Source organism: Ixodes scapularis, unplaced genomic scaffold (assembly GCF_016920785.2).
Source record: "Ixodes scapularis isolate PalLabHiFi unplaced genomic scaffold, ASM1692078v2 PGA_scaffold10__122_contigs__length_95168666, whole genome shotgun sequence".
Lineage (NCBI taxonomy): Eukaryota > Metazoa > Arthropoda > Arachnida > Ixodida > Ixodidae > Ixodes > Ixodes scapularis.
In genome coordinates this window covers 9,532,221-9,603,995 of record NW_024609836.1, presented here as the reverse complement: position 1 = coordinate 9,603,995, position 71,775 = coordinate 9,532,221, and the positions used below count along the sequence as shown (strand labels likewise).

The 71,775-nt window shown below is 47.3% G+C and overlaps 2 protein-coding genes across 2 annotated transcripts; one reads left to right on the top strand and one right to left on the bottom strand.

Annotated features, from left to right (window-relative positions):
- Positions 1-21,805: 21,805 nt before the first annotated feature.
- LOC115325908 (tigger transposable element-derived protein 6-like) lies at positions 21,806-22,823 on the bottom strand. Its single transcript, XM_029986637.3, has one exon. It carries the CDS (start codon positions 22,817-22,819, stop codon positions 21,827-21,829), a length of 993 nt encoding a protein of 330 aa, XP_029842497.3. The 5' UTR covers positions 22,820-22,823; the 3' UTR covers positions 21,806-21,826.
- A 20,487-nt stretch (positions 22,824-43,310) lies between these two features.
- On the top strand, positions 43,311-44,924 carry LOC120838787 (tigger transposable element-derived protein 6-like). Its single transcript, XM_040208852.3, has 2 exons — positions 43,311-44,192; positions 44,307-44,924. Exons 1-2 carry the CDS (start codon positions 43,326-43,328, stop codon positions 44,922-44,924), a joined length of 1,485 nt encoding a protein of 494 aa, XP_040064786.3. The 5' UTR covers positions 43,311-43,325.
- Positions 44,925-71,775: the final 26,851 nt, after the last annotated feature.

Here is a 71,775-nt window from a genome sequence, read left to right as displayed (position 1 = left end):
TATTGTGCTATTGAGTTCCACTGAAGCCAATGTTTCCCTATACTGTGCCATGGTATGGGTAAGTTTTTTGGAATCGGAACAATTCTCCTACGTTGCCATGAGGAGAGAGTGCCTCTTCTAGTTACGACCCGGAAACTATTCGCGGGCAGGACAACTGAAACAAGAGAAACAAACTATTCTAATTTATCTGCTGCAAGTGCAACAAACATGTGTAACCGAGGAACAGAGTGGTGTGCATGTTATTAAATGCTCTGCGTCAGCTGCTCCATGTTCCACGCCAGCTGGTCCAACCACCCCAGGAGCTGCCCCATGCTGAGCGAGATCTGAAACATGATTTGCAGATTTATTGACTTCCAACATCTCATACAGGTTACGAAGTCTTTGCTGACACCAACTATTGGAAGCTTGTGTGAAGTGTGTATTTAATCATGTTACTGTGCTTCAGGGATTTGTCAACATTACCTGTTCCTGGAACCTCTCATCTCTTGTATCTTGGCCTCGTTAGCCTCCAGCAGGCGCCGTTGGTTGGCCATGGCCGAAAGAGCCACCCTGTTCCGCTCCTGTTGAGAGACTCAAGGGACTCAACGAGGCAGCCCTGGTCGAACCGTGCCTTGTGCTCGGGGCTGTGGCATTTCTGCAGGAAAACATAGTTTAGATCAGTAATAAGTGTGGTCATGTTCATGTTGCTGACGGTTTTAGTTCCCATTAGTCAAGTAAAGTATCTTACGCATTGAGGTAGAGGCCCCCCCAATCTGCCTCCTCCTCCGCCTCCTCGTCCAACGCCTCCCCAGGGTCCTGCGATTCTGGGTGCTCCTCTGCAGGGGCCCACAGACTGCACCTACGTGGCACATTTATAATTATGTGTTTACACTGCATGCACTGTAACATGTGCAATCTCTTATGTTTTTTAGAGTGAAATGGAGCTATGCTTCAGCTTTAGATTCTACGCAGGTTTGCCCTTGTAGTAACTTTTGTAACTTGCTGTAAAAACAATACTGCAAATGAATGACTTGTGGTAAACCTCTCGTGATTGCCAGGCGAGTAGTTTCTTTCTGTCGTGTGCGTATTACCCTGTATGAGTTGTACATGTTTCATACAATCGGGAAAAACACATAAGTAGATGAATCATCGCAGCAGCTGAATGCAGCTGGTAGTGCTGTGGCTGACGCTAGGATGTACCACCTCCATTTACATGTCATTTCAATTGCCTTTTATGTAAACTCACCACCTTACTAGAGCTCTCGTCAATGTTTCTAGGTCTAAGCAAAGTCGCGGCCGAACCCAGGGAAAATAGTTGGCGGTCCATGATAAATTTTGAAGCTCAAACTCTCCTCATCTCTTGGATATGTCTCTGAGCCCATGTGCACTTCTTTCAGGGTTGTACTGGGACAAGTCCATTTGCTCTCTGTACACCCTGCAGTTGGCGAAATTGTGAAAGGGACCGATAAATAAAATAAAATTTTTATTATATTTATCTTTTTAGACAATGACTATTGTAACTCACCAATAAAACTGAATGAATATCCAGAATGCTGAACCTACTTTTGGAACCACGTAGGTAACGAATACCAATCCTGTTTTTTAGAGCGCAGCTCTTAGGGGCCCGTTTCCAGCCTGAGCGGCGTCGGCGTAACCGGGGGGGGGGGGGGGGGGGGTCACGTGACACCCCCCCCCTAAGGTCATGTGACCCCCCCAAGGTCACGTGACCCCCCCTCCCCCGAGGTCACGTGACCCCGTGACCCCCCCCCCCCCCCCGCCCCGCCCGAGGTCACGTGACCCCCCTCAGTACCCTTCCCTACTCCTCCTCAAGAGCTGCGCTCCAATTCGACGTTACAGGGATTTGTAAACGGCTTTCACTTTTTTTACTTCTTTCTCAGGTAAGTTCATTGAAATTTTGATGCAATGCTTCCATTAATTTTAATATACAGGTTTAAGCATTCACTTCATACACTTGCCCTGCCTCCTGGAAATCTGCAGAAATAAGCAATACATGTAGATTATTGTGCTTTTCCCTGTCAAGTACGTACCTCCTCTTCTGGAATATGAGGTGCACGAAACTTGGGGGCGGCACCCAGGGCAGAGTTCATCTAGACAATGGACAGGATGCGGGAGTATCTTGATAATAGCCGCATCCGGGAAGAGCCTCTTCCCGTTTTGTGGCTGTGAATACAAAATATGTATCAATAACTCTGTCCTGACTATCTATCTACTGATAGGTAATATCAGCCTCATTGATTGCGCAACGCTTCCGGGCTTTACTGACTCGGTTAAACCAAGTTCTTTTCCAGCGCTCTGTGGTGCGCGGCGGTTCGAGGTGATTGAGGCAGCAGGTTAATTCCACCCATAACCTGGCCTTGTCGTCTCTCGTCAGGCTTGGCTTGAGGTAGGAGGCCCCACGACCAAGGTCTCGATGTTGAAACAAAATTGTCGATTTCTTCCATTTGGAAGGAATTGACTGGCTCGCCGAGCTCTCTCTCGCTTGCCTGGTCAGACATGATTGCGCTACTTTTATTTATTTATTTATTCATGGTACCTGAAAGGCCCAATTAAGGGCATTACATGAGGGGGGGTACATTCAGGGTAAGTGTCAATCAGAACAAAAGAATAGAAACAAAGTCAATAAAAAAAAATGAATAAAAAAAATAAACCACACACACAGACACGCGCGCTCCGAGGAAAAAAAAAATCTTAGATTACAGGGAAAGAAAGCAAATGCAAAGCGAAAGTATGTAGATAAAAAAAAACGGATGTGAAAATGAAGGTACTGCTAGCATGCGCGACAAGAACCCAAAAAGCAATGATTCAAACTAAATGATTACAAATAATAACAATGACAATACAAAAAATTCACTTTGACGCAAAAATTGCGGAGCAAGAAGGGCAATAGAACAACAAAACAGCAATTTTCAGGATGCAGTGGGGGATCATGGGGGAAAGAAATGATTTGAGAGGGCATTGCAAAACATTTCTTTATCAGATATGTTGACGATGGCTTCGGGAAGACCGTTCCAGTTCTTGATTGCGTTAGGAAGTGCTGAGTTATTAAATGCGCTGTGGAGCCAAATATGCGTTTGAAGCTTTTGCTGTTATTTTGACGATGAGATACTCTATTCGGTGGTTCTAGAAGTGATGAGCCTGGTTGACCGGGATTAAAATGTAGACGATGTAGCAGACAAAGTATTGAGATTAGACGGCGAGTTTCGAGGGGGTGAATAGAGTTGTGCTGTTTAATGAGTGAGACGCTAACAAATCGAGAATAAGATGATGATATAAACCGAGCGGCACGGTTTTGGACAGATTCTAGTTGATTAATTAGGTACTTCTGATGGGGGTTCCAAATAGGCGAGGCGTATTCGAGTTTAGGGCGAACGTAAGTATTATAAGCTAGATCACGTAAATGGGCGGGTGCGGCCTTTAAGTTTCGTTTTAAGTAGCCAAAAGTGCGTGATGAGTCAGCGGAAATTGTGTTAATATGAGTGATCCAGGAGAGATTAGAGGTAAGATGTACACCGAGGTACTTGTAAGAAAGGACAGAGGGGAGGGGAACATCATTTAATAAATATGTAAAAGACGAGACTGAACGCTTTCTAGTGAAAGAAAGCAGATTACATTTAGAGATGGTAAGTTGCATTTGCCATGTGGTACACCAGTCAAAAATTATATTAATATCATTCTGAAGGACATCATGGTCATGTGAATTGTTAATGTTTCTGTACAACACACAGTCGTCAGCAAAAAGTCGTATGGTAGATGACACAGTGGTTGGAAGATCGTTAATATAGATAAGAAAAAGAAGGGGCCCGAGAACTGTGCCCTGTGGGACTCCAGAGGCCACATCAGTAGTACAAGATCGAAAATCGCCTGTTACGGTAAATTGTTGTCTATTGGTTAAAAAGTTACGGATCCAGGAAAGTGTTAGCGAATCTAAATTAAGAGCGGAGAGTTTAGATATTAGGCGACAGTGGGAAACGCGATCAAATGCTTTTGAAAAATCTAAGAAGATAGCGTCGGTTTGAGAGCCAGAGTCCATATTGGTGTGAATGTCATGGGTGAATTCAAGTAACTGCGTCTCACACGAGTATCCTTTGCGAAATCCATACTGATATTTATAAAAAAAGTTGTTATTTTCAAGATGGGACACGGAACGGGAGAATACTATGTGCTCTAACAATTTTGACACTAGTACACTGGTTAGGGATATGGGGCGATAGTTAGTTACGGACGATTTTGAGCCAGATTTAAAAATAGGAACGATCTTCCCAAGTTTCCAGTCAGTGGGAATGCAACAAGATGACAATGATTGTTGAAACAGTAGGCACAGTATGTCGGATGAAATGGCACTGGTGTTTTTTAAGATCTTTGAACATATGTTGTCGGCACCCGATGACGTAGAGATATCAAGGTTATTTATGAGTTCATTGATGCCGAGACTTGTGATTACAATGGGGGACATGTGTGAATAATCAAGGTCAGTTACAGATGGAATGTTGGATTGGTCTTCCCTAGTAAATATAGATGTGAAGAATTCGTTAAAGACTGTAGGACAGAGGGCATCACGCACTGGCTTCCCCGCTTCATCTGATAAGGTTATTGATGATTGTGATTCCTGTGGTGATATTACTTTCCAAAATTTTTTGGGATTATTTGTTAGAAGAGAGGGCAAGTCGCAACCAAAGTACTTTTTCTTAGCTAGGACAATGGAAGAATTGTATTCGCTTTCACATTGAGCATATTTTACCCAGGCCATGGGAGCATTGCAATTTTTGGCAAGGCGATAGTCTTTTCTTTTTATTGCCTAATGCCTTTATTGTTTTGTTAAACCATGGTTGATTACTGTTAGAGCGAATGTGAACCAGTGGAACAAAATTATCAGTGAGTTGAGATAGTTTAGTTTTAAAAAGGTTCCAATTTTCCTCGACTGTTCTAGTATTAAAGCCATCAACGTAAAATTCATAAAAAAGGGAAAGAGCATCGTTTATTGAAGCAAAGTTGGCTTTACTATAGTCACGGATTATCTTGGTCGTGACCTGTTTTTTCTCGGTATGAATGGTGATGTCAATGTTTATTAGTTTGTGGTCCCTGAACCCGCTATGAAAAGATACAGATGTAACGAATTCGGGAGTAGATGTAAGGACTAAATCCAATAAAATATTATCCTCACGTGTGGGATTAATAATTATTTGTTCTAAGTCGAAGTTTTGGCAGACGTCTAAAAAGTTTCTTTCCTTTCCATCTGGTGGAGTTAGTGTGGATTGATCTATTAGTGGGAAGTTAAAGTCGCCAAATAAAAATATGTTTGCATTTGGGAAATCTTTGCGTATGGAATAAAGTTGGTCATGAAAAATATTTATGAACTCGGAAGTACTGTCAGGAGGGCGATAACAAACGCCCAGGATATTCTTTTGGAACGAGGAATAAAAACCAATCCAAGCTGTTTCGATATCGCCATCAATTGGAATGACGTATGATGGAATTTCTTTTTTGACTGCGATCATCACACCACCTCCTCTTTTGTTTATCCTATCGCGACGGTAAAAGTTTAAGTTAGAACTGTTAGTCAGTACTTCTTTATTTTGAATCTCTGGTTTTAGCCATGTCTCCGTAAGGATGACGACATCAGAGTCATTATCGTAAAGGAACGATGATAATATATCGCATTTTGGAATTACGCTTCATATATTTGTGAATGATATTGAAAGTGAAAGGGTGTTAGTGACATTGCAAGAAGCGGCCGATTTATTGCAAGGCAGTTTTGTAGGATTGTTTACCCTCTGCTTAATTGATAATGGTTTCACTGAGTTCGAATCAGAGTTGTAGACATAAGTAATGTTATCAATCTTTAGTTTGTCGAAGGTTAATTTAAAACGAACATTTTTCGTCTTGGCGTACTCGATTGGTTTCCTTCTTGCATTGCGGACAGGGATAGAAAAGTCCTCTCCTACAGAGAAGGGCGTGCCTTTCAATTTAGGACCGGAGGAAAGGATGCTATCTTTGTCCTTAAACCTAGAAAACTTTACAATGATGGGGCGTTTTTTCTCGGTGGTATGCCTTCCAATGCGATGGGCTCTTTCAATATTATCGGGGTTAATGCTGATGCCAAAATGGTGATTACAGAATTCTAGAACCTTCCTTTCTGATGCAGCCCACGTTTCGCTTGGTTCGTCTACGATTCCATAAAACAGCAGGTTAGAACGGCGAGATCGGTTTTCGGCGTCGTCGCATTTAGAGGCCATATCATTCAATTTTTCTGATAACGTGTCCAAATTTTCGCTGGAGGGGGGGGGGGGTCTTTGTGCAAGGTTCTGTATTTTGTAAGTTCGGCCTCCAGCGTGGTCACTTTTGCAGATAGCTGTTTTATCTGTTCGTCCGCGTTCTTCTGCTGTTCTTTCATGGCTTTTATATCTGAAAGAATTTCCTTTTGCCCTTCCTCTATTCTATTGACGGTATCGAGTATTTGCGTTTGTACATTGTCAGGAGCACCGGGCCAGGGGCCAGGGTTGGATTCAACGTCGCCTGCTACCAGCACTCGTGAACGAGACAAAAGGCGAAGAATGATTCAAACAACAAGCGGATACGCTTACAAAAACCTAGAGTGTCGAAGGGGCATGACACCGTAACTACGGAGGAACGGTTACAAAAGCGTGTGTTCATATAACTAACCTGGAACAGTAGAAGGGGTGAGCGTTCCATCTTGCCGGTGTCATGCCCCGAGAAGAAATCGTTGATGGCTTCCTTATATAGGGTCCCGCCGGTTGTAGATGATCCAGGTTGCCAGGGCAGGGTCATCCATTGGTCCAGAACCGGCTGTTGTGTTGTCGTGACGGTGGTGAAGAAAGCGAAGGAAGAAGAGGCCGTTCCGTTGGCGCCAAGCGTGATGTTGTCGTCCGGCATGCCGAAAAAGAGCAGCACCTGGAATAGTAGAAGGGGTGAGCGTTCCATCTTGCCGGTGTCATGCCCCCAAGGCGGTAAATTGCCGTCTGCTGCCAGTTTTCGAAAAAGGCGCACATCCGCATTCTGCAATTGTTGCCGACAGCTTTTACCTCACATAACTTCGGTTTCACTCTTCTTTTCATTTTAACTAAAGAAAAAAGTGCTAATTTCATCAGCATTCAAAGTTTTTATTTACGACGCTGTGTAAAATAAATATGCGACGGTGAGGGTTGCACTGCATTGGCTATTGTTGGCTCGATGCAAGTGCAAGAGTCGTTGGCTTGGTTCGCTTGTCTGGCTTTGCATTTTTAGGGCCATGCATCGGAAGTGTGTTGTAGTTAATTACTGCGAGGTCGTCACGGCTCAGAAGGTGAGTTTCCGTGATGTGTGGTGTTGCTAAGATACGTTCATTCACACCTACGTCACTTCCTTCTCCCTAGTCGCCGTGGAGTCCGAAATGCGCAACATAGCCCCCAGGTCAGTGTCTTTTGTGCTCTTGTCCTGTATAACTCCCTAGCCATCAATTATTCCTTTCTCCACCAGCACAAGTGGGCTAGCTGCAAGGGCACAATCTACCCCAACCATGTACGATAGCAGCTGGAGTGCCTTTGTTGCTTTTAGGAAAAACTCTATATTAAATGCTCAGTACATGGCAATCATCATACTGATGGCACCGAGCAGTGTTGCTTCCTCATGCGCAGCTCGTCTACCGAAGCGATGAACGACGCCACTTCGTAAATATCTCCCTCGTAACCGACCGTTGGGTATGGTGGAAGTTCTGCTGAGTCCTAAGGAAATGTGGGAATACGAAGAAAATGATATATTTCAAGAAATGATTGAACTAAATTCTTCAATGCTAAATGTTTCTCTGTAGTAAAGAACCACGAGAGTTAGCCACACCCATAAGTTCCAGCCAAATTTCTGAAAAATAAATGTACAAGCTCTATTACTCTTGGTGTTAATCTTGCCGCTATGCAGAAGCACTCAGCATTCCACCAATGCCGTCAAGGTGTGGATCACACAGATCTGCTGGAACCCTAACTCATTTTATGAATGCCATGGAAGGTCAGTTGCCAGATGTCAACGATATATGTTTGGCATACCAGACTATGTCACTACAAGTCATTTAAGTATAGGGGTCTGCGTTTTCTTAGTTACTTTTCTGGGAAATCGCTTTTCTGCGAAATCGGAGGATGTTTTTCTGAGTTTATTGGTTGCCATAAATTTGAGAGTTTTGATGTTTTTTGTGAACACAAATGAAAAATATAAGACAGTAGTCAGGAATTTAGCGAAGTAGCCTATTCACAAGAGAGGCTTCTATGGTTATTGTCGTATGGATTCTACAGTCATGTCTCATTAATGTGGACCCCGTTAAAATGGACACTTTGCTATATGGACGAAATTTTTGGCGACCAGTCTCTCACCATACAATTCTGCTTCGGGCAATAGCGAATTCTACATACACGTGCGACCTTTATGGTAGTTTTTTTTTGTGCATGTGGTGCATGTTTTTGTGCATGTTTTTGTGCATGTTCATTGTAGTTCATAATAATAAGGCAAAAATACCAACTTCTCCACAATGGGTGCCCATAGCATATTGCAGATTTCTATTTATAGGGCAACTCCAAACAAATTCGGGGCATGCGACGGCCCTCTTGGGCTGCACGTCTGCCTTTCTTGTGACTTCCCGCCACTGGAACGTGCGGGAAATTTCGAATGTTTCATTTTTTATTCGCTGTCTTCTCAGTAACTATTTTGAACTTAAAAAAAAAAAAAAAATCTAAATAGCACGTTGAGACGGGCAAAGACAGAATATTCAGAAAATAGTTAAATTCAATGGCTCAAAAAACTGGCACAATACCCCTTTAACGGAACAGAATAGCATGCCCACAGAGCGGTCTTTGAAAAATTTGTCCATATTGTAAGTGTATCCATATTAATGAGACACGACTGCACATTATCGATTTATTTAAGCGGTCCAGAATTTTTAACAAAAGAGAACTTGTGTTGGGACAACTACTCGGCAGACAATAGAAACAAGGTTGTCCGCACGGTTAGGCAGATAATTAACAGGGATATTTTAACTTTTGTGTGGCTCACATGGGCAGAAAAACCCAGGCTCTAAGCTCCTTACCCACACCCCAAAATGCATGTGTGGCATCTTTCGGCTTTGCTACGTGCACACCAGTTTGTTTCTAAACATGAGTTAGTGTATGTTAATGAGATACATAATAATGAGGCACAATTGCATAGATAACCATTAAAACAGTTGCAATTACGTTACCAGCTGTCAAGAAACAGCTTGGTCTCTATCTAGAACTTACATCTGGTTGGAGGAAGGCCAAACTATTTCTTTTACCGGGGATGGCATCACATACAGTGCAGCCATGGTCAAGACTTCTGTAATAAGAAAAGTCATCATGAACATTGCAGCAAACTGCCTATTGTAGGCATGAAATGGATTGAGGACAAAGGCAATGAATGAAATGCTCTAAAAATACCCCCAATTTTGCCCAAGAATGAACCCAAGCTTATTTGTGCACTATGCCCTACCATTTTCGGGACCAGCGTCCTCTCCTGTAGCATGTAGCATGGCTGTCAAAGCCCTCGAAGAAGGTGGCAAGGTGCCGTTTCTTCTTGGCAGCCTCGAAGATGCGCAGGCGGCTGTTTGATAGAACCTCCACCAGCTTGTCCTCTATTGCGCAGCCTGTTGTTGCAGTGTACTCCTGTTGGAGCTGAAGAAACAAAAAGACATAAAAAATAATGTAACCATTCATTTTGCAACGCTCCAGATTCGCACCCCAAGAATACTTACGAAGGTGTTGCACTTAAAAGAAAGATATCCCTCCACAATCTCTGCCACACTCTGGTTCTGACTTGTCATCCACAACCTCCGTGTGGGAAATGTCCTTGCCAAGGAGTCTGTGATGTAGGCAACATTAGGGCTTGTCTTTCGCTCTTGTCCATGCCAAGGACCTGTCCCTGGAGACTCTCCTCGTTTTCTCCATCTGCTGGCAGCACAATATTCTGCAATACATTACAAGAAAGTAAAGAGTTAATATCAAAACCCATAAATGTTAAAAATTGTTTTTGGAACAATATTGTCATACGGTCTCAGGCCTTGTCACCCGCTTTGGCTTTGGGTCCCTTGGCACACTTGCCTGCCTCTGCTGCTTCCGTGGTGGAGCCCCATTTTCGCTGTAGCCTTCTTCCGTCATCTGCTTCGCTTTGAAGCGGAGTGCGACGCGCCAGGAGTCCTAGGCGCACACACAAGAGAGATTGGAAGAAGCAATGATTAGAGTATATGAGCAAAGCTCAATACAACTACTAGCTCCGAGTAAGCTGGGTGTTTTCAGATAATAATGGCAGACGATGCCCGGTGGTCATTTTTAATTTTGAGTAGAAAAATATATATTGTTGCCCCTATGTTCCAAAGAAAAAACCTCGTAAAAAAAAATGTTGTCCCCCAGAAAAACAAATTGGAGACGCCTGTTCAGTCCGGAGCGCTTTCTGTGGATTACAAAGTAAGCATCTCAGCCAGCTCTCCCCAAAATTATGTCGAGCCTGCGGGCCTAGGATTATTTACTGACAGAGTAATTTTAAATGTGATCGTATCAAATTATCACGGATTATGGCCATCGGCATTTTGAAATAAAAAATCGCTAAGACAGTACATTGTGCAGTAGCTGCCTAAAGTTTATTATTTTTTTCCTTCGCATCTATAAAAGCCAGAAATTTTAAACCTTGCCAGCATGTTGCCCTGTATTTGGTGCATCTTTGCGAGAAATATTGCTGTCCTGGTCAGCGGGAAAACTAAAACTTTAGCAGCTCCCATTCCTGCTGGCCGTTTCTAAGGAGCCGATAACAACGTGGCTAGCTCAGTGCAATGCCCATTTCAACTTGCGAGAGAGACGCGAAAGCTGAGAAACTCGACCGGCTTTGTACGTAATTGAGTTCACAGTTGTCAGGAATTGCGTCGGAAACGATTTCTATGAAAAATAAAGATACCATTTTATTTCTCTATTAGCCTCGCACTATTCATGGTTTTATTTTTTCTGCCTGAGCAATATAAAAGTCGCCCTTGCGTTAAAATTGTGGTTGCGCTATAATTGAGAAAACACAGTATTTTGTCTGTGTTGCTCAAACCCGCTTCCCCGCAGGGGGCACCTGTGAAAGCAGGTGTTTGGAGTGTGGCGTCTCCACGGACCCCGAGCCATGCGGGTTCACCCGCCCACGTATGGCTGTGCGTAGCTTTCCCGTGTCCGAGGAAAAGGGCATCCTGGTGGTTGAGCCGAGCCTGGGGTAGGTTTGGACCCTTCGGGGCCCCCCAAGTGAGGCAATACACCACTTCGGCCCCCGCTTCTCGTAGACGGGAGTCCTGGTAAGGCCCGGCCAGGATGATTCAGTCTAGTCGCCACTTCTACTATCCCCTCTCTTCTTTCACCCTTATCTTCTCCTTTTCACTCTTCTCATTTCTCTTCTTTCCTTTTCAACTCCTTTGGCGGCAAGGGCTAACCTTGGGTGGCGACAGACACATTGTCCAGAACCACTCCTGGTTATAGAGACTGGGCAGCACTAATAGAGTAACGTCTTCAGCCAAGCCATTCTTGTTATGGAGCGTTGCCTATTCCCTTGTTGGGCTCGGTGGTGGGCGGTGCACCACAGTTTCCGAAAACCCTCCCCCTTTATATGGGTTCCAAACTTAAACCTTTTGATCGGCCCCCCAAAAGGGGCCGCACCGAAGCACTGAACACGAAACAATCTTTTGTACTGCAGAAATTCCCGAAGTTCCTTGTTATGCACTCGGAAGGTGACAAGCCACTTGGCAAACTTTCTCCCTTTCTTGTCTCCAAAGTTCTTGAGGGTGTTATTGGCGCCAATTACAATGCAAAGAAGATGGGATCTGATGATCTCCTTGTCGAGGTCAACACAAAGCAGCAAAGTGATGCCCTTCTTAAACTCAACCTTGTCTCCGACTACAAAGTAAGCGTCAGTCCTCACCGCAAACTGAACAGTGTTTAAGGGGTCATTTCTGAGGATGACTTGCTTGACTCACCTGAGCTAGAGATAATTGAGGGCCTCTTTAGTCGAGGAGTTATAGATGCACGACGGATCACTATGCGCCGTGATAGTGTGGAACGGAAGACAAAACATATCATTTTGACTTTCGATTCAACCACTCTGCCGCAGACTGTAAAGGCAGGTTACTTTCAATGCCAGGTCCGACCTTATGTGCCGAACCCTCAACGGTGCTTTAAGTGCCAGAGGTTTGGCCATGGGTCACGGAACTGTCGGGGAAGGGACACCTGTGCAAAGTGCTCCAGCAAGGAGCACGTCGCAGATGTGTGCGATAATGAGCCTCATTGTGCGAACTGTAGTGGCAACCACCCGGCATACTCTCGATCTTGCCCTGTGTGGAAAGACGAGAAAGGAGTTCTTACATTAAAAGTTACTGAAAACATTACTTACACTGAGCCAAAGAAGCGTTTTGCTTTTGTATCGAAAGGGTCTCATGCCGAGGCCGTGCACAGGGGACCAGTGCAACCAGTGGTTTCGATGGGAACGCAGACGTCTCCGGACTACCTGCATCTCCCGTCACGGTCCCCCTCTAAACCCCCGAGAGCGGCGCCAGTGGCACCGCCTCCGAACCGGAAGGTGAATGCTGCTTTGCCAGCATCCACCCCAGAACAAGAGATGACGTCTCCTGCTCAACCGGCTGCTTCGACCTCTCGGGGTCGGGGCCTACCTCCCCACACCTCTGCTCCCCAGAAGAAGCCTGGGGAAGTGCCAAGGCAGTCGACCTCCAGGGTCCAGCTGCCGGTAGCTGCAGACGAGCCCATGGACGAGGGTGGGCCGAGATCTGATGAGGAGGCTCTCCTCTCAAGATCAAAGTCCACCCCCTCTGCCTCCGGTGACTCTAATCGGAAGCAGAATAACCCTCCTAAAAAACAAAGTGCACCGCGTGTGAAAACAGGTTTTAAACCTTAAGGAATATAGCTTTTTAATATAAATTGTATGTTATACTTATTTTGTTTTAAATGGTTAAAAATATAGGTATAATGCAGTGGAACTGCCGCTGTCTTTTTCGTAATATTGATGATGTCAACTTTTTATTCGATGAGCTCCAGCCCGTTGCCATCTGTTTACAGGAGACTCATCTTAATGAAACACATATACAGGTACTACGGCGACATGAGGTTTCTAGAAAAGACCGTGTTTCTTGCAACACCTCTTCTGGTGGAGTAGCTGTGGTTGTGCAGAGTGATATTGCCTGTGCGCCTGGCCCTCTCGCATCCCCCTTAGAGGCAGTAGCAGTTCGTGTTCTGCTTGACTGCCTAATTACTATTGTTTCGCTTTACCTTTCACCAAACTTCCAGTGCATTTACATGACCTGCAAGGACTTGTGGGCCAACTCCCACAGCCTTTTTTAATCTTAGGAGATTTTAATGCACACCACCCCATGTGGGGCAGTGCTCGTCAAGACTTCTGTGGCGGAGTACTCATAGAACGTTTTTTACTGTCATCTGGCCTTTGCCTTTTAAACAAGAGACAACCAACTTTTTTTAGTGCACCTCATAATACTTTTACTTCCATTGATCCTTCCATATCATCACCTACTTTACTTCCGTGTTTTTCTTGGAAGGTTTTAGAAAATCCTTTTGGTAGTGACCTTTTTCCTGTAATTTTAGAAAGCTCAGTATCCCTTCCTTCTCTTCGAGCTTGTGCTCCCAAGTGGAAGTTAGATAAAGCCTACTGGGCTTTATTTTCTCTGCAGGCAGTCGTCGATCCCGCTGTTTTTTTAGCTATGTCTCCTGAGGAAGTGACTCTTTACCTTACTGAAAAAATTATAAATGCTGCTTCTTTGTCAATTCCCCGAACTTCTGGAAATATTCCCAAGAAATGCAAGCCTTGGTGGAACAAGGACTGTACGACCACCATAAAAGCTCAGAATAAGGCTTGGGGAAGGTTTCAGCGGTACCCGACTGTTCAGAACAAGATCAAATTCAAACAGTGTAAAGCAAAAGCTTGTTGGACACATATGTATCCTCTCTAAACAGCAGTAAAGTGGAGATTTGGGCCAATTGGTCCTGTTTCCCTTCGTCTGTGTCCCTGTATTTTTTCGGCGCTTTTTTGCTCTCTAAACAGTTTTGTTCCTGCAAAAGAGGTATGGGATTGTGTTCGGCAAATTCGAGGTACCACTCCTTCAGCATTCCCCTTTTTCCTTCATCATCCCCATCACTGAAAGATCAGGCTGACATTCTTGCTGATCATTTTTGAGAAGTCTCCAGTTCTTCAAATTACACTACTAAATTTAAAAAGTTCAGGTCCTTGGCAGAAAGACAGCATATTGATTTCTCTGGAAGTGATACTGGTTACAACCGGCCGTTCACAATGTGTGAGCTTGAATTAGCCCTTGCAGTAAGGAAGCAATCAGCACCTGGTCCAGATATGATTCATTATGAACTGCTGAGTCACTTGTCGGCTGACTCCTTGGTGAATTTGTTGTCTTTCTTTAATCATTTATGGGAAGCTTCTTGTTTTCCACAGTGCTGGAAGCGAGCACACATCATTCCCATCTTGAAGCCTGGCAAAGACCCTTCCCTACCAGCAAGTTATCGGCCTATAGCACTGACTAGTTGTCTAGGAAAAACTTATGAACGGCTTATAAACAGAAGGCTAGTATACATTCTAGAACAAAAGAAAATTTTGGATAAAAACCACTGTGGTTTTAGAAAAGGTCGCTCAACCTTAAATCACCTTGTCCGGTTGGAGACTTCCGTGCGTGAGGCTTTTGTGAACCGGCAGCATTGCGTTTCTGTCTTTTTTGATTTACAGAAAGCTTACGATACGGCATGGCGGTACGGAATACTTCAGGACCTGTATAGGTGCGGTGTTCGTGGTCGCATGCTGTGTTGCTTAAAGGACTTTTTGACAGACCGTTTCTTTCAGGTCCGCCTGGGATCCACGCTCTCGGATGTTTTTACACAGGAAAACGGCGTTCCACAAGGAGGTGTCTTGAGTGTTACCTTGTTCGCAATTAAGGTCAACAGCCTCGCTGCAGTTATACCACCATCAGTTTTTATTCATTGTACGTAGACGATGTCAAGATCGCTTTCTCCTCATGCAACTTGTCAATTTGTGAGCGCCAATTGCAGATAGCAATAAATAGAATAAGTGGGCCGATGAAAATGGCTTCCGGTTTGCACCAGAAAAAACAGTGTGCAGGCCTTTTCCATTACGTCGAGGGTCGTCGCTAGATCCCAGCTTGCAGATGAATGGCACTGACGTAACCGTTAGGCATGAACACAAATTCTTGGGTGTTATTTTTGATAAGAAGCTCACTTTTCAGACCCATCTAAAAGAACTGAAGCGAAAGTGTCTTAAATCTGCCAATGTTCTCAAGGTGCTTGCACACGTGTCCTGGGGTTCTGACAGGAGGTGCCTTCTGCGACTCTACAACTCGCTGGTTCGTTCCCGTCTCGACTATGGTGCGGTTGTATATGGCTCGGCACAACCGTCATCTTTAAAAATGCTAGATCCTGTGCATCACCTTGGTCTTCGACTTACCACGGGGGCCTTCCAAACGTCGCCTGTTCCGAGTTTGTATGCAGAGACACACCAAATGCCACTAGAAAAGCGAAGACAGTTCCTCACCCTATGCTATAGTTATAAAGTCAAATCTGACCCTGAACACCGATCCTTCCGTTGTTTGCCGGTATCTCCTTTTTACGTCTGTTTGAGAACAAGCCAAGTATAGTACGGCCTTTAAGCCTCCGCATTCAATGCATGTCTGCATCCCTGCAGCTTCCCCGCAGGGGGACCTGTGAAAGCAGGTGTTTGGAGAGTGGCGTCTCCACGGACCCCGAGCACCGCAGGGGGCGCCTGCGCCTTAGGTGCTAGGTGCTTGGTGAGTAGCGACACGACGGACCCCAGCCACTTTGGTTACATTACGGACCCTGAGTAAAAAGTGGGTAAGACCCACCCACGTCTGGCTGTGCGTGGCGAGCCCGTGTCCAGGGAAAAGGGCATCCTGGTGGTTGAGCCGAGCCCGGGGTAGGTTTGGACCCTTCGGGGCCCCCCGGGCGATGCAACACACCACTTTGGCCCCTGCTTCCCGTAGACGGGTGTCCTGGTAAGGCCCGGCCAGGATGATCCAGTCAATCACCTTTTCTCCGACTATCTCCTCTCTTCTTTTACTTATAAATCTCTCCCTTTTCTTCACCCCACCTTCCTTGCGCCCTTTTCATCTCCTTTGGCGGCGAGGGCCAACCTTGTGTGGTAATGAATTATCTAAATTCTAACCACGCTTGGGTATAGCACCCGGGCAAGTGCTAATGGCTCAACGGTACCAGCAAAGCCCTATTTGTTATGGGCTGTTGACCATTCCCTTTGTTGGACTCGGTGATGGGTGGCACACCATGGGTGCTGAATTTTTTTCCCATTCGTATGGGTTCCAAAGCAAAATCTTTTCTAGATCGGCCCTTGAAAAAGGGTCGGACCGAAGAAACATAAAAAAAAGCAAGCCCTACAATGCTGCAGTTATTACCTTTCCAAAGTTTCTGGTAATGCACTCAGAGAACGACAACCAACCACTCTCAAAGCTTTCACCTTTTTTAGTTGCAAAGACCCTAGAGAACATGATAGGAAAGGACTTCAAAGCGAAAAACTTCCCTCTGGCGACCTGCTTGTAGAAGTCACTACTGCGAAGTAGAGTACGGCACTTCTGGCTCTCAACGAAGTAAGAGAATTCAAAGTATCTGTGACCCCACACCGTTCACTCAACAGCACGCAGGGCATCATCTCCGAAGATGACCTTCTCGAAATTCCCACCGACGAGATCGTTGAGGGACTTTCAGGTCAGGGTGTCGTTTCTGTGCGACGTATTACCCTCCGGCGTGATGGTGAAGAGCGACCCACAAAACATTTAGTATTAACCTTCGACTCGACTACACTTCCTCAAACAGTCAAGGCCGGGTATTTAAACTGTAGGGTTCGGCCCTACATCCCAAATCGAAGGCGTTGCTTCCGTTGCCAACGCTTTGGACACGGAACACCCTCTTGCAGGGGAAAGGCTACCTGTGCCAAGTGTGCAAGTACTGACCACCCCACCGATCACTGTGGTAACAACACTACTATTTGTGTCAACTGTCAAAGACCTCACCTGGCATGCTCTCGCAGCTGTCCTGTGTGGAAAAGAGAGAAGGAAATTATTTCCCTGAAAGTCAAAGACAATATTTCCTACACAGAAGCAAGAAAACGGCACTCATTTTTATCTCGAGGTTCGTTCGCCGAGGCCGCGCGCAGGAGACCTGCGCGGTCAACGGTGTCAGCAGGAACACAGACGTCGACGGACGACCTGTGTGTCCTCCCCAAGTCCCCCTCAACCTCACCTGGAGTGGTACAAGCCACTCCCCTCACTGACCGAAGGGAGGATACTGGTCCGCCAGGGTCCACCCAAGCGCAGAGGTGTGGACCCCCTGCGCCCGCTAAAACCCAGCTGCCTCGAGGTCGGGGAATTCCCCCTCGCACCTCTAAAGGCGCCCGGAAACTCGGTGAGCCGTTTGGGTCGCAGGCCCGTAAGGATCAGCCTACGGCAACCCCCAGTGAACCAATGGACGAGAGTGGGTCGAAATCCGACGAGGACAGACTCCACTCAAGTTCAGAGTCCTTACTTTCGGCCTCCGGTGGTACCACCGGCAGGCCGAAAGATACGGCTAAAAAGAAAAATGCTCCCCACGTCAAAATAGATTTTAAGGTCTAGTGAAACATATACTCTTAAGATATATATATATATATTTTTTTTTTTTCCTGTTTGTGAGATGGCAGAAACAGTTCTCCAGTGGAACTGCAGAGGCTTACTCTGGAACTATGATGACGTTTACTCTCTACTATATCTTCATCACCCACTGGCGTTTTGCCTTCAGGAGACTCATTTGAACAATAATCATACTAACATCCTAACGCGCTTCCAGGTTTTTTGTAGGGACCATCTCCATTCATCCCACACCTCTGGCGGTGTAGCTATAATTGTTGCAAGGTCTACCCCTTGTGTCGAGGTACCACTTAATACCACATTAGACGTTGTGGCAGTTCGCATCTTATCTGATCGACTGATAACTGTTTGTTCTGTGTATATTCCTCCAAGCTACACCTTATCTCGCAGAGAGCTAGAATCTCTTTATGATGAACTCCCCCAGCCAGCTCTAATCCTAGGAGATTTCAATGCTCATAACCCTATGTGGGGCAGTGCACGACGTGACACACATGGCTCGATGATTGAGTGTTTTCTTTCTTCTACTGCTTTATGCCTGTTAAACAAACTAGAGCCTACATATTTCAGTGCTCCAACTCGTTCGTTCACATCCATTGATCTGTCACTAAGTGACCCAACATTATTCCCCCTTTTTTCATGGGCTGTTGATCCCAACCCATATGGAAGCGACCATTTTCCCATAATTTTAAACTGCATCAATCCTCCCGCTACACTATCCACACGAACACCCCGTTGGAAGTTCGAAGAGGCAAACTGGGGTACTTTTAGTGAGGCCACTCAGCTCGCTTGCACATCATTTGACAATCTGTCTGTCAATCAAATCACCAGTCTGCTTAGTAGTCACATTCTTCATGCTGCAATGATAGCTATCCCCATGACTTCGTCTCACCTACCCCGTCGTCCTAAACCATGGTGGAATGCCGACTGAAAAAATCGAAAAGAAAGCAAAACAGAGCCTAGGGGATTTTCAGACGTTACCCAACGCAAACTAACTTAATCAAATTTAAACAAATGAAGGCTCGTGCGAGATACATACGCCGCCAGTCTAGACGTCAAAGTTTCCAAGGATATGCATCCTCAATTAACAGCTGCCACTAGCAAAGAAGTGTGGGACAAAATTCATAAAGTCAATGGGAACTACCGTGCTTTTTCAGTACCGCATCTTTCTGCAAATGGACTTTGCCCCGAGGGCCTTGAACAGCAGGCAGATCTCCTTGGGGAACACTTTCAACATGTTTCTAGTTCCGAGCACTCTTCAGCTGCTTCTCTGAAACACGGGACTCAGGCAGAGCGGCAGTCTTCGAACATCCGGTGGTGCTCGAGAAGCTTACAACTCGCGCCTTACGCTGAGTGAGCTGGAACGGGTGCTGCATGAAGTCAAACCTACGGCTGCCGGACCAGATGGAATTCATTATTACATGCTTACACATCTCCACCCCTCTACACTTGACATAGTCCTGTATTTGTTTAATCGCATTTGGCACGAGAGCACATTTCCATCCTCATGAAGGGTGGCCACTGTTATCCCTTTGCTAAAGCCTTGAAAAGATGCATCGTGCGCGACCAGTTATCACCCAATAGCGCTAACAAGCTGTCTTAGTAAGACTCTGGAGAGAATGCTTAACAAATGACTCATGTATTTTTTGGAAAAAGAAAATATCCTTGACAAATACCAGTGGGTTTCGTTCGTCACAATCTACAATGGATCATTTAGTTCGTCTGGAGACTACTATTCGTGAGGCTTTTGTAAATAGGCAGTACTGCCTGTCTGTTTTCTTTGACTTGGAAAAGGCGTACGACACGGCATGGCGTCATGGCATCCTGCAAGACCCGGATTGTTATGTTGGGTTCGCGGAAACAAACACTCTGTGGCGTCAACATTTATTGCGGGCCAGACTAGCTCCAACAACGGTCTGTGTTCGACTTGATGTTTCACACGCGCTGCAGCGCAGAACGTGATGGCGCATGCATCCCCGGTTGCCAGACTGCTCGCCGCTGGCACCGCCATGCGGATGTACTAAACACACGAACATAACATGGATAGTTTTGGCATTCGTGGTAGAATGCTAGCATTCATCAAGAGCTATCTGGGGATGCGTACGTTCCGTGTTAATTTGGGCACTACTTACTCTAGAGAGTTCTGCCAGGAAAATGGCGTTCCTCAGGGAGGCGTTTTGAGCGTGACCCTTTTTATAGTTAAAATGAACTCAATAGCTCGGGCCATTCCACCAAATGTACAGTATTCACTCTATGTTGACGACCTTCAGATATCCGTCTCATCCTGCAACCTTGCTATGTGCGAACGTAGGGTCCAACTAGCAATTAAGAATTTGCTCAAGTGGGCAGACCAGAACAGCTTCAGCTTTCACCTGAAAAAACAGTGTCTGTCTGTTTTTCTTGCCTACGGGGAACTTCAGTGAAGAACTCGTTGACCATGCGATCCGCTTCAATTCCAACAAAACCTGAACATAAATTCCTAGGGCTTATTTTTGACAGTAAATTGACTTTTCTTTCGCATATCAGATATCTCAAAGTAAAATGCCAAAAAGCACTAAGGATCCTTAAGGTGCTTTCCCACACCTCCTGGGGCTCTGATCGCCTCTGCCTCCTCCGAATTTACAGATCGGTGATTCGCTCGCGCCTTGATTATGGTAGTAGTGTGTATGGATCGGCAAGGCCTTCAGCCCTACGAATGCTTGACCCTATTCATCACCAGGGACTGCGGCTTTCTACAGGCGCATTTCGCACGTCGCCTATCCCCAGCCTTTACGCAGAGTCAAATGAATGGTCTCTGGAGAAGCGAAGGTTTGCTTTAGGGTTTATGTATTCGCTTAGAATTTGTTCGGTTCCCTTGCACCCTTCTCGAGAAGCTGTTGAAGAAATGAGATATAAACATACTTTTGATAACAAGCCCACTGTAATACCACCTTTTAGTATGAGAAATGCATCCAAAGCAGATTCAATTGGACTGAGTAGTACAATGCCCGTCACTCCTGTTCCACAAACTATAGCTTCGTGGGACCACTGCCTCATTTCCTGTGACCTTTCACTAACGAAAATTAAAAAGAAAGAAACTCCACCAGAATACATAAAACAGGAATTTTTTGAATTTCAGAGTAGATATTCTGGACATAACTCATACTACATGGATGGTACTAAGGCAGAATTGTTTGTTGGATGTGCTATGGTCGGCCCCTCTGTTCGCTGTGTAAAACGGATTGCGTGTACGGCCACTATTTTAACAGCAGAGTTATGCGGTCTCCTCTTGCAGTTGATCACATTGTAAAAACAAAGAGCAAGCAGTCAGTCGTGTACACTGATTCACTGAGTTCTCTGCGCTCACTCTCATCGTTAAAGACTTTGAAAAACCCAATAATCATGGAGTTACAGAATAAAATTATTGATGCTTCAAAAAGAACTATTAAAATAATTTTATGTCTGAAATGCTCCCGTGGCAAGCCTGAGCCCCAGATGATGGACGGGGTCCAACATTTTTAGGGCAGACGGACGTGCCGACCCATAAACAATTGCGCCATAGTCCAGGCGGGACCGCACCAAGGAGTTATAAAGTCGTAAGAGGCACCGTCTGTCAGACCTTCAGGACGTATCCGACAACACTGAGGATGTTTGATGAACGTAGTATGTTTCAACTCTTTCAAGGGGGGTATAAAAGTGAGCTTTTTATCAAATATTACTCCTAGAAACTTGTGCACCTCCTTTCTTAAAACAGCAACATCGTTCAAATGCAACACTGGATCTTGAGACAGGCCACGGCACAGTGAAAAGAGAACACAGACTGTCTTTTCGGGGGAGAACCCATTTTGATCAGCCCACTTGCTCATCTTATTGAATGTGAGCTGCAGTTGCCGTTCACAGCTGGACAAGTTACAAGAGGAAAACAGTATCTGCACATTGTCCACATACATTGAATAGGATACAGATGGTGGTATAATTTTTCCCAGGCTATTAATCTTCACAGCAAAGAGTGCAGCACTTAGTACAGTCGAGCCCACTTATAACGAACTTGATTGCTACGCGGCATTTGTTCGTTGTATCCAGAGTTCGTAGTAAGTGGACCACCTATAATACAGGCAAAAAGAGCAAGCGAGAAGAAAGTTAACTTTATTTTTGAAAAAAGTCCATGATGCAAGTCTGCTTCTTCAAAGCTGATCGCATCACTGCCGTTTCTAATTTTTCCAGCACGGTAATATGTTCATCACCAAGACCTCTGCTGCACACGACTTCCTTAAGCGACGCAATGTAACCGATCGCGGTTGAAGCGTTCACAGCAACCGGCGGTAGAGCAGCATCCTCGTCATCGTCCTCGTCGGTCTCTGGGCAGTTGGGAAGGGCTCGCACTTCACGCACAATAGCTTCGTCAGTGCACGGCTCCGTGATGTTGGCGTCGTCATCAGCAGAAACGAAATCGTCCCAGGCAACGTCAGGTCCGGCCAGCTGCGTGTCAACGACGCGTTGCCACAAGTCCTCGTGCGACCGGCCTTCCTGTGGGTGATCTATGGCGTCCTCGGTGCCTGGGCCCATAAAACCCGCCTTGCGGAAGCAATTTGCTATGCACTCCGCGGTGAGTTCCATCCACGCCGCCTTCAACATCTCCACGGCGGCAAGCAAGCTGATGCGAACCAGCATGGCGGCATCTGGCCGATCAATTGCGATCAACAAGCGTTGGATGACGCGCCGCCGGTAGCACACCTTGAACGCATGAATAATGCCCATATCCAGGGGCTGAATTTTGCAGGTTGCATTGGGAAGCAAGAAGAGTACTGTCACTGCACTCAAGGAAAGCTGCACATGGTGCGCCGCACAGTTATCCAGCACGGGCAGGACCTTCCTGTTTTTTCGTGCCATGTCGCGGTCAAACTCAACAAGCCACTCGGCGAATAAGTCGCGGCTCATCCAGGCTTTCGTATTGTTCCTGTAGCGTACGGGCACGTAGCTTCCAAAGCATCGCGGCTTACGTGACTTGCCAATAACAAAACGTAGCCGCCGGTCACTGCCGTCCATATTGGCACAGAGAAGAACGGTTATCCGCAACTTGCTGTTCTTACCTCCCGCGCACTTGTCGCCTTTCAAGGCATGCGTTTTAGATGGCAACATCTGATAAAACAATGCAGTCTCGTCGGCATTGTAAACGTCCCGTGGAGCATAGCTCGCAATTGTTGGGAGGTTGTCGAAAAGCCATGCATCGACGTCCTCGTTGTTCACAGACGCGGCCTCGCCGACGACCGCCTTGAAAACAATTCCGTGGCGAGCCTTAAACCGGTGGAGCCATCCATTGCCTGGGCTGAAATCGGGAAAGTCCAAAAGGAAGGCGAAGTCTTTAGCCTTGGAGAGCATCAGCGGTCCACTGATCGGAACGTTGCGAGACCGGGCGTCAGCGAACCACTTCAGCAGTGCGTCCTCAACGTCCGCGTAGGTCACCTTCCGAAGGCGCTTTCTTGTCGGGTTGGCATTCACGGTAGCACCAAAAATCTTTTCCTTGTCCTTAGCAATGGTCGAAATGGTCGATTTCGACAGTCCGTACTTCTTGACCGAATCGCCGTTTTTTGCACCTTGAGCAAGCTCATTAACAATGGCCATCTTCGTTGCAATGTCGACTGCTTTCCTTTTAGCACCTGAAGAGGTCGGCATACAGTCCGCCATCGCACCAGGCGCAAGTCAAGCCCTTGGACTCGCGCGTTGAGGCAACCTTCAAATCCCCGATCTGGGAAGAGCACGAATGCGGCAACGATGTCAACGCAGTGCCATCGCACAGAAAGAATCGACGGCTCAATATCCGCGGTCCGGGGTGGCAACGGAGCAGCAACAAATGGAGAACCGGTTTGGGCCGGTAAAGCGGGTAGAGCAGGCGCCGAACTTTCCGGATTGGTCGACGCAGATCACGTGGATGCATCCCGACGACGCGGGCGGCGCCACTTTCTCTTTCGTCACAGCGCGCGCGCGCTTTTTCGTTTTCATTTTTCAACGCGCGCTTTTTCTTTTTTTCTTTATTTTCTCCGCAAAGGAGCGTCCGGGGGACGCTCCGTGGGCGAAGTTCGTCTGCCGCGGGTTCGCAGTCGAGCGAAACCGCGCCAAGCACCACCGGCTCGGTCAACTACGGGGGCCCGACAGCTTCGCGTTCGCTCTAACCGAGTGGTGAGGCCGCAACAGTTCGTTCTATATGAGACACTGTGCCATTGCCCCAATGTATATTTTGACGGTAGCACCACCCTTGTTCGTACTAAGCGAGCGTTCGTTATATCTGCGGCCGTTATAAGCGGGCTCGACTGTACTCCATCCTGAGGGACGCCATTCTCTTGGAGAAAAACATCCGACAGGATGGAGCCCAAACGAACTTGGAAGGTCCAACCTGTCAAGAAACTTTGAATACAGCGAAGCATGTGGCCTCGGACACCATATGAGTACAAGTCTCGAAGGATCCCATATCTCCAAGTCATGTCGTAAGCCTTTTGTGGGTCAAAAAAGACAGAGATACAGTGCTGGCGATGGACAAAAGCTTCCCGAAAAGAAGTTTCCAGGCGAACAAAGTGATCTATCGTGGAACGACCTGCTCGGAAGCCGTACTGATTTCTATCAAACACACCCTCTGCCTCTAAAAAGTGTACGAAACGGCGATTAACGAGTCTCTCACAGGTTTTGCCCAAGCAGCTTGCCAATGCAATTGGGCTGTAGCTTGTCGGTAAAGGGGGATCTTTGCTAGGTTTCAGTAGAGGATAATATGTACCTTTTTCCAACAGTCAGGAAAACGAGCAGTTTCCCACAGTAAATTAAAAAAAGTGAGTAAATTGTTTAAAGATTCAGGCGATAGTCTCTCTAGCATCTCCAGTGATGTGATCGCTGCGCCAATTGCGCCAAACTGCGCCAAGGGGCTAACCCTGATACATCCTGCTACATTTTGCCGAAAAATGGGTAATCTGCGCCAAGGCTGCGCCAAAGGACCAATTTCGGTCGCCTTTCAAAATCGAGACTAAACTGAATACCGTAATTGAGCATGTCTGAGCTACCTGGCGCAAGCGGCCGCCCAACACAAAGTACTTTGCATCAATCGTCCATCCGGTCTTGCATGGTTTTTCTCGCCGTTTCTCGTTTTGCACCCTAGTCGTCTCCTGGGTCTCGTCTCGCGTCTTTAAAATTCTTACAACGATAGATGCAAGCGCTGATGTGCTGACGCTTCAACGCTAGCGTGCCGGGTACAGCCATGCCGTAGGGAGGCACTCACTTGATCAAATGACGTTTTAGCGAATGGGTTCACATTTTGCAATGAGCCGCCGCAGGCCGTCGCTGCAAAGCGTCGTAAGCGCAGCGCGCGGCGGCGGCGGCGGCGGGGGAGGGGTGGAGGGGGGGGGGGAGGATTAAATTGCGCTTTTGTTCTCTAAAACGTCAATTCGCTCAATTATTGCTCTCCGCTAAAACGTCATTCTCTCATGTGATATGGACTCGAAGCCAATGGTTGTCCGAAAACTATATTTGGTCCCTGCCTACCAGTCACCGTGGTTGCATGACGTCGGGTGTTACCGTGCCCACGTCGCTGCGGATATGGCGCTTTCTAAACTGAAACGTAAGGACCTCCGCAAGGTCATCAACATTCCTGTTATTGTTTAAATTATGCTATTACAAAAATCCTTGTTTAACTCAGACTGCTGTGTCGAAGTATTGATTACCTAGGTTTCTCTCGGTGGGCTTTCTTTTGAGAGGGACCCGGGTACGTAAAAAAATCTGCCGCAAAAGAAAGTTGGTGAAGAGAAGTGAGCTAAAACAAGGAAGGCAACGTCTGCACGCTGAACCCACACAGCGCGTTTGTTTGTCTCTAGTTCAGTCGTTGCACAAAGCGCTCCAACTTTTTGACCCTGGCTCGCCATGTCTTGCATCGACGCGCTCAGGCTCTTTTTTTTTTTTTTCGGTGTGTTTAGCTTGTATCTCGTCTGCAGGCCTGGCAAGCACGCGCTGCTGGACAGTTACATTTTGCATACAATTTTGGGAACCAGTTGGCGAGGGAGCGGAGTGGCATGGTTTCGGTTTCGATTGAACAGCCGTCTCCGCTCGCGCGACGAAGCACATGCGACTGCAAGCTGCCGAAGTTGCCCTCACGTGCATGCGAACATTATTGCACGAGAGAGGCACCAGCCGGGTCGCTTGCAATTCATTGCTTTATGTTTGCTTATTTTAACGAAAATCTGGCACTTCGGGAACAGTAAACTGTTGGCAAGTGGTTTTACGGAATTGCTTGGCAACGCCTGCAGCGGGATGTCTCAATGTCTCTTTGGAGACATTGAAATTGGACGTTCATTACTTGTCGAAGGCAAAGCGAGGCTTGCAGCAGCCTTGCAGAAAGTTTCGAAAAGCGAAACGAAAAGCACCCGCTTGTTGTATTGCAGCTTTTTCTTGTGTACTGTTCCGCTTTGCACTGCAGTAGTTAAATGTTTGATCAGTTGGAGACTGCTTCGCTTTATTATATTATATAAGTAGTAAACCTAATGCTGTGATATTTTCTACTAAGCTGGTCATTTTTAAATAAATTTTAATATGTGCAGTTTGGCTCTTATTTATTGATAGCGGGTACGTACATATGTTTATCATTTAACTGAAGCATTGCAAAATGTGTCCCCGCAGGGGGCACCTGTGAAAACAGGTGTTTGGACAGTGGCGTCTCCACATACTCCGAGCCCCGCAGGGGGTGCCTGCACCTTTAGTGCTAGGTGCTTGGTGAGTAGCGTCACCACGGACCCCAGCCACATGGGCCACCATACCCGCACGCAGGGGGCACCTGCCTTGGTAGGTGCTTGGTGAGTGGCGCCACCGCAAACCCCGAGTTATGTGGGTTTACCCACCCACGCCTGGCTGTGCGTGGCTTAACCCGTGTCCGGGGAAAAGGGGACCCTGGTGGTTGAGCTGAGCCCGGGGTATGTTTGGACCCTTCGGGGCCCCCCGGGTGAGGCAATACACCGCTTCGGCCTCTGCTTCTCGTAGACGGGTGTCCTGGCTTGGCCCGACCAGGATGATTCAGTCAGTCGCCTCTTCTACCCTCTTCTTTCTTCTTTCACTTTTCCTCCCACCTCTCTTTTCTTCTACATTCTCTTCCTTCCTTTTTCACCTTCTTAGGCGGCAAGGGCCAACCTTGAGTGGAAACAGGACCTGTCCCTGCAACCACACTAGGGTATAGTGCCCGGGCAGCACTGGTAGTGTAATTGTGTCAGCCAAGCCTTTCTTGCTATGGCACATTACCTACCCCCTTGTTGGGCTCCGTGGTGAGCGGTGCACCCGGGCACTAAACTTTCTTTCCCATCTTTATGGGTCTGCAAAACAAAACCTTCCTCGACCGGGCTCCGAAAAGAGTCCGCACCGAAGCACGTACACTTGAAGTTCCATTAGTAGCTACTCCGCAGTATCCAAAGTTTTTGGTGCTGCACTCAGAGACTGATCCCCGAATTCATAGATGTGACTTGCTCTGAAGTCGAGCTTCAACTTGCTCAAGTCCGTCTTGCGACGAGCAAGCGCGCTTCATAAACGCACCTTAACTTGAACCGATCTTGAACGGAGCTTGAAGCGAACTTGAAGTGCCCAAATTTCAAGACTGGGTTGGACCTATCTTGAACGCGACTTCGTAGTCATTTCAACATGGCGGCTTGCTGATGTGATGTCGCATATGGGATCGCCGCGTTCAATATTTGTGTCCTGTAATTGCGGTGTTGCCCTCGGTGACGGGTATATTTCGCCGAAAGAAGCGGCCATTCCTCCGTGATTGAATGCATCCCACCGGGATATGCGACGACGAACGGCAACGGCGCGGGAGCTGCTCGGCCGCGACTTGACAGCCTGATCCGAACGGCGACGACAGGCGGCTGCCGCTGATACCCAAGCTACAGTTGCTCGACTTTTGCTGGCAAGATGTTTCTAGCTGTCAACATTTCATAACAGACGGTGTGCGGCGCAATCGGGAGAGTGACGCGTCTCACCGTAAGGCATCTGTTGCTCGGGCTGCTCGGACTCGTCCACTTCCCCGGCGCTCCCGGAATCATCCGCCTCCTTCGAGTAACCGGGTTCACGCACGCGTGTATCAAGAGCCCGGGCCCCGGTGGCGATTATGCGGACATTTATGAGAACTTCAAAGCAGTTGCCTGCATAAACTATCAGGTGGGTTCCCCCGCTTACCGAAAATAAACAAGTCTCCAGAGCTTCTGGCGCGAAGGGCCTGAGCAAGCATGTGTAGTGCGCACGCACGTTTTCTGATGCAAGCTCTTGACCCCTAATTTGTAACGTTCCCTGTATGCGCGCTAGCAGTTGTTAAAAACAAAAAGTGCCGAAAAAATACAAGGACACAGAAAAAGAGAAAATGGACAAGGCGCCTTGTCCTGCTTCCCTTCGTCTGTGTCCCTGCATTTATTCGGCGCTTTTTGTTTGCAATGAACCAACTGCCCCAAATATCCACTTTATTGCAGCAGTTATTCCCACTTCTTTGTTGTTTGTGCTGGATTACTTGTTTTAAAAAAATGACGTGTAGTATGTACTTGCCCCCTGCGTCAGTAAAATAAATATGAAAAATCAGGAATGCTTTCTAGTTTGGTGTTGCCATGCATTTCAACTTCTCAAGTGATCTCTGAAGGGTCAAATGGCTGCTTAGAACAAAATTGGTCATATAGCTGCTGAAAACTCACTCGAATCCATTTACAGATGTGACACATTTCAACAAATGTTTTTTAACAAGTTTTGATGCGTTGTTTCACTACTATATTTGTTCAGTAGCTGTTCACCACAAAACATTATACTTCTCGAATTACATCTCACTTAAAGTTAGTCGAAAGGCTTTGCTGAAAGAAGGCATATCTTCTTTTCTTAAGATTTCTGCAACATTTGACAAGTGGATGTGTCGAAAGCGTTGTTTAGTACTATGCTGAGGAGTGTTTACCAACTTTCCCCGAAACAATATCTAATGAAACAATAGCCACCGGTTTAATTTTTTTTTGCTCTAAAAGATTTATTACTATGCACAGGTTTGCACCAAGCTCGATTCGCGGGCACAACACTTTTGTGCCCACTCCACAATCAAAATATTATTGCCTCGTGAAGAAAAAAATACATCACAATTCTTCCACTGCAATAAAGGCGAGACAAAGTGAGTTGACCTTTTTTATGATTGTTCACTCGCACTAAACTTCACACCCATGCACATATTATCTGCATGCAACCTCCATAATGAAGATGTTGGGATGATAATTTGTCAAATTCTTGAAAACATCATATATTGTCTCTCTGACTCGTAACATTTATTAACTCATTCAGGTACAACACCGCCCAAATAAAGACTCGAAACACTGCTGAAAGAAAAAGACAATCCCTATGCCTCGTTGGGTAGTGGAAATTATCACTATGTGCGCAGCATCACATAACCTAGGGAAAACGAGCCATCCTTGCTGCTCTGCCAGTCATACCAGCCAGGGGACAATGTTGAGATCAGTGCGACTGCCAGCTGAAAGGGATAGAAAAACAAGCAGTCTGAATCCAGAGTGGTACTGTATCGGTATGGTGCCTGGAATGCATCTCCGACTGGTGTGTCTAGAGTGTCCAAAGAAGTGGTCCCTGAATTTCTGCCCGGTGCGTCATACAAGTGTCATACTGTCGCCGGTCGCAATCCTCCCAGCGGCGGTGGTTGATGTGGCAGACGCCTGTTCTGCTGCAGGTCACTCTCCAGTTCGACAGTCCACTGAAGCTCCAGCAGCCGGTGGTTGGGACGCCGTGACAACAGCGACACTCGTGTTCGGCTCGTGGTACTCGCGGCAGCTCTTTAACTTTTCAATGGCCAACCGCCAGGATCGCAACATGCAATAGCGTGACATTTCGACTTCTGTGACGTCATTCGTTGCCTCTTCGTGACCACTTTTGATGTATGGGCAGTAAAGGAGGCTAAACACACCAGTCGAAGACTCGCTCCAGGCACCATACTCGTCAGTAGTTGAAATGGTCACTGCGTGCACAGCATCACGTAACCTAGGGAGAATGAGCCATCCTTGCTGCTCTGCCAGTCATGTCAGCCAGGGGGCAATGTTGGGAAGATCAGTGCAACTGCCACCTGAAAGGGGTGGAAAAACAAGCAGGCTAAGTTCAGAGTGGTACTGTATAGGACCCCCCTTCCTCGTGGCACCAATGTGAATGGGGATAATACGTATGTTGCACGGTGTGCACATTTTCAAACTTTTGAGCACATAGTGAGCCACAGTTCATTAATCACAATCATTCATATAATCCCTAACTGAAATGCTTTGTTTAACTGATGTTTATGTATATGATGTTTATCACAAATATGATGTGATTTATGCTTTGCTTGGGCATAATGACCTAAACCTAGAACAGTCGAAATAAGATAAAGATGAAGGAAGGTATGCAAAGCGACCATCCATTTCATATGCGCACCTCCCTCCATCCTTGTCTTGTTTGCATTTTTGTGATCTTCTCATTTATTATGGGATCATGCTTTTTGCATTATTTTACAAGTTATTTTCTCTTTGATTCTTGCATTTCTAAGTGGCATGCCTTGTGAACGCTGTGTCCTGCATGTTTCTTTCCCCAGTGAAAATACCCGTTTTCTTTTCTTGATTGTGTTAGGACTAATGTGAACCCTGTGCTAAAAATATGGTGGAACGTATTGCTTCCTTTGTTTATGTTTCATTACTCGCTGCACACTTAGTAATGTATGAGCCTCAATATTGCTGTCCCACTTCCGAAATAAAAGAATTTTAATGGCTGCAACCTGTGCATTAGCCTCCTTGTTTGTCTTGTAATCATGAAACACTAACGACATAAAACCTGCAAAAAGGGAATGGCTCAAGCTGTTGACAAACAAACATACAGACCAGAGCTGCTTATTTAGATACATATCCCAACATGCGGCTCTGACGGGCAAACACAAAATAATTTTCTGGAGGTGGCCCTGCACATCTAGAGGCCCTGAAAGACTCCAAGTTTTGTTTACAGATAGCTGAGATGCTAAATTATAGAAAAAAAATCATTCTGACCAACCTCGTATAGCCTACACCAAATGCTGCACATACATTTGGCAGTTGAGGAAAATAGAAGGAGTGCAAGCTTGTGCTTATATCTAGGAAACAACTGTGCTGGTGAACAATTTATCTCCCGGTGGTCCACAATGAGTGCATTTCAGTCATCAGTTTAAAATTGTGCACAAATAGAAAGGAACAGAGGAGAGAGAAGAGACAAGCACAAACTCGCAATTCAATGTATTGAAGGAAGAAAAAAGAACAGCCTGTAGCAACAGCTTGAGCCGAGGCCACACCGTCCTCGGCTCAAGCTGTTGCTACAGGCTGTTCTTTTTTCTTCCTTCAATACATTGAATTGCGAGTTTGTGCTTGTCTCTTCTCTCTCCTCTGTTCCTTTCTATTTGTGCACAATTTTAACCATGTTCTATCATAACCAACTCGCCCAACTAACCACCTTAATTCAGTCATCAGGTTTTCTAGTTTATGCAAATTTTCATAGTCACTAAACAGCCTTTTCAGGTTGCTTACATATTTCCAAGCTTAGACGTTGTGCGAGTCGTAAGCTTGTGAATGCAAACTAGTGTGTCACAAGCTTCATGGTTGTGTGGCGCAGAAGAAAAACAATGTGACGAAGATACGAGAGGAGGGCCATGGTCGTAACAAAAACGGCTCGGGTCCTAAATGACTTCCTATTAAACAATTACAGTGGTGCGAGCATTTACTGCCGTAGCCAAAGATGTTCAAGCAGCCAAATAAACACGGCACTGAAGAGTACAGCGACGAACTGATGGTTGTCACTGAACTCGACGAACGATCAGGGTGTCACAGTTGTCTTGAAACAGTCCGGCATATGTTTTTATGAACAAGTAGAATGTCTGGCCGTACTGAAACATGTTATACCAATCTCTGGAACAGTGTGTCGCATGCAGAATTGGGCAGCCACAACTTTTCAATCAGTGAAGCAACTGCAGCTCTGAGACATGGTCGCACAGGCGGAAGAGCGATGAGCGGCCTTTCACATCCAGACGACGGTAGGCTATAAAAGCAAATTTCTGCAGTCATGTCAGCGGGAAGGGATGCTTTCTGCTGTTAGTCCACTCATTTGCAGCATTGCTGACATTGATGTGGTGCTCCCAGGCATCATAGTCACTTATTTATGAGAAGACAATGGGTACCGACCTGTAATGCTTGATAGACATCTAACAGGAAGTCGCCTAAGCCCTAAAGTGCCCTTTTACGAAACCACAGCATGCAGCTGCATTCAACAGCTTGAGCGCTTTACTCATGTCCTCGTTACTTCATCTTTCTCCTGCTCAACAGATGGTTCCCCTTCCTACCAGTGCACCATTGGCTGCAGCAGCACACTGACTCGTTGTGGACAGGGGGCACTCACTGTGCACAGGGGGCACAACATGACCATGCTCATTTACTTGCCTGGAAATTAGGTCCAGCCCAGACCGCATTCACTGGCTGAAAAAGCAGTTCCCTTCCTAAAAAAAAAAAAAGAAAAGTTTATGTAAGGCACTTCACAAAGCTAATATTTCCTAAGGTGCTACTCCTGCTCCTGGACTTCATCTTTAGGGAAGAGACTTCTGCAAACCGTATAAAATGGTTTGACTTCAATCCACGGCTGTCGCAAATGAGAGAGTGGCAGCGTCGAGACTATTAACAGCCGAAATAATCAAATAGAAATTAGAAAAAAACTAAAATTTTAAAGAGAGCTTTTTGATTACAGAAGGTTAACAACCCTGCCTCTGCGCACCAAACATCAGTGACAGTTCCACTGCCTCATGCACAACATGTTCTGGGCCAGAGTTTTTGCCCGCGAAAGCCCGACGAGGTAAACATAGCTGCGAAAACTATGATGCCCGGTAGCTACTTCCTGGTTTCGATCACCGAAAGCACAGGCACCGCGCCCAACGCTTTATGTAGTGGCGCCCATTAACACAAGCCTTCGTAGAAACATGTAAGCAACACAAAATAACGTTTAAAACAGCCGAAAGAGCGCTTAGGCCAGGCCGCGTAGTTTACAGTTTACATATCCGAGAGTACTACGCCGCATAGTTTGCAGTAAGGAAATGTTGTAGAACACTTACCTACTTTGAGCTCCGCTTCAATTCACAGTCCTTTACCTTCCGCATCGGGAGTTCCAAGCGCTTTTTCGTTACTAGAGTCCCGTAGGAAGATCCTATGAGGATTTTAAACTTTCTCGTTGAGGCGTGTGGACGCGGCACCGGAGTCAGGCCCTCACTCGAATACCTTTTCATGCTTGTTGAACCCAGATAAGCATTTGTTTCTCGTCTTCAGTGAATCCTAGTTCAAGCTTCTCCCGAGTTTTCATAATGAAGGAGATGTCGAAACTCACTTGACGCCAAATATGTCCACAAGCGAGGGACGCCAACGAGCAAAACGAAAAGAAACAGGCCAGGAGCCATCGCTCAAATGAGCCAACGTTGCTAGACGGAAAAGCACATTTGTCTAGAAAACGCGTACAACGTTAGTTTCGAAACCTGCTAAACAGCATCTTTCACGATTTGCGTTTCGTAAAGACATGCTATGAAGAAAATTTTAAGAAGCAACTTCTTTTTGACGTTTGAAACCCTTTTTAAGAGAAAAACTGCAACCTACTCTCGCTCCCAGGCGGGAAGCAGCGCGAGCGCTCGCGACTTGAACGGGACTTGACGAAGGAAGTTCGCGGGAGCGTCTATGAAACGTAAAAGCCAGCTTGAGCGTTTTCAAGTCGAACTTGGTGTTGAGGCGGACTTCAGCAAGTCGAAGTCCGGCTTCAGTTGAAGTCACATCTATGAATTCGGGGGTGAGAAACCACTAAGTAAACTGTCCCCTTTTCTTGTCGCGAAAACTCTAGAGGGCGTTGTGGGAAGGACTTTTCAGGCTAAGAAGATGATATCAGGTGACCTCCTCGTAGAGGTTCACACTAAGATCCGGAGTGATGCTCTACTAGCATTAAACTCAGTCTCCGATTACAAAGTCACCGTAACCCCCCACCGCACACTGAATACAGTACAAGGCGTAATTTCTGAAGAAGACCTGTTAGAAACTCCAGAAACGGAAATTGTTGAGGGCCTCTCCAGCCAGGGTGTGATCGCCGCACGGCGCATCACACTTCGACGTGACGGCGTGGAACACAAGACAAAACACATCGTACTGACCTTTGCAATGACCACCCTTCCTCCAGCTGTCAAGGCAGGTTACCTGCATTGCCGCGTTCGGCCATACGTACCGAACCCGCTGCGCTGCTTCAAGTGCCAACGTTTCGGCCACAGCTCGCAGAGCTGCCGCGGATCTGACTTGTGTGCGAGGTGCTCTAGCAAAGAACATCTCGCAGATCACTGTGAGAACGATCCAAAGTGCACTAATTGCGAAGGGAAGCACGCTGCATACTCTCGGTCTTGTTCTCTCTGGAAGCAAGAAAAAGAAATACTTACGTTGAAGGTCCAAGAGAACATTCCATACCACGAGGCAAAGAAGCGTGTCTTGTTTGCCTCACGTGGCTCATATGCAGAGGCTTTGCACAGGGGACCTGCACGGCCAATGGTGTCCATGGGGACGCAGACATCTTCGGGTGACCTGCGTGTCCCGTCGGGGTCCCCCTCCACCTCGGGAGTGGTGCGGCAAACACCGCCCCCGAGCTCTAGGAAAGATGTGGGCGTGCCCACACCCAGTAAGGAGCAGGGCTTGGCGACCCTTGCTCCTCCCACTGCCCTGCCTCCCAAAGGACGGGGTATGGCACTCCGTCCTTCTGGTACCCAGAGGAACCCTGGCCTGCCAACCAAGCCAGCGGCATCCAAGGGTCAGCCATTGGTGACAACCACTGACGAGCCAATGGATCAAAGTGGGCTCAAGTCCGACGAGGACGGGTCCATGTCGGGGTCGGAGTATTCCCTTCCTGGCACTGGTGGATCCACCAGTGAGCAGAAGGGTGCCACTAAAAAGAAACACTCCTCGTATGAAGATTGATTTTAAGACCTGAAAATATATCCCTTGTCTGTACGTACTTAAGCTTTCCTTCATTTTTACGTTTTTAGCTTTTTAGATTTCGCCCTTTTTTTTTTTTAAAACCCCGCAGGGGGCATTTGTGAAAGCAGGTGTTTGGAGAGTGGCGTCTCCACGGACCCCGAGCCATGCGGGTTCGCCCGCCCACGTATGGCTGTGCGTGGCTTTCCCGTGTCTGGGGAAAAGGGCATCCTGGTGGTTGAGCCGAGCCCGGGGTAGGTTTGGACCCTTCGGGGCCCCCCGGGCGAGGCAATACACCACTTCGGCCCCCGCTTCTCATAGACGGGAGTCCTGGTAAGGCCCGGCCAGGATGATTCAGTCTAGTCGCCACTTCTACTATCCCCTCCCTTCCTTCACCCTTGTCTTCTCCTTCTTTTCACTCTTCTCATTTCTCTTCTTTCCTTTTTCAACTCTTTTGGCGGCAAGGGCTAACCCTGGGTGGCTACAGACACCTTGTCTAGAACCACACTTGGTTATAGAAACTGGGCAGCACTAATAGAGTAACGTCTTCAGCCAAGCCATTCTTGTTATGGAGCGTTACCTATTCCCTTGTTGGGCTCGGTGGTGGGCGGTGCACCACAGTTTCCGAAAACCCTCCCCCTTCATATGGGTTCCAAACTTAAACCTTTTGATCGGCCCCCCAAAAGGGGCCGCACCGAAGCACTGAACATGATGAAAGAATCTTTCGTACTGCAGAAATTCCCGAAATTCCTTGTAATGCACTCGGAAGGTGACAAGCCACTTGGCAAACTTTCTCCCTTTCTGGTCTCCAAAGTTCTTGAAGGTGTTATTGGCGCCAATTACAGTGCAAAAAAGATGGCTTCTGATGATCTCCTTGTCGAGGTCAACACAAAGCAGCAGAGTGATTCCCTTCTCAAACTCAACCTTGTCTCCGACTACAAGGTAAGCGTCAGTCCTCACCGCAAACTGAACAGTGTTCAAGGAGTCATTTCTGAGGATGACTTGCTTGACTCACCTGAGCCAGAGATAATTGAGGGCCTCTCTAGTCAAGGAGTTACAGATGCACGACGAATCACTATCCGCCGTGATGGTGTGGAACGGAAGACGAAACACATCATTTTGACTTTCGATTCAACCACTCTGCCACAGACTGTAAAAGCAGGTTACTTTCAATGCCAGGTCCGACCTTATGTGCCGAACCCTCAACGGTGCTTTAAGTGCCAGAGGTTTGGCCATGGGTCACGGAACTGTCGGGGAAGGGACACCTGTGCAAAGTGCTCCAGCAAGGAGCACGTCGCAGATGTGTGCGATAATGAGCCTCATTTTGCGAACTGTAGTGGCAACCACCCGGCATACTCTCGATCTTGCCCTGTGTGGAAAGACGAGAAAGGAGTTCTTACATTAAAAGTTACTGAAAACATTACTTACACTGAGGCAAAGAAGCGTTTTGCTTTTGTTTCAAAAGGCACTTATGCCGAGGCCGTGCGGAGGGGACCAGCTCGGCCAATGGTTTCGATGGGAACGCAGACGTCTCCGGACGACCTGCATCTCCCATCACGGTCCCCCTCGAAACCCCCGGGAGCGGCGCCAGTGGCACCGCCTCCGAACCGCAAGGTGAATGCTGCCTTGCCAGCATCCACCCCAGAACAGGAGATGACGTCTCCTGCTCAACCAGCTGCTTCGACCTCTCGGGGTCGGGGCCTACCTCCCCACACCTCTGCTCCCCAGAAGAAGCCTGGGGAAGTGCCAAAGCAGTCGACCTCCAAGGGCCAGCTGCCAGCAACTGCAGACGAGCCCATGGATGAGGGTGGGTCGAGATCTTATGAGGAGGCTCTCCTCTCAAGATCAGAGTCCACCCCCTCTGCCTCCGGTGACTCTAATCGGAGGCAGAATAACCCCCCCAAAAAAACAAAGTGCACCGCGTGTAAAAATAGATTTTAAACCGTAAGGAATATCGCTTTTTAGTAGAATTTGTATGTTATGATACTTATTTTGTTTTAAATGGTTAAAAATATAGGTATAATGCAGTGGAACTGCCGCGGTCTTTTTCGAAATATTGACGATGTCAACTTTTTTCTCGATGAGCTCCAGCCTGTTGCCATCTGTTTACAAGAGACTCATCTTAATGAAACACATACACAGGTACTACAGCGACATCAGGTTTTTAGAAAGGACCGTGTTTCTTGCAACAGCTCTTCTGGTGGAGTAGCTGTGGTTGTGCAGAGTGGTATTGCCTGTACTCCTGTCCCTCTCGCGACCCACTTAGAGGCAGTAGCAGTTTGTGTTCTGCTTGACCGCCTAATTACAATTGTCTCGCTTTACCTTCCACCAAACCTTCCAGTGCATGTACATGACCTGCAAGGACTTGTGGGCCAACTCCCGCAACCTTTCTTAATCTTAGGAGATTTTAATGCACACCACCCCATGTGGGGCAGTGGTCGTCAAGACTCCCGTGGTGGTGTCATAGAATGTTTTTTACTGTCATCTGGCCTTTGCCTTTTAAACAAGAGACAACAGACTTTTTTTAGTGCACCTCATAACACTTTTATTTCCATTGATCTTTCCATATCATCACCTGCTTTACTTCCTTGTTTTTCTTGGAAGGTTTTAGAAAATCCTTTTGGTAGTGACCATTTTCCTGTAATTTTAGAAAGTTCAGTATCCCTTCGAGCTTGTGCTCCCAAGTGGAAATTAGATAAAGCCGATTGGGCTTTATTTTCTCTGGAGGCAGCCGTCAATCCCGCTGTTTTTTTAGCTATGTCTCTTGAGGAAGCGACTCTTTACCTTACTGAAAAAATTATAAATGCTGCTTCTCTGTCAGTTCCCCGAACTTCTGGAAATATTCCCAAGAAATGCAAGCCTTGGTGGAACAAGGACTGTACGACCACCATAAAAGCTCAGAATAAGGCTTGGGGAAGGTTTCGGCGGTACCCGACTGTTCAGAACAAGATTAAATTCAAACAGTGCAAAGCAAAAGCTCGTTGGACACGAAAACAAGCCAAGAGGACCTCATGGGTAAAATATGTATCCTTTCTGAACAGTTTTGTTTCTGCAAAAGAGGTATGGGATCGTGTTCGGAAAATTCGGGGTACTTACCACTCCTTCAGTATTCCCCTTTTTCCTTCATCATCCCCATCACTAAAAGATCAGGCTGACATTCTTGCTGATCATTTTCGAGAGGTCTCCAGTTCTTCAAATTACTGTACTAAATTTAAAAAGTTCAGGTCTTTGGCAGAAAAACAGCCAATTGATTTCTCTGGAAGTGATACTGGTTACAACCGGCCGTTCACAATGCATGAACTTGAAATAGCCCTTGCAGTAAGGAAGCAGTCAGCACCTGGCCCAGATATGATTCATTATGAACTGCTGAGGCACTTGTCGGCTGAATCCTTGATGAATTTGTTGTCTTTCTTTAATCATTTATGGGCAGCTTCTTGTTTTCCACAGTGCTGGAAGCAAGCACACATCATTCCCATCTTGAAGCCTGGCAAAGACCCTTCCCTACCATCAAGTTATCGGCCTATCGCTTTGACTAGTTGTCTAGGAAAAACTTATGAACGGCTTATAAACAGAAGGCTAGTATACATTCTAGAACAAAAGAAAATTTTCGATAAAAACCAGTGTGGTTTTAGAAGAGGTCGCTCAACCTTGGATCACCTTGTCCGGTTAGAGACTTTTGTTCGTGAGGCTTTTGTGAACCGGCAGCATTGCCTTTCTGTCTTTTTTGATTTACAGAAAGCTTATGATACGGCATGGCGGTACGGAATACTTCAGGACCTGTATAGGTGCGGTGTTCGAGGTCGCATGCTGTGTTGCATAAAGGACTTCTTGACAGACCGTTGTTTTCAGGTCCGCCTGGGATCCACGCTCTCGGATGTTTTTACACAGGAAAACGGCGTCCCACAGGGAGGTGTCTTGAGTGTTACCTTGTTCGCAATTAAGATCAACAGCCTCGCTGCAGTTATACTATCATCAGTTTTTTATTCATTGTATGTAGACGATGTCCAGATTGCTTTCTCCTCATGCAACTTGTCAATTTGTGAGCGCCAATTGCAGATAGCAATAAATAGGATGAGTAAGTGGGCTGATGAAAATGGTTTTCGGTTTGCACCAGAAAAAACAGTGTGCGTGCCTTTTTCATTACGTCGGGGGTTGTCGCTAGATCCCAGCTTGCAGATGAATGGCACTGACATAACCGTTAGGCATGAACACAAGTTTTTGGGTGTTATTTTTGATAAGAAGCTCACTTTTCAGCTCCATCTAAAGGAACTGAAGCGAAAGTGTCTTAAATCTGCCAATGTTCTCAAGGTACTTGCACACATGTCCTGGGGTTCTGACAGGAGATGCCTCCTGCGACTCTACAACTCGCTGGTTCGTTCCCGTCTCGATTATGGTGCAGTTGTACATGGCTCGGCACGACCGTCATCTTTAAAAATGCTGGATCCTGTGCATCACCTTGGGCTTCGACTTGCCACGGGGGCCTTCCGAACGTCGCCTGTTCCGAGTTTGTATGCAGAGACACACCAAATGCCACTAGAAAAGCGAAGACAGTTCCTCAGCCTATGCTATAGTTATAAAGTCAAATCTGATCCTGAACACCCATCCTATCGTTGCTTGCAGGTATCTCCTTTTTCACGTCTTTTTGAGAACAAGCCAAGTATAGTACGGCCTTTAAGCCTCCGCATTCAATGCATGTCTACATCCCTGCAACTTGCGCTCCCTGAGCGTAGCTTGATGACGAGAGTTCGAAGCATTGCTCCTTGGAAGGCGGTTCACTATACCTGTGACTGGTCGCTAGCGAAATACAATAAGCGATCTGTTGCACCACTAGTTCTTCAGCAAGAGTTTATGGCCTTGCAAGCTAAGTATAAGGACTATGCACAATTCTTCACTGATGGTGCAAAAACTCCACACTTTGTCGGTTCAGCTGTATATTCAGAACACTTTGTAAAAGCTCGACGGCTTCACTCTGTTGCCAGCATTTTTACTGCAGAACTTTATGGTGTGCTCATGGTTATTGAATATATATTAGGCAACAACATCAAAAAAGCTATTTTGTTTGTGGACTCCCAGAGTGCTATCCTCTCAATTTGTTCACTCAATGATTCTAAGAATCTGCTCGTGCAACAAGTACAGGCAGAGTTAAACCTGGCTTTCCAAATGGGATACAATATCAAGCTGTGCTGGGTACCAAGCCATGTGGGAATTTCAGGTAATGAAAAGGCGGATAGGCTAGCAGCCTCCGTTAAGGATGCTCTGGAAGCACCTGTTCAGCTGCCTCAAGAAGATTTTAAACCGGTTCTCAAAAAAGCAGTTTATTATGCCTGGCAGCAAGACTGGGACAAAGAAATAAATAATAAGCTACATGTTATCAAACCACGTTTGGAGTTATGGGAGAGTTCGCACCATAGAGACTGTCGCCATGAAGTGTTAATGTGTCGCTTGAGAATTGGACATTCACGTATCACCCATCGACATCTTCTTTGTGGTGGGGACACCCCAGTCTGTGAGCATTGCGGTGAATCGCTAACTATACTGCATATTCTATGGCACTGCAAATTCTTTGATCAGGAACGCCGGACGAGTTTTCCTTTACTTTCTGGATATCAATTCCATTTCATCCAGTCTTCTTACTGGGAGATGAACCTTTAGTTCCTTTCGGTCACATTTTAGATTTTCTTAAAAAAACTGGCTACCTGCACCAGTTATAGATCCTCTGCATAGTGCATTGCATAGTAATTCCTTCCTTCTACTATAGAGTCTTTTAATTATCTCTTTGGCACAGCATGGCCTATGTTGCTTTTTGCGCCATTAAACACCTAATAATCAATCAACCCTTTTTAAAATATGGCTTGCATTATGCAGTGGAACTGCAGAGGTCTTTTCTGTAATTTAGATGATGTGAAGCTCTTGCTACAGAGGCATGAACCCTCTGCATTTTGCCTGCAAGAAACTTACCTCAAACCTTCCAACAGCAACTTTCTTAGATCATATCAAGTCTACAGGAAGGACCGCGTAACTACCTCTGGCGCTTCCGGTGGAGTTGCTATTGTTGTAGACAATGGCACTCCTGCCTGTGTGGTCCCCCTAGACACGCCTCTGGGGGGCTGTTGCGGTGAGGTTGCTACAGCAACGCCTTATTACAATTTGCTCCATTTACATCCCCCCCTCATTTGACCTCGAGCTCGCCCAACTTGAAGCTTTAGTCGATCAGCTACCTGAACCTTTTATTTTAATGGGTGATTTTAATGCACACGACCCCCCTCCGGTGCAGTGTCCGAACTGACACTCGAGGTTCTGTTGTGGCGCGGTTTTTATCTCTCGGAGAGGTATGTGTACTAAATACAGGAGAGCCAACATATTTTTGTTCTGCTAATCACTCCTTTTCTTGCATTGACCTCACTATTTGTTCAGCTGCACTTTTTACAGATTTTATTTGGAATGTATTGGATAACCCTTATGGAAGCTATCATTTTCCGGTGTATCTTACTCCCTCGGAAGTCCTGCCCAGGCTGCCTTGTCGTTCCCCCCGTTGGAAGATCTGTTCAGCAGATTGGGACCTTTTTCAGTCAAATATTCCTTCCTCTCTGGATCTTTCACAAGCAGCCTCCGTGGACGAAAAAAATGCTCTAATAACAACAGCAATTGTTGAGGCAGCCCGTCTGTCCATCCCACAGACATCCGGCAAGCTGCCAAGACGTCCAACACCATGGTGGGATAACGAGTGCAAAGAATCCCGAAACCGCCAGAACTGTTCTTGGGCAAGATTTAGGAGGTATCCTACTTCCAGAAACCTCTTGGCATTTAAGCAATTACGTGCAAAAGCCCGCTATATTAGGAAACGGGCAAAAAAGAGATCCTTTTGCTCGTATGCATCTTCTATTAATAGTTTCACGCCAGCGAAGATTGTCTGGGACAGAGTAGGTAGAATGGATGGTGACTACCATCCTTTCTCAATCCCTTTGCTGCTAGACGAGAAGGGAGAAGCATTTTCATCATTATATGAACAAGCCAACGCATTGGGTATAGGCACTTTGCACAAGTCTCTAGTTCTGAAAATTACACCGCAGAGTTTCTGCAGTTTAAGTTGAAGCGTGAGAGACTTCCAATTCGTAGGTCAGAAGATTGCACTGAAGAATATAATTGTCCTTTTTCCCTCGTTGAGCTTCGTCGAGCCCTTGCTGCTGCAAAGCCTACATCCCCTGGGCTTGATGCAATTCACCCTAGCATGCTCTCTCATCTACCTGAAACATTTCTAGTCATTCTCCTTCAGTTTTTTCTTTTTTTTTTAATATCATCTGGGCAAAAGGACCCCGCAGGGGGCACCTGTGAAAGCAGGTGTTTGGAGAGTGGCGTCTCCACGGACCCTGAGCTCCGCAGGGGGCGCCTGCACCTTGTGTGCTAGGTGCTTGGTGAGTAGCGTCACCACGGACCCCAGCCGCGTGGGCCACCATACCCGCACGCAGGGGGCACCTACTTTAGTAGGTGCTTGGTGAGTGGCGTCACTACGAACCCCGAGCCATGTGGGTTCGCCCACCCACGTCTGGCTGTGCGTGGCTTAACCCGTGTCCGGGGAAAAGGGGACCCTGGTGGTTGAGCTGAGCCCGGGGTATGTTTGGACCCTTCGGGGCCCCCCGGGCAAGGCAATACACCGCTTCGACCCCTGCTTCTCGTAGACGGGTGTCCTGGCTTGGCCCGACCAGGATGATTCAGCCAGTCGCCTCTTCTACCCTCTTCTTTCTTTCACTTTTCCTCCCACCTCTTTCTCTTTTCTTGTACACTCTCTTCCTTCCTTTTTTCACCTTCTTAGGCGGCAAGGGCCAACCTTGAGTGGAAACAGGTTCTGTCCCTGCAACCACACTAGGGTATAGTGCCCGGGCAGCACTGGTAGCGTAATTGTGTCAGCCAAGCCCTTCTTGCTATGGCACATTACCTACCCCCTTGTTGGGCTCCGTGGTGGGCGGTGCACCCGGGCACTGAATCTCCTCCCATCTCTCATGGGTTCCAAAGCTAAACCTCCCTCTGATCGGGCCCTAAAAAGGGTCTGCACCGAAGTCCCTCTGAAAGACACGACCTCATCTCCCCCTACATTCCCCAAATTTTTGGTTATTCACTCTGAAGACGATACACCACTCTCCAAGATGTCCCCCTTTCTTGTTGCGAAAGTGCTACAGTCGAACCCGTTTATAACGAACCCGGTTAGAACGAATTATGGTCTATATCGAACACACGAAATTTTAAGATCAATATTCATGAGAAATATACTTTCTATAACGAACCACACATCGGTTATATCGAACTGCGAGCGCCCGCTACCGCCCCCGTGGAGACGCGCGGGCTTCCCTGCAATGCACAGAGTGACAGAGGACAAGAGAAAACCAAGAAAAACACGATGGCCCTTGAGAAGATGAGTCACAAAACCGACTGCGAACGCCCGCAACCGACCCCCGCGGAGGCGCGCTGGCTTCCCTGCCATGCACGGAGCGACAGAGGACAAGAGAAAACCAAGAAAAACACGACCCTTGAGAAGATGAGTCACAACACCGCAACCGGCCCCCGCGGAAGCGCGCTGGCCAATGATAGAGCAAGCGTGCAATGACGTTCTGATGACATCATCCTGCAGCCGTACCAGGCAGGACATGGCTCTTTTGTTCCTAGCGTTTTGCCGAGGAGGCTCGTTGTTCTTTGTGTCCTTCCTGTTCCCGCAAGAGATGGCGACCAAGGTGCGTTCATCGTTACCGTTCTCTACCAAGGTGGAAATAATCCGGCGCGTTGAACGCGGCGAGAAGAAGTCAGAAGTCGCCGCATCCTTCAAGATCGCCAGAAGCACGCTGAGTACGATTCTGAAAAACAAGCCAGCGATCCTGCAAAAGTCCCGAGATCGACCGAACGCCGACGGAAAGCGCATTCGGGCGCCTGCCTTTGACAGAGTGGAAAAGGCGCTGTACGCGTGGTTTTTGGATATTCGCGCTCGAAACCTTCCAGTTTCGGGCCCCATGTTACAGCAGAAAGCAAAAGACTTTGCCTTTTTGCTCGACGTTCAAGATTTTAGTGGCGGATCCGGATGGCTTCAACGGTTCAAGGAACGTTACGACATCGTCGGCAAAGTTGTCGCCGGCGAGAGTCGAGCAGTCGACAATGAAAGCGTCAAGAAGTGGATCGCCGAAAACTGGCCAGCAATTACGGAGCAGTACAGGCCCTGCGATATTTATAATACCGACGAAACCGCACTGTTTTGGCAGCTCCTACCCAGTCGAACCTTGGCACGACAAGGCGAGAAGTGCCATGGCGGCAAGCTGAACAAAGCTAGAATTACGGTGCTCCTCACCACGAATATGGACGGGAGCTCCAAGCTTACGCCACTGATCATCGGCAAGAGCAAGGCCCCTATGTGCCTACGGGGGTGTCGGTCTCTTCCAGTGAAATACACTTCAAATGGAAAGGCCTGGATGACAAGGGTGTTGTTCGAGGACTGGCTGCGCGACTGGGATGAGAAGTTGTCCGAGAGTGGCTGCAAGATTTGCCTCTTGCTTGACAATTGCTCCGCGCATCACTGTGGTGCCACGCTAAAAAACATTCAGCTTCGTTTCCTGCCCCCTAATGCGACATCGGTGCTGCAGCCGCTAGATCAAGGCATCATCCGTGCCTTCAAGCAAGGTTACAGGAAGCGTGTAGTGGAGCAGCTGCTCACCAAGCTGCGTGTGGGAAAAGAACTGAAGATTGATTTGTTGGGTGCTATTGAAATGCTTAGCCGTGCTTGGAGCGACATCGCGCCTAACACAATTAAGAATTGTTTTCGCCACGCGGGACTGTCCCTGGATAACGACAGAGCAAGTACTGAAGAGGCAATCGAGGTTACGGATGACGACTTAAACGAGATGTGGAGAGACCTCGGCTGTCTTCCCGACGCGGTCCCGGATGGCGTGGAGCTGGAAGATTTTCTCGGAGTGGATGATGATGTCGCAGTGACCAGCAGTCCTTCAGACAACGAAATTGTCGCCGAGGTCGTGGCGGCTTCAGCAAACGACGACGACGACGAGGAGGCAGAGGACCCAGAGGCACCTTGCCCGACGCTTCACGAGGCGCTTGCAGCGACGGAAGTGCTCCGTCGCTACTGTTCCCAGCTTCAGGGAAGTGGACTAAGTCTGGTAAACCAGCTATCTCGCGTCGAGGACGAAATTTTGAAGGACGCAGTAAAAGCGAAGACGCAGGCAAAAATTACCAGCTTCTGTCGGTAATATCAAAAGAACAGGTAATAAAGACTTCTCTCTGTCGTAAGTGCCACGACTTTTTTTTCCTTCTCAATTTTACGGAATTATCGTGTTCATTTATTGTCTGTTACCTAGAAATTTTCGGGCTTTCTTAGATGATATGTTTCAATATTGAAATTTATTGATAGAAATATGAATACATATGTTCCATCATGAAAGCTGCCTCGCGATAACACGGCTCTGAGCGCCGGCGTGAGGCTCGCTACGCTCGGCAGCCTTCGCCGCTATTCCGCGCGGTTTCCTTTCATCTCTCTCGCTTTTGCCGTCCTCACGAAATAGCGATATTTGCTATAACGAACTACTTGATATATCGAACTAAAATGCGTGTCCGATGGAGTTCGTTATAAACGGGTTCGACTGTAGAAAGTGTGGTCGGAAAGAACTTCAAAGCCAAAAAGATGCCCTCAGGTGACCTTCTCATAGAAATTGAATCCAGACAGCAGAGTACAGCACTCCTTGCTTTGGATTCTGTGTCTGATCATAAAGTGACTGTTTCACCCCACCGTACACTTAATACTATTCAGGGCGTTATCTCCGAAGATGACCTGATTGAGGCCTCTGACACTGAGATACTTGAAGGGCTTTCTGAACAAGGAGTTGTAGCTGCGAGGCGCATCTCCATGCGTCGGGACGGTCAAGCTAAACACATAGTGTTAACCTTTGAATCTACCACACTTCCCGAGGCTGTTAGGGCTGGCTACCTCCACTGCAGGGTTAGGCCCTATGTGCCTAATCCTCGAAGATGTTTTAAATGCCAGAGGTTTGGCCACGGCTCTCAGAGCTGCCGTGGTAAGGCCACTTGTGCCAAGTGTGGGAAAAATGACCATTCTGCTGACTCCTGCTCCAACGAAGCCCATTGTGTCAACTGTAGTGATCCCCACCCAGCGTATTCTCGCTCGTGCAAGACATGGAAAGAAGAGAAAGAAGTGCTTAACTTGAAGGTCAAAGAAAACCTCTCTTACCCGGAAGCGCGCCGTCGCTTTGCGTTCTTGCGCAAAGGTGGCTATGCGCAGGTGGTGCAGCGGGGACCTGCACCACTGAAGGTTGCAGTGGCAACCCAGACGTCCTTTCTGGACTATGGGAAGCCACGGCAGTCCCCCACGCCCCAGCTGAAGATTCAGCTTTCGGGGCATGCAATCTCAGCTGGACGGTCTTCGGACCCTCCCAGCCAGAGTGCGAACCCTCGCACTCCAACAGGGCAACAGCCTGTATCTTCTCGGGCTGTTTCCCAAACCCAGGATGGGTCGGTGGCTGCCGCAACCGTCCCTCCTCTGCGGTCTCCTTCCAGGGAGAAGGGTCGACACTCTCGCCCACACTCCCTTGAGAGAGCATCATCGAGGGAGCGGCATGGCTCTCGTGCCGCACCTACAGCGCCTAAGGGACAGGAACGGGTGGACTTGGGCGACGCTTCGCCCAGCACCTCCTCTGCCCCTTTGGCTGGGTCTGGTCGCGGGCGGCGCATGGCGCCCCGTTCCCCGAACCCGAAGCAACCTGCAGAAAAAGGCTTGCCTCAGGAAACTGAGGCCATGGATGAGTGTGAAGTCTCCACTCCTGCGTCTGACCAAGACGACATGGAGTGGCAGACTACTAAGAGTAAGCACAAGAGCAAAAAACCGGTGATCCCACCAACGTGATGTTGTACATTCTTTATTGCCCTGCGCGGCAGAGTTGACATTTTTACTTTTACTTGTACCTTACTACTTTTACTGATTTACTAATTTTTAACTTAGTTTTAGAATAATGGCTAAATTTACTTTTATGCAGTGGAATTGCCGCGGCCTTTTAAGGAATATTGACGATGTTAACTTTTTTATGGACAACCTCCATCCTATAGCTCTCTCTTTACAAGAGACGCACCTTAATGATCATCATGTGTCTATTTTACGTCGTCACCAAGTTTTTAGAAAAGATCGTTCCACATCAAACTCATCTGGTGGAGTAGCAGTAATCGTCCAAAGTGGAGTTGCTTGTTCTCAGATTCCTCTTTCTACACCTTTAGAGGCTGTAGCTGTGCGTCTCCTCTTGGACCGCTTCATCACCATTGTTTCCATCTATATTCCACCAAATGTTCCACTGCATATTCATGATCTTCATGATTTAATTACTCAGCTCCCTCACCCCTTTTTACTTTTAGGAGATTTTAATGCCCACCATCCCTTGTGGGGTGGCACACGCCAGGACTCGCGTGGTGGGGTCATTGAACGGTTTTTACTGTCATCTAGTCTCTGTCTTTTGAACAGCAAAGAGCCTACCTTTTTTAGCGCAGCTCACAACTCATTTACATCCATTGATCTTTCCATTTCATCTCCATCCTTGGTGTCTTGTTTCACATGGAGCGTTTTGAATAATCCTTTTGGAAGCGACCACTTTCCGGTTGCTCTGGAAAGCGTGAAATCGATTCCCAGTTTTATGAAACGGACTCCACGTTGGAAGCTAGAAAAAGCAGACTGGGCTCTTTTTAGCCAAAAATCCAAGCTTGTTCCCTCTGTGTTCTCTTCATTAACTCATGACGATGCCACATCCTACATCACAGAGCATATAATTGGTGCTGCTCTTTGCTCCATCCCTCAAACTTCTTCGAAGATCCCCAAGAAATGTAAGCCATGGTGGAATGAGGAATGTTCCACCACAAAGAATAACCAAGATAAGGCTCGGGGTGTCTTTCGTAGATACCCGACATCTGTGAACTTAATGGAATTCAAGAGATGCAGAACTTGTGCCCGCTGGACTCGGAAGCAGGCTAAAGGAAAATCTTGGCGAGGTTACTTGTCCTCCATCAGCAGCTATGTTCCAGCAAAGGAAGTGTGGGACCGACTTCACAAGGTCGAGGGGAAATACCGCTGTTTTACAATCCCCCTTTTTCCGTCTTCTGGAGCCTCATTGCTAGACCAGGCTAACATGTTGGGCACTCACTTCGCTGCTGTTTCAAGCTCCGCACATTACTCCCCAGCATTCCTGAAGCGTAAGGCAAACATGGAAAAGACGAGGCTCTGCTTTACAGGGGGAGCGTCTGCACCTTACAATCAGCCATTTACAATGGTTGAGCTCGAAGTGGCTCTCAACTCCCGCAAGAATTCTGCCCCCGGTCCCGATAGAATTCACTATGACATGATCCGGCACTTATCTAGAGAGTCACTTAGTGCCCTTCTCACATACTTCAATGGCCTGTGGTGTGATGCCTACTTCCCTGTTGAATGGAAGCGGGCTGAAGTTATACCGCTGTTGAAACCTGGCAAGGACCCCTCCCTTCCTGCAAGTTACAGACCAATAGCATTGTCAAGTTGTCTGGCGAAAACCTTTGAAAGATTAATTAACAGACGTCTTATTTATTTTCTTGAGCAACATAAAATCTTGGATATTAATCAGTGTGGCTGTCGTCCTGAGCGCTCTACAACAGACCACTTGGTGCGGCTGGAGACCTTTGTGCGCGAGGCATTTGTCAACAGGCAGCATTGTGTATCTGTTTTCTTTGATTTAGACAAGGCCTATGACACCACTTGGAAGTATGGCATCTTGCACGACCTTTTTATGTACGGAATACGCGGTAGAATGCTTCAGTGTATAAAGAGCTTTTTGTGTAAACGCACTTTTCGAGTTCGGTTGGGAACAACTTTATCAGACTGGTTTGTTCAAGAGAATGGTGTTCCTCAGGGTGGAGTCCTTAGTGCCACACTCTTTGCAATAAAAATTAACTCTCTTAGCAAAGTCATTCCTCCTTCAGTATCTTACTCGCTATATGTCGATGACATTCAGATATCTGTAGCGTCATGTAATATGTCTAGCTGTGAGCGGCAGCTACAACTGGCCATAAATAAAATGACTACATGGGCTGATGAGAATGGTTTTAGGTTCTCTCCGGATAAAACTGTTTGTGTTCCTTTTTCTTTAAGGCGTGGCCTCTGTTTAGATCCTACACTTCTGTTAAATAAAAACAACATTGCTGTCAAAACGGAGCACAAGTTTCTAGGGGTTACTTTCGACCGTAAACTTACCTTTGTTTCGCATCTCAAACAGCTCAAGCAAAAAACTCTGCAGGCATCGAACATACTCAAAGTTCTTTCGCACAAGTCGTGGGGCTCGGATAGAAAATGTCTCCTTCGTTTATATTCTTCTCTTATTCGATCCCGCCTTGATTATGGCTCAATTGTCTATGCCTCTGCGAGACCGTCTGCTTTAAAAATGCTCGATCCAGTACATCACCTTGGGTTGCGTTTGGCATCTGGTGCTTTTCGCACCTCCCCTGTGCTTAGCTTGTATGTTGACTGTCATGAAATGTCACTTGAAAAAAGGCGACAGCTACTTAGCCTCAACTATGTTTACAAAATTTTGTCGGACCCCAGCTCCCCCACTTATAGTTGTATTCAAAACTCTAGGTTTTCTCGCCTCTTTAACCATAAGCCAACTGTTGTGCGGCCCTTGAGCTTTCGTGTCGAGAGTCTTCGCTCCTCCCTCAATCTGACTCTTGATTTTAACCTCTTGAATAGTTCATACCATACTGCCCCATGGAATATGTCAAACCCATTTTTTGTGACTGGTGCTTCACAAAATTCAGGAAGCAAAGAGTCTCACCTTTAATTTTACAACAGGAATTCTTTGCATTGGAGGAAAAATACAAAGATTATAATCATTATTACACTGATGGTGCAAAGTCGTCAATGTATGTTGGTGCGGCTGTATACTCTTCTCGTTTTTCCAAAGTCGCTCGTCTAAATACTTTTGCCAGTATTTTTACTGCCGAGCTGTATGGGGTCATGATGGCGCTTGACCATATTGTGCAGAGTAAAATAAAGAAAGCCATCATCTTTGTAGATTCTCAGAGTGTTGTTCGGGCTGTATGTTCTGTTTTATTAACAAAGAATCGGCTGACCCGGACTGTGCGTGTTAAGGTACAGCAGGGCCTACAGGATGGTCACGACATTAGGTTTTGCTGGATTCCTAGCCATGTGGGCATTGCAGGCAACGAGGCTGCAGATAAACTGGCCGTCTCTTCGCAAAATCTTCCCGTGTCACATGTCCGCATCCCCCACCAAGACTTAAAAATGCCTATAAGACTTGCAGTCTTGCAATCATGGCAGTCTGAGTGGGATATAGAGGTTAACAATAAGCTTCACACCATCAAGCCAGACCTTGGTACCTGGGAAACATCTTACAATAAAAAATAGATTCCACGGGGTCCTCATATGCCGCCTGAGAATCGGCCACACCTACCTCACCCATAGCTACCTGCTTACTAGTGAAGAACCTCCAGCCTGTGAGCGCTGCGGTGAACCTCTGACTGTTCTTAATATTTTATTTCTTTGTCCTGGTCTTCGGCAGCAGCATAAATTCTTTTTTCCTGATTTTTTCAAGTATCACATTCCATTCCACCCTGCCTTGCTGCTTGGTGAGCGGCCACTAATCTCATTCAAACGTCTTTTCGATTTCCTTGAAAATACCGGATTTTTAAACAAACTTTAGAACTATTCTGCTCCCCATAGTTTAATTCTACTCACCCTTTTTTACTGACTCACCTTGTTTGGCGCAGTATGGCCATTGATGCTCTTGCGCCATTAAAACCGCAAACAACAACAATGGGCAAAAGGAAAGTTTCCTAGCACCTGGAAACAGGCTATTGTCATCCCCATCTTAAAACAAGGAAAGGACAGAAGTAAAGCCACGAGCTACAGGCCAATGGCCCTTACTAGCTGTTTGGGGAAAACTTTTGAGCGGCTGGTCAACAACAGGCTAGTCTACATACTAGAAAACAAGAAACTACTGAGCAATTTCCAGTGTGGTTTCTGCACTTCCAGGTCTACTGCTAACCACCTGGTACGTCTTGAGACGATAGTCCGCGAGGCTTTCATAAATAAGCAATTTTGTCTGTCTGTATTTTTCGACCTTGAAAAAGCTTACGACACCGCCTGGCGGTACGGCATACTCCAGGACCTTATCTCGATGAGCATAAAAGGGAGAATGTTCAACTGCATTGCTGACTTTCTGCAGGATCGTAGCTTTCAGGTACGCCTGGGAGCTACAATCTCCGACCCTTTCCCCTAGGAGAATGGCGTGCCGCAGGGCTGTGTCTTAAGCGTCACTTTGTTTATTATAAAGATAAATTCTCTATCTCAAGTAATTCCCCCCACGATCTCTCATTCTCTTTATGTCGACGATGTCCAGGTTTGTTTTTCTTCATGCAACTTAGCTATCTGTGAGCGTCAAGTTCAACTTACCGTAAACAGGATGAGTTGGTGGGCTGACCAGAATTGCTTTCGGTTTTCTGCCGAGAAGACTGTGGCTGTTTGTTTCTCCCGGAAACGAGGAATGTCTCCCGAGCCATCATTGTATATTAAAGGTACACCTATTCCTGTTAAATCGGAGCATAAGTTTTTAGGCCTAGTATTTGATAGTAAATTAACTTTTGGCCCACATATAAAGGAACTAAGACTAAAATGTCAGGGAAAGTCAAATCTTCTTAAGGTTCTTGCACACCGTTCTTGGGGTTCCGACCGTGTCTGCCTTTTGCGAATCTACAGGGCCTGTGTTCGCTCAGTTTTGGATTATGGAAGTATCGTTTACGGTTCTGCCAAACCCTCTACAATTAAAATGTTAGATCCAATCCATCACCAGGGGATCCGACTGGCAACCGGAGCCTTTCGAACGTCCCCCGTGCCCAGCTTGTATGCCGAGTCAAATGAGTGGTCGCTTGATAAACGTAGGTTTTATCTAAGCACGCAGTACTTTTTAAGAGTCCGTACTCTTCCACAGCACCCAAATTTTTCTTTGATTGAAAGCATAAAATATGAGCAGGCCTTTCAAAACAAGCCCTCCGTAACGCGTCCCTTTGCACTTCGTGTGAAGGATGCTGCAGTGACTCACAGTTTTGACATATCCTGTTCTGTCATGGAAACTGAACAAAGACTTGCTCCTTGGGATGACCTAGCTATAACATGCGACCTCTCTTTGACAAAATACAACAAGAAAGTGGCCGCCGCTATAGTCGGATGCAACCTAAGAACAATCTTTTAGCTCCACCCCCAAGCGCATTGCGCCCATCTGAAGTGCGTCCGCCGTCGAGAAAGTAGTTCGCTAGCAACGTTGCTTTTTCTTCCTCCAGGAAACGTGTCTTAAAGTACTACAATATTTATTTAATTCATTCAGGACATTTAAATAAGTTAGAATACGTTTTTGTCAACGAAATAGCTGTTTAGTAAAGAAAGAAAGTCATGTCCAATGTACCGTCTTCCCAATTCATTTTCTGTCCAAGATACTGTCTAACATACCGTCTAACATACCTCTCAGCAGTGCTAAGCCTCGCGCCCGCTTCGAAATTTTCGTTGGCGATAGCGTCGCTGGATTCTCACGTTGTCGCGCAAAAACTGCTGCAAATGCAAGCCGATACCATTAAGATTTCGTGGCGTAACCTCGGGCACGTAAAACACGGTGCAAAAAAGCAGAATAATTGTCACGAGAAACTAGCGTCGCGTTGCTAAGGCCAGCAGCCATGTTGGGCTTTTCTTTTTTTTCAAAAGGATCGCGATTGGTCCACGGATTCGTGACGTCATGAAAACGATTGGCTGGCGTTTGTCGGCGTAGGATTACATTTTCTTCTGAGAGGCATTTCCGGTTTTTTCTTAGCTTGCAACCGACTATAGTGTTATAAAGCAAGAATTTTTTGAGATTGCTAGTCGTTACGAGACAAACAAAAGTTTTTTTACTGATGGGACGAAAGGTGCTGGCTATGCTGGCTGCGCTGCAGTTGGGCAGTCCTACCAACGTGTTAGACGAATTAATGCCAATGCGTCTGTTTTTACTGCTGAACTTCATGGACTCTTAGTGATTGTAGATGAAATAATCAAACAAAAGTACAGATTATCTGATATTTACAGACTCGCTCAGCTCCCTCCTTGCCCTTAACTCTGCAAGATCCTGGAAGCATCCCCTTGTTTCTCTGCTTCGCGTTAAACTAATGAATGCTATAAAGCAAAACATCTCTATTCACGTTTGCTGGGTTCCTAGCCATATAGGAATACATGGCAATGAGGAAGCCGACCGAGCCGCAGGTACCTGTGTAAACAGGTCCATTGAAATTCACACCCTCCCAGTGACAGACTATAGAACTACACTATGAAATAAAATAAAAGATTCCTGGCAAGTAGAGTGGGACTCTGATCCTCACAATAAGCTACATAAAGTTAAACCTGTTTTGAGTGAATGGCGCAGCGCCAGACATTGAGAAAGGTTCTATGAGGTCATCTTATGTCGACTGAGGATGGGCCACACACACTTGACTCATGGTTACCTTTTAAAAAATGACGACCCACCGATGTGCGACTACTGCTCAGAAACCCTAAGTGTACTTCACATCGTTTTAGTATGCCCACAATTTAATAACGAACGCCGCTCCTACTTTTCTATCTTTTTCAGAAAACAAATACCATTCCACCTGGCACTTTTGCTTGGAGACGAGCCTGTTACTCCGTACAGACAAGTTTTTCACTTTTTAGAAAAGTTAAATATTTTACATCGACTTTAAACTACAACTTTCTTTAAGTGATATTTGATATTTTGATCCACTGCAATAATAAACATATAGTCTTGTGATATTTACTTACCCTGTGTTTGGCGCACTATGGCCTATGTTGCTGCTGCGCCAGAAAACTCCAAATTCATTCATTCATCCGATAGTTGCTGTAGTATGTAGACGCTTTGCACATATGTTTGGCAGTTTAGATACAGTGCTTAATTTTTTAGTGAAATATTTCTTTCCCCAGCACTGCTATTTCAAGCAAATAAGGGAAGCATGCCTTTTATCTCATTGTAGTTTTCATGAAATGGGTGCGTAGTGTGTGAGCACTGTCTGATTTTAAGATGTGGTTTGTAGAATTTTAATATTTATATGGTAAAGCCTTAAGTTCTGCATTTGTGACCATTGAAACGGTCAGCAATCATTCTCAACCATTGAAATAACTGAACAAAGAGGTTCTCTGTGTACAAATAAATATGTGACTGATTGCTGCTCTTCTATATTACTTACACCTGGCAGAGCCGTATTTGACTCACTGCCATGCTGAGGGCATGCACTCTGCAGGAAGAGCATCTCCCGGTAGTGAATCCATCTTGGGACGTGCACATCCTCGGTGCCTGTCCCGGATTTTTCGGAGCGCTTCACTTTTTTGTGTTCCCTGTTGAATTGGGAGTGCAGGTTTGAGAAGCGGCTCTTGAAACACATAAAACGAAAGCCATATACATTAAACAGATCTATGAGTAATATCAAGCGTGTCATTTATGGTTGATAAATGAGCTTCATGCACTCTGAACTATCAACATGTGAGTAAGCTGTAGGATACTGCTGTCGGCTCTTTTTAGCAATAACAGTAATTTGCTAAGAAAAAAAAAACTACAAAGTAGCAGAGGATATAAATAGGTCATGAGGCGAGTTCGCAAATTGAGAAGTCTAGAAGGCACCACAAACGATAGAAGTAACAAAACACTGCGCTTGCAGGCGGGGAGGCGACCAAAACTGCCTCCCCGCTTGCGGGCGCGCACGCACGCACATGGTCCAGTACAGAAGCACACAATGTGCAATATTCAAAATAGAATGCAATGTCATATCATCTCGGTCGCAAGCACCGTTACGTTGAATCTACGTTTTAAAGACGTGAAAATACGGGCACGGTGTGACAGCGTGAACGCACATGGGATTATTTATTTCATACATGCCCGTGAACTTGGTTCCCATCGCTTGAGCAATGTCGCTGAAGGCTCTTTCCTTTACATCGCGACGATGATAGCATTTATCTTTCACGTAATACAAGAATCTTCTTTCTTCAGTCATTGCGATAATCTTCGATTCCTCGGAGGACGTGGTGCTTGACGACGACGGCATCTTGAAGAAAGACTTCGTAGCAATGAGCGGCAGTGCGGCAAGCAAGTTCGAATAGCGATATCGATATGGTTGGGACAGTTGGGAGTTGAGAAAGCGCATACTTAAATAAAAAAGTAATATCGGGAGTCTCTGTGCCTCGAGATATATATATATATATATGTTGCCATGTTGCCGGCCCGAAATTTGCACAGCCAGCGATCACGGCAACACGCGTTGCCCAACACAAGTTGCTGCTCTTTTTGTTGCCGAAAGTGCGAAAGCAACATTTTAGTTGTCGTCCATGTTGTGCTGCTGTTGCCCCGATGTGACAGGTTTGTCGGACAACACGGGGAGCGAGCAACAAGTTGCCCAACTGTTGGACAATGTGTTGTGTTTCTGTTGCCGTCGTGTTGCCTTGGTGTGACAGGGCCTTTAGGGGAGAGTATCTTTTCAAAAAACTTGGTGCTGACGTATAAAATGTGTATGGGTGTTGTTTAGATGTGTTTCTTGCAGACTGGGTGCAATGGGTCTCAACTCGTCTATAAAATAATTTACATCATCAATATATCTGATTAGGCTACAGGAGTTCCACTGCATAAAATGGAATTTCTTCATTGTTTCAAAAGAGTTAAAGTGCGAATAAAAAGGAAACACTGGGAGGCTAAAAAGTTCTAAAGCTGCCGTATGTGGCAAAAATTGGTTTGCAATGTCATGTTGGGGGGATAACAGGCTTTTTGTTTTTGTGTTTACTCTTAGCAGTCTGCAACTCCATGTCGTCTTGGTGAGACGCATGAGTGGAGACTTCTTTACACTCCTCCATGGCCTCAGTTTCCTGAGGCAAGGATTTTCCTGAAGGTTTTTTCGGGTTTGGGGAACGGGGCGCCATGCCCCGCCTACGACCAGCCATAGGGGCAGAGGAGGTGCTGGGCGAGGCGTCACCCAGGTTCACCCGTTCCTGCCCCTTAGGCGCTGCAGGAGCGGCACGAGAGCCATGCCGCTCCTTCGATGATGCTCTCTCCAGGGAGTGTGGGCGAGAGTGTCGACCCTTGTTTCTGGAAGGAGACTGCAGAGGAGGGGCGGTTGCGGCAGCCACCGGCCCATCCTGGGTCTGGGAAACAGCCTGAGAGGATAAAGGTTGTGCCATTTTAACACGAGGGTTCGCTCTCTGGCTGGGAGGGACGGTAGACCGCCCAGCCGAGATTGCACGCCCCGGAACTTGGATCTTTAACTGGCGCATGGGGTCTGCAGTGGCCTCCCATAGTCCCGAAAGGACGTCTGGGTGGCCACTGCTACCATCAGTGGTGCAGGTTTGCGCTGCACCACCTGTACATTACTGCCTTCACGCAAAAATCCGAAGCGACGGCGTGCCTCTGGGTAGGAGAGGTTTTCCTCTTTTTTTTTTAATATCGCTTAGTGCAGAAAGTTTGTCCCTACCGCAGTCAGAGACCTGCCCTAGTAGGACTAGCCGGTGGTCTCGTGCGGCCCACAAGGTGGAAAGGGCTCCAGCTCATCATGGTGGCGAGCCTTACGTCACCTAACCCGCAAAGCGCGGTTGAGGTTGAAGTTTTATTAGTTGGTACAGGAATCAATTCACTAAGTAGCTCTACTCTCTTATTATGGGCAGAGGTACCCAGGGTTCGTCCCCCGCAGGGGGCACTTGTGAAAGCAGGTGTTTGGAGAGTGGCGTCTCCACGGACCCCGAGCTCCGCAGGGGGCGCCTGCACCTTAGGTGCTAGGTGCTTGGTGAGTAGCGTCACCACGGACCCCAGCCACGCGGGCCACCATACCCGCACGCAAGGGGCACCTGCCTTGGTAGATGCTTGGTGAGTGGCGCCACCGCGAACCCCGAGCCATGTGGGTTTACCCACCCACGCCTGGCTGTGCGTGGCTTAACCCGTGTCCGGGGAAAAGGGGACCCTGGTGGTTGAGCTGAGCCCGGGGTATGTTTGGACCCTTCGGGGCCCCCCGGGCGAGGCAATACACCGCTTCGACCTCTGCTTCTCGTAGACGGGTGTCCTGGCTTGGCCCGACCAGGATGATTCAGTCAGTCGCCTCTTCTACCCTCTTCTTCTTTCTTTCACTTTTCCTCCCACCTCTTTCTCTTTTCTTCTACACTCTCTTCCTTTTTCACCTTCTTAGGCGGCAAGGGCCAACCTTGAGTGGAAACAGGTCCTGTCCCTGCAACCACACTAGGGTATAGTGCCCGGGCAGCACTGGTAGAGTAATTGTGTCAGCCAAGCCCTTCTTGCTATGGCACATTACCTACCCCCTTGTTGGGCTCCGTGGTGGGCGGTGCACCCGGGCACTGAATTTTCCTCCCATCTCATATGGGTCTGCGCAACAAAAACTTTCTTGATCGGCCTCTGAAAAGAGGTCGCACCGAAGCTCAAGTCACTCTCGAAACATCCATTGTACCTGAAAAATTTCCAAAAAATCTTGTCTTACATTCCGAAGAGGAAAAACCACTTTCTAAACTGTCCCCTTTCCTGGTCGCCAAGGTACTGGAAGGAATCGTTGGAAAGGATTACTCTGCAAAAAAGATGGCGTCCGGTGACCTTCTAGTTGAGATCAACATCAAAAAGCAAAGTGAGGCCCTTCTTTCTCTCAATGCTGTGTCTGACTATAAAGTAAATGTTACTCCACACCGTAAACTTAATACAGTGCAAGGAGTTATTTCAGAGGACGACCTAATGGACTCATCTGACCAGGAACTTGTTGAAGGCCTTTCAGACCAAGGAGTAGTAGCTGCTCGACGCATCACCCTTCGTCGTGAGGGCGTGGAGCGAAAAACAAGACATGTTATACTGACTTTTGACGCCACTACACTTCCAGAGACCATAAAGGCAGGCTACATCCAGTGCCGTGTTCGCCCCTATGTGCCGAACCCTCAGCGGTGCTTTAAGTGCCAAAGGTTCGGCCATGGGTCACGGAGCTGCCGGGGAAGCGACACTTGCGCGAAGTGCTCCAGTAAGGAGCATGTTGCTGACAGTTGCGAGAGTGAACCGAAATGTGTCAACTGTGATGGCCGTCACCCAGCATACTCGCGCTCTTGTCCAAAACCCCGCAGGGGGCACCTGTGAAAGCAGGTGTTTGGAGAGTGGTGTCTCCACGGACCCCGAGCCATGCGGGTTCGCCCGCCCACGTCTGACTGTGCGTGGCTTTCCCGTGTCTGGGGAAAAGGGCATCCTGGTGGTTGAGCCAAGCCCGGGGTAGGTTTGGACCCTTCGGGGCCCCCCGGGCGAGGCAATACACCACTTCGGCCCCTGCTTCTCATAGACGGGAGTCCTGGTAAGGCCCGGCCAGGATGATTCAGTCTAGTCGCCACTCCTTCTACTATCCCCTCCCTTCTTTCACCCTTGTCTCCTCCTCCTTTTCACTCTTCTCATTTCTCTTCTTTCCTTTTCAACTTCTTTGGCGGCAAGGGCTAACCTTGGGTGGTGACAGATACTCTCGTCCAGATCCACACTTGGTTATAGTTTCTGGGTAGCGCTAATAGAGTAATGCTTCCAGCAAAGCCCTATTTGTTATGGGGTGTTACCTATTCCCGCGTTGGGCTCCGTGGTGGGCGGCGCGCCACAGATTCTGAACACCCTTTGCCTTTTTATGGCTCCCCTCTCTTCTAAGCCCCGAGCAGAGCGACCCCCCAAAAGGGTTCGCCCCGCTCCCCCTACTTTTGAAAAAGCCAAAGAACCCGACACCTTTTCACGATTTCTTGTACTTCATGCTGCGAACGACTCTCTACCGTTATCAAAGATGTCACCTTTCCTTGTCTCTAAGGTCCTAGAGCAGACGATTGGAAAGAATTACAAGGCAAAAAAACTTGCTGGAGACCTCCTCGTTGAGGTAGAAAACAAAACTCAAAGCACAGCATTACTGAAGTTGACTAGCTTAGGTGAACACCAAGTTTGTGTAACCCCGCACCGGACTTTAAATACTGTCCGTGGCGTCATCTCTGAGGATGACCTCCTTCAGTGTACTGAAGAAGAAATCCTTGAAGGGCTGCGTCGGAGTGCTGTTGTTGCCGTGTGGCGAATCGCGCTACGACGAGACGGACAGGAGATACCAACCCGACACCTAGTCCTGACTTTTGAACTCCACTCTCTGCCTTCCACCGTGAAGGCAGGGTATCTAAACTGCAGAGTTCGTCCTTTCGTTCCAAACCCACAGCGGTGCTTTCGTTGCCAGCGCTTTGGGCATGGCTCCCGAAACTGCCACGGCCGAGAAACTTGTGCGAAATGTAGTGCCACTGACCACGTCGCTGACATATGTGAAAACGACCATAAATGCATAAACTGTGGCGGACCACACCCCGCATTTTCACGCACATGTCCAAAATGGAAGGAAGAAAAGGAGATAATTACATTTAAGGTCAAACACAATCTCAGCTACCAAGACGCTAGAGAACAGCTTGCCTTCAAGGCAAGGGGTTCATATGCCGAGGCAGTGCGAAGGGGACCCCCACTGTCTATGGCATCCGTGGAGACGCAGACTTCCCCGGAAGACCTGTCATCTCCACAAGGGTCCTTTTACGTACGTCCGAAGACAGTGGGCAACCCACTGCCTTCATGCTCCAATGAGTGTATTGTGCCCTCTAAGGAGGGTGCTGCACCCTCCAAGGAGCCAGACGTATCGTCACCGGCACTACCTGGCCCTTCTGGCCGGGGTCGGGGGCTGCCTCCCCGTGCCTCTGGCAGCTCTTCAAAGCCTGGGCGGTCAGATTCACCTCTCCCGCCCAAAGGACCCAAGGTCTCATTGGATGAGAAGATGGATGTGAGCGTCCCACTCTCTGATGAGGACCTTCCTCTCTCTCAAACAGGCTCTGTTTCCTCGGCCTCCTGCGAGGCTGGAGGACGGCCTAAAGACACTGCAAAAAAGAAAACCATCCCACGGATTGTGGCACCAAAAGACGCATAAACTACATTTCACAATTTTTGCGTAAAACACTTATTGAGGCGTTTCCTTTATTGAAGATAAATGTCTTTCTTCCTTCAGTGGAATTGTAGAGGCCTCCTGTCTAACTACAATGATGTGAGCAATCTTTTAGAGGATCACCGGCCCATTGCATGTTGCTTACAGGAAACGCACCTAAAAACCACCCACACCAATGTTTTAAAACACTTCCAGGTGTTTCGTAGGGACCGTACACATGCAGCTCACGCAGCTGGAGGTGTTGCGGTGGTTGTCCAACATTCAATTCCTTCTAACGAGGTAGCCCTGCAGACTTCACTTAAGGTGGTGGCTACACGTATTTTGTTAGATCGAATAATTACAGTCTGCTCATTGTATGTACCTCCCATTTATCAGTTACATATGGAGGAGCTAGAAGACCTTGTTAATCAACTTCCTTCACCTTTTTTACTTTTAGGAGATTTTGATGCACACAATCCCCTGTGGGGTAGTGACAGACGGGATTCTAGAGGGGCCCTTGTTGAACGTTTTTTGCTTTCTGCGGGATTGTGCCTGCTGAACACAAATGAATCTACATATTTTAGCTCAGCAACTCACACTTTCACTTCCATTGACCTATCTATTTGTCACCCATCATTATTCCCATTGCTTTCATGGAAGGTCATACCGAATCCTCACGGAAGTGACCACTTTCCCATCATCTTAGAATTTTACCATCTTCCCATGACAGTCCCAACACGCTGTCCTCGTTGGAAATTCGAAAATGCCAACTGGCCTACCTTTAAAGAATCATCTCTTTTTGCATGCACATCACTTGACGATCTTGATATCAATAAAGCCACTCAACATATCACTCAGCACATTTTACAAGCTGCCATTCTCTCCATCCCCATGACGTCCTCGCATCTGCCCAGGAGACCAAAGCCCTGGTGGAACAAAGATTGCCGTTTGGCCAAAAAAGAACAAAATCGAGCGTGGGGTATATTTAGGCGCTACCCTACAACACACAATCTTATTGAATTTAAGAGAAAATGGTCACAGGCAAGGTGGATTAAAAGGCAAGCTAAGAAAAAAAGTTTTAGAGGGTACGCTTCTTCAATTAACAGCACTGTATCTGCAAAGGAAGTCTGGGATCGCGTACATAAAATTGATGGCTCTTACCGGGCATTCACTGTCCCACTCTTGAGTCGGAATGGAGTTTGTTCTGCAAGCCTTGAGGAACAGGCCAACATCCTCGGTGAACACTTCGAGTATGTCTCCAGTTCGGAACATTACACCTTAACGTTCCAGCGATACAAGATCAATGCAGAAAAAAAAGCTGTTATCACATCAGGTGGCACGCACGAACCTACAACACTCTATTTACATTATACGAACTTCAAATGGCACTTCTTTGTTCCAGACAAACTGCCCCTGGACCAGATGGTATTCATTATAAAATGCTCGAACATCTTCATCCATCCACTATGGAGCTAATTTTGTACCTTTTTAATAGAGTTTGGCTCGAGGGCCACTTTCCATCCTCCTGGAAGACCGCTGTGGTTGTACCAGTGCTTAAGCCCGGCAAAGATCCCTCTTGTGCATCTAGCTACAGACCAATAGCTCTAACTAGCTGTCTTTCCAAGACATTAGAAAGGATGATTAACAAGAGACTCATGTTTTTTCTAGAACGAAACAGCTGCCTTGATAAGTTCCAGTGTGGCTTTCGGTCAGCACGGTCCACTGTCGATCATCTCGTCCGCTTTGAGACCTTCGTACGTGAGGCGTTTGTCAACAGACAGCAGTGTCTCTCCATCTTCTTTGATTTGGAAAAAGCATACGACACAGCCTGGCGTTACGGCATTCTGCAAGATTTATTCGATCTTGGTTTCTGTGGCCAAATGTTGAGTGCCATACAGTTACCTGCAGCACCGTACGTTCCGCGTGAGGCTGGGAAAAACTCTCTCTAGGGAGTTTTTACAGGAGAAGAGTCCCTCAGGGGGGTGTACTGAGTGTCACTCTTTTTATCGTCAAACTTAATTCCATTGGCCGTGTAATTCCTCCTTCGGTGCAATATTCCTTATATGTTGATGATCTCCAGATCTCCGTTTCATCCTGTAATCTCTCAATTTGTGAACGTCGCGTTCAACTTGCGGTCAATAATTTGGTCAGATGGGCCGATACGAATGGGTTTAAATTTTCTCCCGAAAAAACAGCTTGTGTCAACTTTTCTCGTCGACGTGGTGCTCTTCAGGAACCGTCTTTGAACATGTATGGTTCTCCTATTGTTGTAAAAAATGAGCACAAGTTTTTGGGCCTTGTGTTCGATTCCAAGTTGACTTTCGTTCCACACATTAAGAGATTAAAACTCAAGTGCCTTAAATCTCTAAACATCCTTAAGGTCTTGTCACATGCATCATGGGGCTCGGACCGACTGTGTCTGCTGCGTATCTATCACTCAGTCATTCGCTCCCAGCTTGATTATGGTTGTATTGTCTATTACTCTGCTCGGGCATCAGTTCTAAAGATGTTAGACCCTATTCATCATCAAGGACTGCGACTGGCTACTGGTGCATTTCGTACCTCCCCAGTGCTTAGCCTTTACGCGGAAGTAAACGAATTGTCCCTGGAGTATAGGAGGTTTTCCCTGGGTTTTATGTACTCTGTCAGGGTTCGCTCGGTCGCGGAGCACCCCGTTCGAGATAATATTGAGACGATCAAGTTCCAACGCACATTTGAAAACAAACCTTCCACAGTCCCCCCTTTTTCTGTGAGGAATAATACTGCAGCACAATCCGTTGGGATGGATGCAAAGCCTCAGTTGGTCCAATACCCTCCGGATATAGCTCCATGGAACAACGGCCAGATACATTGCGACCTTACACTGACCAAGTATAACAAAAAGAATGTTCCACAGGAAGTCATAAGGCAGAACTTCTTTGAGCTTCAGACCAAATATCACAAGTATGCCAGTTTTTATACAGACGGGACATAAAAAGACTCCGTAGTAGGCTGTGCTATGGTGGGACCATCGGTAAATCAGGTGAAGAGAATAAATTCAAAAGCCTCTATACTAACAGCAGAGCTTTATGGTTTGTTGTTAGCTGTTGATTACATAATCAAAAAACGCCTTTCTCACGCTGTAATCTACACCGACTCTTTAAGCTCTCTGAAGGCTGTCGCATCAATGAACCGTGTAAAAAACCCACTGGTTTCCGAGTTAAAGTACAAGATAATCCTGGCTGCAACGAAAAATTTTGACATAGCCTTATGCTGGGTTCCTAGCCATGTTGGCATTCCTGGAAATGAAGCAGCTGATAGTGCAGCCAGTTCTGCTACTGATAGAGAAATTGACACACACCAAATACCCTACAAAGATTACCACAATTCTCTGAAACGTTGCATCAAAGCAAAGTGGCAGCTGCAGTGGAACGGCGAAACCGGCAACAAACTACATGCAATCAAACCTCTTCTAGGCGAGTGGGAGAGCGCCCGACATCGGGAGCGCTTTTATGAAGTCGTACTGTGCAGGTTACGAATCGGTCATACTCGTCTTACACATGGACACCTCTTGAGCGGGGAGGATGCCCCTGAATGTGTGCACTGCAACCTACCTCTAAGTATTATGCACATACTCATTGAATGCCCTATGTATGACCAATGCCGGTATAAACACTACTCACTGCTTTATAAAGAACACATTCCACTACACCTTGCCCTACTACTAGGTGACGAACCGCTCATTCCATATAGTTGTGTTTTTAATTTCCTCACAGATATCGACCTTCTACACCGACTGTGATTTTACTCCTAAACTCATTGTCATATTGTTTACACTTATACACATTCATGATTTTATCATATATTTCGCTACTATAGCTCTTTCCTCTTCTTAAACCCGAATTGCAATAGTCTAAGCTTGGCGCAATATAGCCTTAGTTGCTGATGCGCCAAAAAACCCCAATCAATCAATCAATCAATCTTGTCCAAAATGGAAAGAAGAAAAAGAAATACTTACTTTGAAAACCACAGAAAACATCTCCTACCAGGAGGCGAAAAGAGGTTTCTCCTTCCTATCGAAAGGAGGGTATGCCGAGGTCGTGCGCAGGGGACCCGCACGGCCTATGATGGCGTCGGCGGGAACACAGACTCCTCCAGAAGGAGTGTCTCCCGCCAGTGTCCCATCTAAAACCCACGGGAGCGGTGCCAGCTGCACTGCGGCCCAACCACACAGTGGACGCTGTTCCTTCAACGTCCACCCTGAAGCGGGGGACGGCACCCCCCGCCGCCCCTGCCTCCGAAAGGCCGGGGGCAACCCCGTGTCTTGAGCCAGCAGAGAGCTAGTGAGCCGTTAAGGCTGCCGACCCCAGCGGGTCTCCCCCCGGCTCCCCCCGCAGGGGGCACCTGTGAAAGCAGGTGTTCGGAGAGGCGTCTCCACGGATCCCCTCGAGCCATGCGGGTTCGCCCGCCCACGTCTGGCTGGCGTGGCTTTCCCGTGTTCAGGGAAAAGGGCATCCTGGTGGTTGAGCCGAGCCCGGGGTAGGTTTGGACCCTTCGGGGCCCCCCGGGCGAGGCAATACACCACTTCGGCCCCCGCTTCCCGTAGACGGGTGTCCTGGCTTGGCCCGACCAGGATGATTCAGTCAGTCGCCTTTTCTTCTACTATCCCCTCCCTTCTTTCTCCTTTCTCTGCTCTTCTCTTTTTCATTCTCACCTTTTTTGGCGGCAAGGGCTAACCTTGGGTGGAGACAGATACCTTTCTCGAACCATACTTGGTTATAGTTACTTGGTATAGCACTGGTAGTGTAGCATACCCAGCCAAGCCATACTTGCTATGGGGTGCTACCTATCCCCTTGTTGGGCTCGGTGGTGGGTGGTGCGCCACAGTTTCTGAACATCCTCCGCCTTTCATGGCTTCCGCAAACCCTAAACCCGGTTCGGGACGAACCTCTAAGAGGCAGCGTCCAGAACCACAGACCATTGAAAAAGAAACTGTCGAAACATTTTCAAAGTTTTTTGTTATTCACTCACATGACGAGCAAAAACCTTTAGCAAAGATGTCACCTTTTATTGTCGCCAAAGTGCTAGAAAACCTTGTTAGATTTTCTTACAAGGCCAAGAAACTGCACTCGGAAGACCTTCTTGTTGAAGTTAACACTAAAAAGCAAAGCGAAGCGCTTCTCAGACTGACTAACATTGTGGACGTGGAGGTGTCGGTGAGCCCTCACCGTACACTAAACACGGTCCGTGGTGTCCTGTCTGAAGAAGCCTTTCTTTACACCAGTGAAGATGAACTTCTTGAGGGACTGAAAAGTTCAGGTGTCGTCGATGTCAGACGTATAGTGTTCCGCAAGAATGGTGAAAATATCCCTTCAAAACATGTTATTCTCACTTTTGAAAGACCCCCGCAGGGGGCACCTGTGAAAGCAGGTGTTTGGAGAGTGGCGTCTCCACGGACCCCGAGCCATGCGGGTTTGCCCGCCCACGTCTGGCTGTGCGTGGCTTTCCCGTGTCCGGGGAAAAGGGCATCCTGGTGGTTGAGCCGAGCCCGGGGTAGGTTTGGACCCTTCGGGGCCCCCCGGGCGAGGCAATACACCACTTCGGCCCCCGCTTCCCGTAGACGGGAGTCCTGGCTTGGCCCGACCAGGATGATTCAGCCTAGTCGCCACTTCTACTATCCCCTCCTTTCTTTCACCCTTGTCTTCTTCTTCTTTTCACTCTTCTCATTTCCCTTCTTTCCTTTTTCAACTCCTTTGGTGGCAAGGGCTAACCTTGGGTGGTGACAGATACTCTTGTCCAGATCCACACTTGGTTATAGTTTCTGGGTAGCGCTAATAGAGTAATGCTTCCAGCAAAGCCATATTTGTTATGGGGTGTTACCTATTCCCTCGTTGGGCTCCGTGGTGGGCGGCGCGCCACAGATTCCGAACACTCCTTGCCCTCTTATGGCGCCCCTCTCTTCCAAACCCCGTTCGGGGCAAGCCGTTAAAAGGCGCTGCCCTGAACACAAGACTATTGAAAAAGAACCAGAGGTAGAAAACTTCACGAAGTTTTTCGTTGTTCATTCTCTCGATGAACAGAAACCTGTTTCAAAGCTTTCACCATTTGTCGTTGCCAAAGTACTTGAACACCTTGTAGGGTTTTCCTACAAGGCTAAAAAACTCCACTCAGGAGACCTCCTTGTTGAGATAAATAATAAAAAGCAAAGTGAAGCGCTTCTCAAGCTGAACACCATACTTGATGTGAAAGTGTCGGTGAGCCCTCACCGCACACTGAACACCATCCGTGGAGTCCTCTCTGAAGATGACTTCCTTCACACTAGTGAGGAAGAACTCCTCGAGGGACTCCAAGGTGCCGGCGTTGTCGCCGTAAAACGGATTATGTTCAAAAAAAGATGGTGAAGAAATCCCTTCAAAACACGTCATCCTTACATTTGAACGACACACACTGCCACAAACAATCAAGGCTGGATACCTGAACTGCCACATCCGCCCTTTTGTCCCCAACCCCCAGCGGTGTTTCCGTTGCCAGCGTTTTGGTCACGGAACACGCAGCTGTCGAGGGAAGGCGACTTGTGCAAAGTGTGGCAGTCAGGATCACATCTCTGACAATTGCGAGAATGTGGCCCACTGCGTTAATTGCGATGGACCACACCCTACCTACTATCGTGGCTGTCCCATATGGAAGCAAGAGAAGGAAATCATTGCCATTAAAGCCAAAGAAAATATCAGCTATAGCGAAGCGAAGAAAAGGTATTCCTTCATGTCGAAGGGATCGTACGCCGACGTGGCACGGAGGGGTCTTGTGCCACGCTCGGAGTCTAGGGCTACCCAGGTCTCACCTGAGGTTCTGGAGGCAGCCCTCAGGGCCCCAACCCCCCAGCCGGGGCAGCAGTGCCCCCCTCTTCATGGAGGGAGTGCACATGCTGGTTCGCTGGTTCTAGACAGGCCGGCAAATGCCGCACCTGTCCGCACTTCGCGGTCTTCTCCCGGGGAGAGGGGGCGAAACTCCCGCCCGACCTCCTCAGAGAGGACCTCCTCTTCGAAAGAGCGGCACAACCCTCGTGCCGCTCCCCCAGTACCCAAGGGGCCGGAGGAGGCAGAGTTGAAAGATACTCTGCCCAGCACCTCCGGTGCCTCTTCGGCTGGTCGTGGCCGGGGCAAGCCACCCCGCACGAGCCAGCCAAAACCTTCAGGTAAAGGCTCGCCTCCAGAAATAGAGGCTATGGATGATACCGCTGAGTCACCCACTCCTGCATCCGACGAGGGTGACATGGAGTGGCAGACTTTGAAGTCTAAAGGGAAAAAACCAGTGGTCCCTCCCAAATAACCATTAATTTCATACTCTCAATTTCTTCATTGCCTCTCTCTTTTTAATTTTACACTTCACCTTTTTAGATAAATGAAGAATTTGCATTTTATGCAGTGGAACTGTCGTGGTCTTTTACCCAATATTGATGACGTTAACTATTTTATGGATTATCTTCGGCCTATTGCCCTCTCTTTACAAGAAACTCATCTTCAAACACATCATACACAGATTTTACGACGTTATCAAGTGTTCCGCAAAGATCGTCTGAGTTCCAGTTCTGGTGGCGTAGCAGTGGTCGTGCAGAGTGGGGTTGCCTGCTCTGAGGTCCCTCTCTGCACACCGCTCGAAGCTGTAGCGGTACGCCTTCTTTTAGACCGCCTCATTACAATTGTGTCCATTTATTTGCCACCAAACGTTCCATTGCAACTTCACGAACTTCAGGGTCTTGTAGGACAGCTTCCTCAACCCTTCTTAATTTTAGGAGATTTTAATGCCCATCACCCCATGTGGGGCAGTACTCGCCTCGATTCTCGAGGCCGAGTAATTGAGCGGTTTTTATTATCATCTAACTTGTGTATTTTTAACGGGAGAGAGCCTACTTTTTTTAGTTCTGCTCACAACTCATTTACATCTATTGACCTTTCTATTACTTCACCTTCATTACTTCCATGCTTTTCATGGAAGGTTTTTAATAATCCCTTTGGGAGCGATCACTTCCCGATTGTTTTAGAGAGTACTGTCTCTCTTCCGACTCTGTTAACACGAATGCCCCGATGGAAACTAGATAAGGCAGATTGGTCCATTTTTCAATTAGAGGCACTGATTGATTCTTCTATAATCTCAAACATGAATCCAGATGAAGCAACGCTGTATGTCACAGAGGTTATAATACATGCTGCCACACGGAGTATCCCTCAAACGTCTGGTCGTCTTCCTAAGAGATGCAAGCCATGGTGGAATGATGACTGTAAAACAACACGAAAGTCCCAGAACAAAGCTTGGTGCATCTTTCGTAGATATCCAACTTCTAGCAACTTACTTGAGTTTAAGAAAACGAGAGCTAAAGCTCGCTGGACAAGACGCCAGGCGAAGGGAAGCTCCTGGAGAAAGTATTTGACGTCCTTGAGTAGTTTTGTATCTACAAAAGAAGCGTGGGATCGGCTTAGAAAGGTTAGGGGCGACTACTTACCTTTCAGAACTCCTCTCTTCCCTGCATCATCTTCAACATCTCTGAAAGATCAAGCGAATGTTCTTGGGAAACATTTTCAGGATGTTTCTAGTTTACGCAACTGCAGTGAAGCCTTTAAAAAGTTCAGTTCGACAGCAGAGAAACAACCAATCATTTTGTCTGGTGCTCGTGACACTCCGTACAACAGGCCTTTTACACTCTCTGAGCTCAAAGTGGCTCTTAGTGTAAAGAAACAGTCTGCTCCTGGACCAGATAATGTTCATTATGAGATGTTAAGGCACCTGTCACCTGATTCTCTAGGCAGTTTGTTGACCTTTTATAACTCATTGTGGCATCGCTCTGCATTTCCCGAGGTTTGGAAAAGAGCTCATGTAATCGCTCTTCTGAAGCCTGGCAAAGATGCTTCTCAACCAACTAGCTACCGACCCATTGCTCTCACAAGTTGCTTGGGAAAACCTACGAAAGAATGATTAACCGACGTCTCATTCATTTCTTGGAGAGTGAGAATGTGCTTGACATTAATCAGTGTGGTTTTAGAGCTGGACGTTCCACCCTGGACCACTTAGTCCGCCTTGAAAAATCTATTCGTGAGGCGTTTGTACACCGCCAGGTCTGTCTCTCTGTGTTTTTTGATCTGCAAAAGGCGTACGATACAACGTGGCGCTATGGGATCCTGCGGGATCTCTATGCTTACGGTGTTCGGGGTCGCATGTTGCGATGTATACAAAACTTCTTAATGGGACGTACTTTCCAAGTCCGTCTGGGCTCCACCTTATCAGATGTGTTTTCTCAAGAAAGTGGTGTCCCTCAGGGAGGGGTGCTTAGTGTCACACTTTTTGCAGTTAAAATCAATAGCCTGGCTCAGGTGATACCACCGACAGTATCTTATTCTTTGTATGTGGATGATGTGCAAATTTCAGTTTCTTCTTGCAATCTGCATAGTTGTGAACGTCAACTGCAACTGACAATCAACAGGATGAGCAAGTGGGCAGCCGAAAACAGGTTTCGCTTCTCCCCCGACAAAACCGTATGTGTTCTTTTTTCGCTGCGTCGAGGGTTGTCACCGGATCCTACCTTGCATCTGAATAACGTTACCATTACTGTTAAGGAGGCGCACAAGTTTCTAGGCGTGATATTCGACAAGAAGCTCACATTCGTACCCCATTTGAAAGAACTAAAACGAAAATGCCTACGATCTTCCAATATTCTTAAAGTGCTGTCGCACACAACTTGGGGGTCTGACAGACGATGTCTGCTGCGAATTTATAACTCTCTAGTGCGGTCCCGGTTGGATTATGGTGCACCGGTATATGCGTCGGCACGACCATCTGCTTTGAAGATGTTAGACCCAATCCATCACCTTGGCCTGCGTCTAGCCACAGGTGCTTTTCGCACGTCGCCCGTGCCGAGTCTGTATGCTGAAACACATCAGATGTCCCTTGAGCGACGCAGACAATATCTTAGTCTCTGCTATGCCTACAAAGTTCATAGTGATCCACACCACCCTGCATTCTCTGCTCTGCAGACCTCTGCATCATTGCGCCTTTTTGAGAATAAGCCCAGTATTGTTCGGCCCTTGAGCCTTCGGGCTGAGAGCATGGCAAGGTCGCTGCACCTTTGTTTTGATGAGCCTCCTTTGTTGAGACAGGCCTATAGGGTTGCTCCTTGGGATTTGGTGCCAATCTCTTGTGATTGGTCACTTTCGAAGTACAGCAAAAAGGTTGCTCCTCGTCTTGTTCTCTTGCGGGAGTTCGCAGAGCTAGAGAAGAAATATAGTGACTATCTCCACTTTTACACTGATGACTCGAAAACATTGAATTGCGTAGGCTGTGCAGTTTATTCTCTCGCTTTCAGTGAAGTGAGGCAACTCAACCCTCTAGCAACTATCTTTACTGCTGAACTGTATGGTATCCTGATGGCTATTGAATATATTCTAGAAAATAACATTAACAAAGCAGTTCTGTTTGTTGATTCCCAAAGTGTTCTCTTAGCTATTTCATCTTTAGCAGACAGCAAGAACGCTCTTGTGCAACAGGTTCGTTTTCAGATAAACAAAGCTTTCCATCTAGGACAATTTATAAACTTCTGCTGGGTGCCCAGTCATGTGGGCATTCCCGGTAACGAGAATGCAGACCATCTTGCTCTTTCTGCAAAAAATTACACGGAAACGTCTTTTGGCCTGCCGCACCAAGACCTCAAGCCAGCCTTAAACAAGTCAATTATTAAGTTATGGCAACAGGATTGGGACACACAGATAGATAACAAACTTCACATTATTAAGCCCAACTTAGAAGTGTGGGAGAGTTCCTCCCATAAGGACCTCCGTTCGGAAGTTCTTTTATGCCGCTTGAGAATTGGTCTTCTCGATTGACTCACCTGCACTTGCTCTGCGGTGAAGATGTAAAGCTCTGTGAAAAGTGTGGGAAAATGTTAACTGTCTTTCACATCCTGTGGAATTGTAGATTTTTGGATCATCAACGTCGAAGATATTTTCCAGAACTTTTCAGAAACCACCTTCCATTTCATCCTTATTTTTTGCTTGGTGATAGACCCTTGGTACCATTTGCTCGCGTTTTAAGTTTCCTACATGCAATTGGCCTTTTGCACTTGATATAGATAAGTAAAGTTAGATGTAAATGCAAGGCTTCTTAAATTAACTTTCTTGGCGCAATATGGCCGTAGTCGCTCTTGCGCCATTAAACCCCAATCATCAACTTTTGAAAGACGGGCACTCCCAGAGACGGTCAAAGCCGGTTACCTCAACTGTCGCATCCGCCCATACATCCCCAACCCCCAGCGGTGTTTCCGTTGCCAGCGCTTTGGCCACGGATCACGCAGCTGTCGTGGGAAGGAGACATGTGCCAAGTGTGGAAATGAGGGTCATGTGTCTGATGGTTGCGAGGCAGAGGCACACTGCGCAAATTGCAGAGGACCACATCCTGCCTACTACCGAAGCTGCCCCCTCTGGAAGCAAGAGAAGGACATCCTCGCAATTAAGGTTAAAGAAAACCTGTCGTACGCAGATACAAAAAGCGCTTTTCCTTCCTTTCTAAGGGAGGTTATGCCGAGGTGGTGCGCAGGGGCCCTGCGCCACGCTCGGAGACAAAGGCCACTCAGGTCTCTCCTGAGATCTTGGTTGCCGACCTAAAGGCCCCATCCCCACAACAGAGGCAGCATGCTGCTCCCCTGGGCAAGGACAGGCCGGCGATAGCCGTGCCCGCCCTCCCTTTCAAGACGGTGGCAAGAGGTCAGCGGGCTCACTCTTCTCGCGGAGAGGGCGCTCCAGCTGACTCCTCTGCTCAGGACAGGCCAGCACTGGCTGTACCTGTCAACACGGGTCGCACTCCTATGGAGGAGAAGAAGCAAGTACCTCAGCCTCAGTCTCTGGAGAGACAGCCAGGAACCAAGGAGCTGTGTGGGTCGCATGCAGCTCCCTTGTCGGGAAACGAGGTGGAACAGATGGATGGGGTAGAACCCCTCCCCAGTTCATCAACCACCCTTCCACCCAGTTCTGGTCGTGGCCGCGGATCGGGGCCTCGCGGCACGGACCCTCCCAGGCCGGCAGGGAAGTCTGCCTGCAAGGCTCA

Coding starts and splice junctions, on each gene's coding strand:
- LOC115325908 (XM_029986637.3), bottom strand. CDS start 22,819: ATGTTGCCATCTAAAACGCATGCCTTGAAAGGCGACAAGTGCGCGGGA.
- LOC120838787 (XM_040208852.3), top strand. CDS start 43,326: ATGGCTCTTTTGTTCCTAGCGTTTTGCCGAGGAGGCTCGTTGTTCTTT. Junction 44,193..44,306: donor GGGATGAGAAGTTGTCCGAG/AGTGGCTGCAAG, acceptor TCGGTGCTGCAG/CCGCTAGATCAAGGCATCAT.